This window comes from Lucilia cuprina, chromosome 6 (assembly GCF_022045245.1).
Source record: "Lucilia cuprina isolate Lc7/37 chromosome 6, ASM2204524v1, whole genome shotgun sequence".
Lineage (NCBI taxonomy): Eukaryota > Metazoa > Arthropoda > Insecta > Diptera > Calliphoridae > Lucilia > Lucilia cuprina.
The window spans coordinates 35,840,482-35,912,570 of NC_060954.1; the positions used below are offsets into that span (position 1 = coordinate 35,840,482).

A 72,089-nucleotide genomic window follows, 5' to 3' on the forward strand; every position below is an offset into this window, starting at 1 on the left:
TATAATTCAACTTTAATGCTTTATTATGAAAACTGAATTACATTTTTTTCGTATACAGGTGTAGGGTATTATATGGTCGGCCTAGCACGACTATAACTTCTTGATTGTTTTAAAATAATGTAAACCGTCTAAAAAATGTATTTAATCCATTTTTATTGAAGTGCATAAAATGTTTTATATAAATCATTCAAAATTCAACCAATCCATAAGCATTCTCAATCGTCTCGATTTCATTGTTAACATTTCCAATAAGAACAGAAAAAGTGAAATTTGAATCATTATACAGTAAATGTAGAACAAACCTCGTAAGTTTCCAAGTGTTATACGACTTACATTTTGCGACTGGGAATTCATCACAGATTTAAAATTTGAATGAACGTGTCTCTTGGCAATGTGTGCTGTTATTCCCGAATCAGTTAATAATTTCAATTTTTTATCAAAACTAACCTGCAACAGTGAATGTTTATTGAAATACATGACACATTGATATGAGTGTATAGTCTCAGCAACTGGTATTAAAGAAGTAATACTACGATTCTGAAATTTGTAATAGGCCCAGAAGTCCAAAATAACAGCCCCCGTTAAGGGTTTATCACTTGTTTGTACTTGCTGCAGTATTGAAAATCTATTTTGCTTTATAATAGTTTTATTCGTGGGATAGAAACTCGTATACATTGGGTTCAGTAATGTATAGTCTCTTGCAATTAGTTGCGCTATGGTCTCCGGCACTGGCATTCGTTTTCCTAGTCTTAGACTATCAAACATTTTACCCAAATAACCAGTTCGTATCTCAAAAGCCAATAGTAGCCATGACATAAGAATAAAGCGGGCAAAATTTCGTTTCGGTATTATTTGATTTGACATTCCATAACCAAGAAATGTTATAATTAAATAAAAAGTTGGACTTCTATTTTTGATACCAAATATTAAATCATGCAATTGTGTCATCTTAAAACGAATTATTGTTTGAATTAAAAAGATGGCAACACTAAAGAATATTAATATAATAATCCATGTGGCTCTGTCCAAGGGATTTATTAATTGTTTTATGGGCCCAAAATATATATCGTTACGAACTACAAACTTATAGGGTGTTGTATGATATACAACAGATTTGGTGAATAAGTGATGATACTTCATTGTTGAACTCAAACCACCAATAGCAATTTTAGAACGTCTATATTCCAACTGAAATAAAATCGAATCCAATTAAAACATCCTCAGGAAGATTTTTTCGATTCTTCATATGAAAGTTTTGTACGGTAGATAATACAGTTTATGTTAACTGCACTCAATACTTACATCACTTAAACAACCGGTTGAATTGTAATGTAATCCAATTATACTAAATTCTCGACTAAAACGCATATGAATTTTAAAATTTAATGCCTCTGCGATCAGCTTTAAAATTTCACCCTCTATTCCACCCAAACGTTTCATGTCTATCAAATGGGTTTTATTCTCTAGATCTCCATCAAATGTTATAAAAGGTTGTATAAGTTCAGCAGACATCTTAACAGGACATCCAAAGAAATTGCTCTCAATTATCGGAAATAATAAATCGAATTTAAGATGTCCATTTTCATAACGATTAATCTCTCGCACCATTATATTTTCAGAACACATATTTGAGTTGTACAACTCATACGAATAGAAACTAAAATAGTTGTACAAACGAGATTTCACCATAACAACGACATTTTTTACATTAAAATTTAAACATATTTCGAAAATTTCTAATAGATTATGATCTAATTGATATTCGGAACTCCAGGTTAATAAAATGAAGAAATAAAAATGACGTTCATGATTTGAATAGGGAATGGAAAATTTTAGCAATCTAATAGAATAGAATAAAAAATAACAATAGATATTTATTTATAACTAAAAACTGAAACTCAACTGAAATGTTTCATACGAATCCACCACAAATATGTTGTAATCCCAGGGACGATCATCAGTTTCCACTAAAAATAGTTGGACACTAAGTGTATCCTTTAACTTTTTGATAACATTGTATACGAGAATTGAATAATACTTTTTCATTTCTTCACAAAGATAATCACATTGTCCAGTTATTATCACTGTATTGGTATTCGGACTTATATATCGTTTCGTCATTAAAAATGCCACATCAACAAATTCCATTATGTGTTCTCTCTCATTTAATAGACCAACGTCTAAAATGCCATTGGCTTTAAAACTTAGAACCGACATTAGAATGCAAATAGTGCAAATGTATAAGAAGGAATTATTAGTTGTTCTGTACATTCTGTTATGCTTGATTTGAACATCTAGACTGACTTTTCAATTGTTTAAACTTTTCAATTTAATTGTAAATATTGCTACTGATTACTTTTTGATAATACATAACGATAGACAACAGTTTATAATGATTTACTAATTAACAGTAATTACAAGGTATTAAGTAACATCAAAATATTAATTTAATTAACATTTATCTTTTTTATATCCACCATCAAAGTAATGAAAAATATACATACATAAGTATGTATTAATGTATAAATATTATTACATTCGTAACACTTTGATGTTTAGATCTTAGATACCGCGTATGTATTTACATTAGAGTGGCCCCAAAATTAAAGTTGCTGATGTTCTCACCAAAAATAAAAAATATCATTATACCCTCCACCACCATCAGTGGTGATAGAGGATATATATAACTTTGTCATTCCAGAAGATTGATGATATCAAGAGAGCAAAACAGATCTTATAGAGGAACTACTGTGAATGTGATGGCAATGTTAATGAGAAGTCTAGGTTCCTTAGAATTCTAGTGAAAAAATCAGATGAACGGAATTGAGCTCGGAGACACTCTCCTTGCATATGGAAACGCACTTTCCAGATTGTTCTGACGTAGCTACTCATCTAGTCATATTGATGACAAACTGCGCTGAGCGGTGAACTCCTATAACCGTTTTTGGCCAGTTCGCCTAAAGTAAAGAGCCGTTCGGCTGTAAGCGAAACATACATCTTATGTTTCATTGGGTGGATTATCTAGCAACATTTCCAGAGCCTTGGTTAAAGTAGTACACATGGCACCACTTATACCCAAGCAACATGTACGCTGAACTCCCTGTAGTAGTTTGATATTACACTTTTTGTCCAAAGCAGTCCAGGTTAATGAAGCATAAGCTAAAATTCGTCTAATTACACTTTTATAAAGACAATTTGTCATAGCAGGACCAAGACCCCATTTCATGCATATGGTTCTCCTACATGTCGCTCAGCAGCGATGAGCCTTGTTTATCCTATCCTCTATGTGGTGTCTCCATTTTAATTTGAAATTTTTGTATTTCTTGTGAAAAGACAGATTTCCGTCTTCGCCGGGTTAACATTAAGGCCTCTCGGTTGAGCCCAGCTCAAGGCCGTATTCAGAGCCTCCTCATCTCTTCTACAATTTGGATCCTTTCCCTTTAAAAGTATTACGACATCATCTGCATTACGGACAGGTCTAAGTCCTTTCTCGGTTAGGGTCCTTAAGAGGGAATTAATCGTGGTAACCCAAAGTAGAGCTGACAAAATGCCACCCTGTGGTATACCGCAAAATACCTTTTTCCTGATAGTTATATCCTACATCTCGCAGCTTATCCATCTGTTCCTTAGCATGTAGTTGATCCAGTTAAGGAGCACCCGCCAACATAAAACTGATCTAGGGATTTCGATGTCACGTCTGTAATAAGGTAGTTGGGTCGGTAACACTCAGGATTATTGTAGGTTATGTAAGGACTATAAACATTAGGGCATATCTTATAAGCTGTCTCAAATTACAGAACCTGAGACTGAAATGGCTAGGAAGAAGATTCCACGATAAACTGGGAGATGTAATAAAAAGTGACGACAATATACCTTCCATACAAATGTTCTAAATGGGTTTTTTGTTAAAAACTTCTTTCTTTAGTAAAATTTCAATTTCACAAAAATTTACCAGTGTTGGAAATCGGGCCCAAATTCCTACACCTCCCATACAAATGTATATAAATGGGTTTATTACTAATATTTTTTCAGAATGTCGATATGTTTACAACAATTTCACAATTTAACCTTGAAATAAATCGAATTATTTCAAAGAAAATTTTTCTAGATCGCTTCATATTCTGTCATAGTTTCAATACAAGGTCCACTTCAGAAAATCACTTAAATGCATATTACTTATTACCAAACAATCATATCTATACAAAATTTAGATCAAATATTGCTTTTATATATACAGAAATTTTTACGATCGGTCCATAGTTGGTCATAGCTCGCATATAAGGCCAGAATAGTTTTCTGAATTACACCAGATTCTTATAACTCTACAACATTTACACATATTCTGACATTTGTAGACCAATATGACACTCCTTCTTCCGACAATCTCACTTTTTATGGGCGACGCATTATTGTTCGATAAAATTGAAAAAAAAAACTTAAAATCGCTTAGCATTTAGTAATGCGTATTAAACTTATTTCTATTTTATTATAATTTTACGATCTATGATAGTTACATATAAAGATTTTTGCCTAAAATTAATTTAATAAATCCATTACTACTCTCAACCTCGGAGATTGATAAGTAAGTAATTCTAAAAGAAATACAAATAATGAAATCATAAACATTACTCCACTTAATAAGTACAATCCTTGAAAATTTTGATTTGTTAGGCTGCTTACGAACTGCGATTGCGTATTCATGCTTTGAAACTTAGATTGAACATGCTTTTGAGCAATGTACGATGTAATGCCCGCTTCGATGAATATTTTTAATTTTTTATCGACACTTGCACGCAACAGGGAATGTTTTTGAAAATACATTACACTTGGAAACGAATGTATGGCCTCCTTCACATAACTTAAAGTACTGGTATTTGAGTTTATATAATTGTAATTAGTTAGAGAATCCAAAAGAGTAATGACTGTGACTTTTGAAGTACTTTTTTCCAGCATATTTAGAAGATTAGATTTGTTAGGCATAATTTGTTGTTTACTTGGTGTATAAAACTCATTATATGTGGTTGATAATAAGCTGTAATCTTGCTTGATCAGATGAGAAATTGTCTGCGGTACTGCAATACGATTCGCAAATTGTAAACTATTAAACATTTTGCCCCGATAACCATTGCGAACTTGAAAAGAGATCAACAACCAAGAGGCTAAAAGAAAACGTGCAAAATTTCTTTTTGGTAGGACATGAGTTGGTAACAAGATGCCCAAGAATATTGCAAACATTGAATATATGGGCATTTTGTTTGTTGGACCAAATACAAAATCTTGTACTTTTGGTTGTGTTTGCACTATTTTTATAAAAATAAATAAAATTGAGAAAATAATCAGCAAAAATATCCAAGTAGACAGATATAATGGATTGAGTAACTGCTCGAGGGGGCTGAAACCTAAATCACTTCGAACCACAAATACATAAGAACTGGTGTAATAAGCTAATGAAGTGCTATATTTGTCGCTGTTCCTTTGAGTTGAGCTGAAACCTCCAATTGCTATTTGAGATCGTTCCATATCCAGCTAGAAGAATTATTGTGAAAATTTTAAAGTTTATTCAATCAAATTGTAAATCACACTCACATCTTCAAAACACCCTAAAGAAAAATAAAGTCGATTAATCACACTAATTTCTTTGGGAAACTTTAAACGAATTTTAATATTTAAAACATCTGCAACCGTTTTTAAAAGTTCTCCCTCTATACCACCCAAGCGATTGATCTCTATTAAATGTGTGTCATTGTTTACATCACCATCAAAACTTAAAATTGGCGGCATTTCATGAGCCGAAACATTTATCAAACAACCGTGAAAATCATTCGTATATTCGCGAAATAAATATTGATTCTGTAGAGTTCCATTGTCATAGCGATTTATTTCACGTATTATAATTTCGTCCTCACAATCTTTACTTTTAGAAAGTTCGTATTGGTAAAAACTGATGTGATTTCCATTGTGGATTTTGCTCATTATAACAACATTTCTAACTTTATACCTCAAACATAATAGAAATATTTCATGTAGGATTCCTTTGTGTTCGCCATCATTGTCGGCAATCCATGTGAGCAAAATATAGAAAGAGAAGAATCGATCATGCTGGATAGTAGGGAAACTGTAGCGTATGTACCTGTTAATGAGAAATCATTAAGGAATCATGTTCTTAAAAAGCAAGAAATAAACACAAGTTAGAATGTCTAACATACAAATTTTCGAAATTTCTTAGAAAAATTCAAATGTGTATCAAAATTGTCTTCGCTCTATTAGGATTTTTTACAAAGGTTCTTTTTTTGGGTGTAAGTATAACCCTTAGCCCTCGCTAAGTAACGATTTCATGCACTAAAATATTCAAAGCCTATGGGTTATAAATATTTAAGAAAAGCGCTTATCCTAGCGGTGTTGATATATCTTAGAGAAGAAAAATCTTGCTCCCGGCAAAAGCAAAAAAATTCTCACTAAGCAAAGTTGGATTCTTATACACAGTTCAAAAACTTACATAAATGATAAACTGGAATCCACTATAAACATATTATAGTCAAATAATCTTCCAACATAGTAATCCATAAAGAACAGAATTCCGAATTCATCCTTTAAACCGAATGCAATATTATTTAAAAGTTCTTGCTGATTACTCTGCTGACTATGGCACTCAAATGTACAATATTCTCTGATGAGCAAGGTATTTGTTTTAGGACTTATGAAATGTTTTACCATATACACAGCCAAGTTGGTGTATTCACTTGATTCCATTTCATCTATTGGAATTTTATAGCTTATGGTTGATAGCAACTTTAGAACTATTACAGTTATTACATAGAAGTATTTTACCATACTTTTCGATTCTTTACAACTGTTCCGCTTTAAATGACAACTTTAATTGAACTCAATTGTCCATGAGATGGTGTAGATATAGTATGGAAATTAATATAGAAATTAAATAAAGTTTTCTAATTTAATTAACTTACTTATATCAATTTGTTATAACGTTGAAATCTTATCAGATGCAACATTATTTAGTTTTTTACCCTCCACCACCATCAGTGGTGATATAGGGCATATATAAGTTTGTCGTTTCGTGTGTAACACCAAGAAATTTTCATCCTAGATCCAACAAGGTATATATATTCAGGGTTCTTGTAAAATTCTGAATCGATTTAGCTATGTCCGTCTGTCAGTCTGTGTAAAACACGCTCACGTTAAAACAAATCTAAGGATATCAACAAAATTCACCGAAAATATTTGTTGTTATCCTGAGCAGTTTGGTATCGAAAATCAGCGAAATCGGTTCACAACCTAAAACAAACGATAATTTGATGAATTTTGTCGCACTTTTTTCTACGAGGGATCAAGTATATTCAAATCATAACATTTGATTTAAAATTTCCCATAACTCCCATACAAAGGTACAAATTCCCGGAAATTAGTTTATTATTAATAACTCCCTCAACACAAAATTTTGTACATGTAAATTGATTATAAAGAGAAATCGTATTACCAGAGAAGATTTCTGTCGGTCCACAATTGGTCATAGCTCCCATATAGGTCCACTTCCGAAAATCACATATTTCATTCAATTACAAAGTTATCGGAATAAAATTTGAATTTAATTTATTGTTTTTTTTCGGATCGGTCCATAATTGGTCACAAGTCCCAAATAAGGACCATTTAAGAAAATTAACTAAGGCACATTCAATCAAAGTTTTTGGGATAAAATTCAACATAAATGTGTATTTCTGAAAATCACTGAATACCTCAAATTCGAAATGAGTATGTTGTGTGTATAGATAGATCATTCTGCTAAAATGTTTTCGAACTGTCCTAATATTGATACTACTTCTGATTTAAAATCATCAACATCGTTTCAAAAATCACGAATTTATTTCATTATAAATATTGACGTCGGAATAAGTTCGACAGGAATATGTTTGTAAATATACAAATAATTTTGCTAATTTTTTAAGAGGTCCACATCCCAAATTTACTCCGGTATCTCTGGAATAGGGCTTTTAAGCACGTAATTATATTCGCCCCTAGCCCACATACAAACTCCCCTTCAGAAAATAATTTTAAGGACGAAATTCACTTATAAACACTAATAACATGACTAAATTCTGTGTAAATAATATTTTTTAAAATAATAATAATAATTTGATATTTGTTTTGAATATACAAAAAGTATGTATGTATAGTCGGGCATAGTAGACCATATGATACCCTAAACGAGTCAGTATGTTAAAAATGGGGATTATTTAAAAAAATAAAGCATTTGATTTGTTTTTTAACTTTATTCTGGAATAGTTTTACTTTTTTGCAAAAAAAAAGAGATTTTATACAAGAGGGTTCTAAGGGGAGTAGGAGAAAATATGGCCCTATTCTAATGTTTGTAGGGAAAGTTAAGTCTACTTCAAAGTTATTTATGTAGAATTTAAAAGTGTTATTAGTGTTTGTAAGTGTATTTTGACCTTCATTTTCTAGGGTCAAATGAAGCCCGATCATACAAGTTGGGTATAGGGTGAATATTTTTTTTATTTTACAAACATCAGCACAAACCCAATATAACCTCCTGTAAAGAGGTGTAGAGTATAAATAGCAAAATTCATAAAGCGTAAAAAATGTGTTTCAAAAACATAGTTTTTGATAAAGGTGTTTGTTTGTTCAAATCAAAATATATATTTTTTTCTCAAGTTTAAATAGGGATCAAGTTCGAATAGGGAATAGATGATGGCAGCGTCCGCTTAAATGAGACAAACTTTATTTTACCTGCTTCTGCTTCATTAAATTATAATTTTTTTAATTTTTAAGAAAATTATTTAAGAATCGCAAAAAAAATATATTCTTTTCGAGGTAATCTGAAATTTTTCACATTTTTAACAACAAATATTTTCGGTTGATATCCTTTGTGTAGTTTTAACGTAAGCATGTTTTACACAGACAGGATACAGAATATTTATACTTTATTAAGTCTTAGATGAATATTTCTTGATGTTAGACACGGAACGACAAACCCTCTATCACCACTGATGGTGGGGGAGGTAAAATGTTAATGTGGTTGATACTCTTTGTGTTATTATGTATGTATATCTAATGCTCGAATATGTTATAATATTAAATAATTGTAAACCGTTATAAAGCCAGATCCAAATAGTTACTATTCCAATAAAAACACACTACAATAATCTGAATTTAAATTAACATTTTATTTAAAATTAATTAAACTATATATGCACATATTTCTCGAATAAACATTAATTTGAAACAATATACTGAATAAATTTCTTTATAATTTCTTAACTATATCAACACCTAGTTCTTTAATTAAATATGTAATGAATAGGAGATTATAATAAATGATATCAATCTAAATAGAATTCATCCTTTCTAAGCACTGCTTAAAATGAATTCAAAACATCAATAAATTTTTCCAATCTTTGCGACTTACGTGTAAGTAATTCTAGAATAAATACAACTGTTGAAATCAAAAACATTATACCACTTATAAAATATAATCCTTTTAGATTTTGATTTTTCAATTTTGTCACAAACTCTGAACGTGTATTCATATTCAGAAACTTTGTGCGAACATGTTTCCTGGCAATGTGTGAAATAATACCGGCATCGGAGAACATTTTCAATTTTCGATCGATACTCGAACGTAACATGGAATGTTTCTTAAAGTACATGACACATGGAAACGAATGTATGGTTTCTTCGATGTAGGTTAATAAGCTAGTATTCCAATTATTATAATTATAATGAGCCAATGTATCCAAAGTAGCAGTGGCGGTTAATCTCGAAGTACTTAACTGAACCATTTCCAGACGTCTAGTGCTGTTAGTTATGATTTGTGTTTTATTTGCATGATAGTAATCATTATATGTATGTGTCAATAGAGTGTAATCCTGTTCTAGAAGTTGTGAAATTGTTTGCGGCATTGGTATACGTTTCGAAAAACGTAAACTATCAAACATTTTTCCCTGATAAGCATTACGTATTTCGAATGTTAACAGCAGCCAGGCAGCCATAAGAAATCGAGCAAAATTTCGTGTCGGTATTAATCGTGTTGGTAATGAGTTGCCGAAAAATATTACAAACATTGAATATATTGGATTTTTATTATTCGGCCCAAATATAAAATCACGTACTTTTGGTTTGATTTGTATTAATTTAGTAAAAATAAATGATGCAGAAAATAAAATCATTAGAAATGTCCATATAGAGAGACATAAAGGATTGAGTAGTTGCTTTATTGCACCAAAACATAAACCACTGCGTATCACAAATACAAATGGGGTAGTGTGATAATTAAAGGATTGGCTATACTTGGCACCATTCCATATAGTAGAGCTGAAACCTCCAATGGCTATTTGGGAACGACCTTTGTCCAGCTGAAATTATAATTTTAACAAGTTGGAGTGTTACATATATTCGAAAATATGGAAAATTAGGAGATGTCTTACTTACATCTCCAAAACAACCCGCTGAATCAAAAAAATAATTAATCATATTACTTCCATTTGGGAAATTTAGACGAATTTTAAAATTTATAGATTTGGCTATAACTTTTAAAATATCACCTTCAATACCACTCAAGCGATTGATATCCATTAAATGTGTTTCATTGTTTACATCGCCATTAAAAGTTAAAAGTGGTGCCATTTTATGAGCCGATACATTTAACTCACAACCGTGAAAATCACTAATGTGATCGGGAAATAAAAATTGATTCTGTAGAGTTCCATTCTCGTAGCGATTAATTTCACGCACAACAATCTTATTGAGACAATAATATTTATTAAAGAGTTCATAAGTGTAGAAACTAATGTGGTCTCCATTGAAGGCTTTAGTCATTATAACCACATTTCTGACATTAAAACTGCGAGCTGTACTAAATATGTTGTAAAGAGTTTCATTCAGTTCTACTTCGTTGCTACTGCTCCAAGTTAGTAAAATGAAAAAGTTGAAAAAACGCTCTTGCCAGGTGGTGGGTAAGCTATGGCGTACATATCTGCAAAAAAGGTACTTTGGAAATAATATTCTAGAATACTTGCACTTCTTTGCAAACGAAAAACCATATTTCACTTCAAGTGTAAACGCATTATTGACAACTTACAGAAATGACTCATAAGAGTCCACTATAAATATATTAAAATCCCATAATCGATCATTATAAAAGCCCATAAACAACTGTATGGCGAATTCTTCCTTTAAGCCATATAGAATACTATTTAATAGTTCAGTCTGATAGTTTTGCTCCTCATGACAAATAACATTGCATCTCTCATTGATGACCAGCGTATTTGTTTTGGGACTTATGAAACGTTTAGCCATGTACACGGCTAATTCTGCATATTCCACAAAATTTTGATTTGAAAAAATTCCATTTGAAATTGTAATTTTACAATTTGTAGTTGGTATACGCAAAAATATTAACACCATAATTACTATAAAATATTTTAGCATATTTTTTTTTTTAATTTTCGTTACTGTACAACTATTATGTTTGAAATGAAAACTATAATTGATTAGAATTTTTCTAAATTTGACGAAAGTTTAGTGCAAATATTAGATATACATACATATATTGCTAATTTAATTAATTGACCTCAATTAGTTTTATTTATCCAATCTTATCTGATGCAAGAAGAGTTTAAATTCCCCTTCACACGATTATACAAGTAATATAAAAATTTTTGTGTAGGAGAAAGCTGATGGCATAGTCAATCCAGCAATTCGACAAAGAGTCAATGCATACGAAAAGGACAGAAATTTCCACTAATAGTTGGCCACTTGGATGATCGTAATTGGTATGTTTTGCGTCATTCGTCACGAATGTTCCCTTTGCAATCGAGAATGAAGACAGTCGTCACTTTAGTGCCCTCTTTGTAAGCAGGAGCGGAGACGTTCGTCTTTTCACTCAAGTAACCTAAAGATTATACTCTTCAAAGTTGTTTTTTTTTTTTGTTGTACATCCGAAAGTAGTTATTTTACACATCGTTTGGAGAATTGATAATTACTTTCTAATAATATGCCACCATCTTGTTGACTCAAAATTTATATCTTTCGGGTCAATCATCACATTATTGTCCCAAAATATTTTAGAGAGTAGACACTTGAAATTTTTAAATTTTAGTTCCATTCATATCCATCTTTCGTCACGAATAAACTCTTTGTAATCGAGAATGAAGACAGTCGTCACTTAAGTGTCCCCTTTGTAAGCGAGAGCGGAGGTCATCGTCTCTATACTGTCTCTTTGTAGGATGTAGAGTGACGATTAACTTCCTCGTAGGACAAGCCAATGTTAAAATGGTCAGTCACCTGGGTAGTCAGGTGGCCAGGGGCCACCACAAGTCTTAGGTTAAGTGATCAGTTCGGGACTGTCCCGTCGAACTGCTGGGTAAACACAAAATGTAATGAAACCTTCAGACATTGAGAGAAAATTGATTTTTTTTAAATTATTAAAAAAAACATGTAAATCCCATTAGATCAGGGATATATTTTTACGTATACACAAAGAAGAAAAAGAAAACATCTGTTTTCATCATACTTTGTTTCAAACCAATCGTTTAAGTCGCCTTCATATACGATCATACAAGTAATATGATCTGTCAAAATGTTGTATAAAATAGAAGGGATGAGATCGTCTAAACATAGTGAAACCATCATACAATGTAAAAAAAATACAAATGGAAAATTGATCAGTCGTATAGCAATTTTCATATTTTTAAATGATTTGCATTAGATCAGGGATATATTTTTAAGTAAACACAAAGGAGACAACGAAAACAGCTGTTTTCATCATACTTTATTATTATTTTATACCAATCGTGTAGCACAAAAATGTGTTATAAGACTTTAAGTACGTAATGTGTGATCGTGTAAAGAGAACTTAATAATCATTTTAATATCCTACACCGCTTTATGGATTTGTATTACACAGAAACACACACAAATTACTATTTTCTGTGTTGAATAGTCGTAATTCAGGTCTATGTTGGGGAACAACTCTAATGTCAACGGTTTGTGTTTGTTGTCTTTCTTTTGATACGTATTACTGGTTGCTCAAGTACAAAATTTGGTTAAAATCGGACCATTATTTCATAAAGTTTAACATTAGTAACATAAATCTTACTGTTCTTTATTCATCTCTACAAAGCTGGATAAAAACTATCGCGCTTTATTACCATTATCTTTCACTGCTTACAGATTTGCGGTTTCAAGTCATATTGGTTTAATGTGTAGCGTCGGATAACCGTACCGCATTACGAATCTTCGAAGTTTTATGGATTTACCGCATGCAAATTATTTATCAAGTACAGCCGTCTCAATGATGACGAATCCTATTGGTTATGATCGGTCCATTATTTTACCTAGCCCCTATACAACTGAACCCACGAAAGGGGCCTGTAAAGTTAATTCAATGCAATTTTTACATAATCTTATGTACTAGAAACGAATCCTATTAAAATGGGTCCAATATTTGACCTAGGCCCCAAACAACTGAACCCCCCGAATATTGCTTTTAAGTTCATAATTATGATGATGACTTTTTCGACTTTTTAAAACTTTTCGACTTTTAGTATTTTGTAAATAGTCGACTTTTCGACTTTTTCCGACCTTATTCGAATTTTCGACTTTTTTCGATATTTTCGACTTTTTTCGACCTTTTGACTCTTTTTGACTTCTCCGACTTTTTTTGACTTTTTCCGACCTTTTTCGACTTTTTGACTATTTTCGACTTTTCCGAATATTTTCGACTTTTTCCGACCTTATTCGACTTTTTTCATCTTTTCCGACTTTTTGACTATTTTCGACTTTTTCCGACTTTTTTCGATTTTCAACTATTTTCAACTGTTTGACTATTTTTGAATTTTTTCGAAATTTCGACTATTTCAGACTTTTCGACTTTTTCAGACTTTATTTCTACTATTTTCGACACTTTCCGACTTTTCGACTATTTTCGACTTTTTCCGACTATTTTCGATATTTTTCCGACTTTTTCCGACCTTTTTCGACTTTTTGGAGACCTTTTTTCACTTTTCAACTTTATTCACAGACGATAGTCGAGTTATCAACTTTTTTGGAACAAAATGGTCTACTTCGACTTTTCGACAAAAAGTCTATTGTTCGATTATTTGAAAGTCGATACTACCTAGTAATAGGTAGTAGAGTTTTCTTTCTTAACCTGGTACTTTTTAAATTTTGAAACATAAACTGAAACAAAGCACGGAATCAAAAACCTGAATCCTGAATAAAAATCTGTAGGAAAAAATTAAGAAGTTAAATGTAACAAATTTTATGTTCAAAAGGAATAAATATAACACAATTTCTTATATATAATCGAATAATGAATATTTCGTGGTTAAAATAAACATCAATATTGCCATTTTGTTTATTTAAATTTTTTTTAAGAAATTTCAATAAAATTTTACTTTACTAAAGCCTAACAAAACTTGTATTGTAATAAAATTTCCATTTTTTAACCGTAACGGTTATTTCTTCAACATCATCATATTTCACACCCTGTGTTCTTTAGATTAAATTAAAAATAAACAAAGTACTTGCAGCAAATGTCTTGCTGTCATAAAAATTTTTGCTGACATGCGCAAAATTTACCGCCACTCTCAACAACACAATGTTGGCAACTCAAATAACAGATTTATGTTTCCTCTTCTTCTTCTTAGATTCTAAATCCCCTGACATATATGCTCTTCTCTCTTGGTGTGGCGCGTCAACATTTTCACTCAAAAGCGGAAAAAATTTTCGGCAAAATGCAGCCGTCATCAGGAAAATAATTCGAATTGGAATTTAGTTGTCAAACTCATTGAGACAAGAACGGACGGGATCTAAAGAAAAAATAAAAGTAAAAAAATTTCAAATATTTACAAAAGCGAATAAAAAGTGGTGGTGGTATTTTGAAAAAAACGGGCTGCACAGTACACCCAACCATCAGAAAAGAAATTTATATATAAATGTATGAAGATTATGATGATAATGATGTTGTGTATAAGTAAAAAAAATTTAGATAAAAAAATTAAATATAAAGAGTAAAAACATCTGATTTAAATAAAACTAAAGAAACGCAGGGCATTAGCTAAATTAATGGACTTTCTTAGATTTTAAAGTGTTAAAGAAAATATTTCGCGTGTTAGTGAAAATAAAAATTGAAAATTATTAATACATATGGAATTAATATAACAATTTATTTAATTTGCCAATTGGCTAATAATAACAGTAGTCTAAAGATAGCTGCTGATGACGATGATATTGTTAAGAAAAAGTGAAAGAACCCCACAAAAAAAGAGAAATAGAGAAAAATATTAAGAAATATTTTACCTTTTTTAACCATAAAAATCATTCTAAAAATAAAAACACCCAACAAAAAAATACATAAAAAAGAATAAAGAAAATACAAAAAAAAATATGCTTCTTGTTCGTTATTGCCTTTGTTGTTTGTTAGTTTGGCTGACTGACAAATGGTCTAAATTAATGTTTGGCTCTGCCTGGCTGTATGCCTTTTGGTCTGTCTGTTAGTTGGCTTGTTGTTCGATCTATTTGGCAGACAACAGGCAAACATAGTGCTGTTAATATTTGTTCCTTTGCTCCCCCAACCCCAAACAAGTGAATATTGAGTATAAAACAGAATTAAAACAACAAACATAAAAATAGCAACAAAAAGAATTTGTTTTAATACATAATTTCAAAACGAAAAAACCGCATACACGTTCTGTCAGATATATGCAAAAAATAATACAATTGTTATTTTTCACACCATTGCAATGTGAAATTTATATCCCCTGCAGCAATTTGTATGTATCTTTTTTGTATTCACTAGTCCCGTGACTAGTGAATACGTAGACATTTAGAATATTATTATCGTATCTAAAACAAAATAAGTTTTGTCTAGAGTTGTTTAGATTTTAATTTAACTTTTTTCATCACAGAATTTATAATCGAAATAGTTTCTTATATGAATTTAATCAGAAAAGATATTTTAGATACTCGACTGTACACGATCGCATTTAATCCGGACTCTACATGCTTAAATTCATGTTTCTAGATTTTATATTAAAGAATACATTTCCCCATCCTTGATTTTTGTAGTAAGAAAACAATAACTACACTTTATACATAACATGCATTTTTTACTTCGTTTTGGTTTTCTAAGCAAGAAAACTAAGTTCAAGAACATTTAACTTATGAAGCTGTAAGTAGTTGTTGTTATTTCCTTTTGTCTAAGCATGCACAAAAAATCGAACATCTAATGACATTTTCAGAGGTTGCTTGAACATTTTTGCTTATATCCCCGTGCTTATATCTTTGAACAATTTTGCTCATCTTGAAAAGGAAACTTCTGGAAAGCATATCTAACTTAATTGTTTAAGATTTGGGTCCTAAACTAATTAAAACTGGTTACACATTCTAAAAGTTTTTCGGCCAATGTAATCGGTACAGATTTCCTATGATGGTCTGAACAGAATTCAGCTCATTATACAAAGCTTCTTTTTGGCCAATTCATCTTAGCGCCATGTTAATTAGACTTCCTAAGGTCAATGTGATAAATCAAATTTTTTTTTTGCAAATAATGAAATTTGTTTTTAAGCAATAAATCGGACAATCAATATCGTCTTTAAAGTTCTCTAGATTTCAATTCGTAAGATTTAAATTTTTCCAGCTTTTGGATATTTGTATGAAAACTACTGTGCTAAAAATTTTGAAGTTGTTTCTTAATAAGCTCTCAAAGATTTTGCAAGATCTTGTGAAGTTTGATTCTTGGTCTTTAAACACTTTTAGTTAGTCTGGGCAATTTTTATCTTCCGTTGCAAAATCATTAAATCTCATACACTTAGAAAACGCCGTAAAACATTAATTATATATGGTCTTCAGCAGCATTTCTTTCAAATGATAAAAGTAAATCAAAACAATTCCTTTTCGAGAGATTTTCGAATAAAAAAACTCTTTGTATCTAAAGACAAATACACTTTTTAAATTATATGTAAACTGTTCTGGATGCTAAATTTTAAAGCTATGCACTCAATATAAAAATTGTATAGATTGAATATATATAAAGGTGACGGTTTTGAAGAAACATCTTTGGCTTTAAGAAGAGATAAATAGGATCGCCTTAAACTCAGTGTCTCAAAAAAAAAACCGACCCTCGAAGTGTCTTATACCTTAGATTATTTACTTTAATAACTTATGGTAATTTTAAGGATTTAAGAAAACGAAGGATAAAACTGCTAGTTAAAATCGCATAATCTAGGTGATTAACACTAAAATCGTTTATGTTGTTCAACCTTTAAGCCAATTCAGAACAAGGTCATGTTTAAGTAATCAGACTTCTTAGACGCCCACTTGGATATTGTTTGTCCTGTTGTGACACTTGCGTAGATAAAGAAAGTAAGGACGAAGAACGAAAGGGTGATAGTTTGAGGGTTAAGTCGGAAAATAGTTAAAGAGTAAGATTTATCTAGGACTAAAAGTAAGCACGAGAGTATGTAAAATAGAGGTATAGGAATTTATGTCCTTTTGGACTATTAAGGGCGGGTTTTACTGATAGATATAATCTACATTCTTTGGTTAAACCGGGTTTAATATATGTTTCGTGTTTTTCAGTTATCAGTAAGGTTACTTATTATCTTAGTTTAACTGTTAGTTAAACTCAAGTTATAAGTGCGAAAACATAATTAACAAAAACCACCAAACAATGATTTCGGAAGAACAAAAACTTAATATTTTAAGTAAATTACAATTTTCTGATTTGTTTTGTTTTATTTATTATTGTTTTAAATGTTTATTTAACATTTTTCCAAAATTTTCCATTTTACAAAAATATTGTTTGAAAAAAAACAGCTGTTCATTGTTTGTGTTTTTGAGTGAAAAGTTAGCAATACTAACAAAGTTAACTGAACTTAAATCTAAAACTAAGTGTCATGATGAAGTTTGGCATAATGGTTTCAAAACCAATCTTACACTGGACAATTTTAGCAAGTCCAAAATTCGCTTTCCTAGTAATTCTAAGCTATAGTCAGCTAACCCAGGCAAGGGAGATGTTCAACCGATTCTTTTCTCGAATTTTGAACTAAACACGTAAATATTATTTAAAAATAACGATTTATGTTTATATAAGGTCCCACCAATGTATTGGCATTGATAATGCCTTTTTCAAAATTGTTCTATTAAACAATTGTTGGATATGTCGGTCATAAAACTATCAACAAATTGCAATTTATATTTAACAACTCTGTACGGTTACTCATACTGCTTGTGTATTAAACAAATATAGAAATAATTTGTAATCTTCACACAAATAATTTTCTTCCCCTGTTAATGGTACCGTCTTATTTTGTTTATATTGCGGCATATAGAGTACTATTAGTTCTGTCTGCTCTAATAAAAATTATAAAAAATCGAAAATAAAATCAAAAACAAAACACATACAGAGATATTAAATACATATATGTGTATTATAATTATAAAAATATAAGTGAAAATTTCATAATTTTTTTCGGTTAAAGTGTTTTACTTATTGCTTTTCGTTTGTTCTTCTTTAAATAGTTTTTAGCGAAAAAAAACAACAACAAAACAAAAAAATATAAACACTGACAGCCAGTCATGTAAATTTTGTGTATTTCACTTAATAATAGCAACAACAAGAATTTAATAAATAATTTAAACGTGGAATTAAACCAGATTAAACTAAAATCAATTTGGGTAAGTTTATTAAATAAAAAACTTTTATAACAAATTGAGTACGCAAAAAAAACATTCTCCACACTATCTTATTTTTACTTATTTAAGTATGTATGTGCGTAAATATATGTATTTCTTTAAGTATTCCCTTGAATTGTTTTTTTCTCAATTTTTTTATTATTTATTTTATCTTCGTTTTTGTTTGTGTGTTCTTGTCCTTTGGCAAAGAACACACTCAAGTAGCCTGTTTTTTTTTTTTCTCCCACATTACACCCCCAATTTTGAAACAGCAAATCTCTTTAAGCTAAAACATACTTCACTTAGTACACAAAGAGAGTGATGTGTCAGAGCTAGAGAAAAAGAGAGTCCTTTAAGTAGTTGTAAATAAAAGAAGAAGCACAAAAACTGTTGTCCTTGTTACATGGTTGTTGTATATTCACTGTCTGTCATTGGATTTTTTTGTTTTGCTTTTATTATTTTACCAAAAATACAACAACAAACATACAAAAGAAGAGTGTAAGAAAAAATGAAATAAATATTTGTAATGTATAAATGTGAAGTAATATAATAATTGTCAGAATAATCATCCCTATGTGTAGCGGAAATGTTATATTTAGTTTGATTTTACTTCTTGTTTTTGTTTTTGTTTTCATATCTTAAGGAAGGGAATCATTATAAGTTTTTCACAACTTTTTAACATACATATATTTAGAAGGGGGATGTTAAATGTTGCTATATATTTTTGGATAATACTTTTTGTATTTTAGAATATCAGGGACATGATTGATGATTAAATTGTGTATCTGTTTCTACACTGTCAGATTCTTTAAAGGATTTGATATCCACAGTATTTATTTCTATTTTTTACATCTCCCTCAGTAGTTTTACCCAAAATTTTATTAACATGTATGATAACGATTTAGTGTTGTCATAGGTCGTGGTCAGTCTTTACATATCTGAACTTCATAACAAGAGTATTTCAAAATTCTTAATTTTTTCCTAAAGTACTTGCTCTTAGCAGTTAGTAACGCTGATTCTAATAAGTATATATACTATTGGAACATATCCAATACCAAGAGCAAGTCCTCCTCCATAGGTGTTGATACCTTCATAAGAAAAAGGTAATCGGGGACATTGTCAGAGAGTAAAGTATCTAGTATATTCTTTCAACACTGAAAACAATCCATGCTCAATTTTACGAAAAAAAATTTCGTACCTTCTATTTTCGTAATATTTACAAAAATTTCGTGAACAATACGAAATATTATTTAATAAAACCATTTTCTATTTTTACAAAAGTACGAAACCTTTAGTAATATTTCTTTCTTAAATTTTATAGAAATTAAACATAATGATATTAATTATATTATCATTTAATAAAACTACTACAATTTTATAAAATTTAAGAAAAAGTATAATATAATTCACGAACTATTTTCATAAAAAAAATTAAAAATTTGCGTGGAGAATAATTTTGAACTAAAATTAGAAAAATTATTTTAAAAGGAACAAAAGTGTTTGCGTAAATTAATATTTCGTAAATTTTACCATATTTATTCAGGGATTATATATGTCGAGTATTCGAGCAAAGTGCTGATACAGAAACGTGTACAAAATTTGCCACCGGCGTGTACGAAACACAAAGGTGAGCTAAAAAACCGTCTAAGCAGCACACCAAGTGGTTGAAAAAGTTCCGCCCTGAAATAAGGTCAACACGGCAAGTGTATACGTAAGTACTTCGACTTCTGGCCCGTTAATATGCCTTCGAGGACATGTTACCTTGATGACCAACAATCCCGGGAAAAAGAGGTGCTATCAGTCTTCTAGTCCACGAGACAACTAACTGATGACATGATTTAACATGGGCCCGAACCACATAGTCACCACAGGAACCGGTAGCCTACAGGACAGAGTTTCGGAATTTAGATAATGTTGCCGAGACAACCGAGATACCGCGCAAAGACATTACTGTGAGAGTAATCGTTGGTAATGAGTTGATGCCAAGTGTATGTATATTATACGGGATGGATGTACGTGTATACGGATCTTACCCATACATATACTTAGACTTATGTTTGGATGTTTTTGTCAGATATAAGTTAGCTTAAGTACTTAATCAAAGTGCTGAAACCATGTACAAAAATTTCCAACAGCGTATAAGATACAGTGCAGTGTCATCAAATTAAGCCCATCAGGTCTTTAGGGAAGGTTTTCTTTCCCGGCGATTTGATATCCTCAGTTTTTAAAATGTTTTTGATACACTGCATTCATGAAAATGGATTTTGTGCGTAGGTTATAGTCAATAATTGACCAAAACGATATTTGAGAGTCCCGCTATCAACTAAAATAATTTTCGACATTAATTCAAAATTGTGAACTGTGCCTGATTTATGGGATCCACGTAGTGACTGTGATTTAAACCCAAATCGCGGGAAGAGGGTGCTTGGTTCAAGGACTGATACACGGTGAAATATGATTTTCAGGAAACATTTTTGTTATCTTTCCTAGATGATGGAGCGGTACATATTACAGGGCATGACTGTGGATTAATAAAATGTTGGATTTGAGCTAACGAGGTGGAGTTTCTGATGTCTACTCTGATTCGATAGAGATAATGGCGTAATTTATAGATTAAACAGATAGAGTGATGGTGTAACGATGTGTTAGGCTATGGTCTAGGAAGAAGGGACGGATAGGCGTGGCGCAATGTCGTCATTGCCCTTTCTTTAATTTATTAGCGATTTTCCCACATGGCTGAGTGTATGCTCAACTTATCACAGTGGGTCTTTGTGACCACTGAAATAAAGTTTTGTCAATTAATATTCGGACTACCAATTACGTCCCTCTAGGTGCTGTTGCCGAAACAACAGAGCCATATTAGTGTGGTTGGGCGACATTATGTAGATTGAGCTTGCTCATGACACCTGTCTTTCCTCAACGTGACTACTATGGCAACAGATTAGATAGCTCGAGTACTTAAGCAAAGTGCTTGTACATGGACCGGACCATCCATGTACAAAAATTGCAGTAGTAGTGAAAGTACCACCGCGAGATAGGGCCACACGCCAGGTACTCATTCCGGTGGTTATTAGAAAGCTCGAAATTTTTTCCAAAATAATTAATTACTATGTCTATGTATTTTATCTAAGACTATGTTAACATTAAAACCCCACGACAACATTGATGAAATAGATTATTTAAAAGAAAATTGTTATTTTATAGAAAAACCTCAATCAGCTTTTAGCCGTTTTTCATTACATATACTTTCAATGTTAGTGAAATGAGTTAAGTTCCAACGAAACGTTAATGGCATTAAATTGCAAAATAATTGCAAAAACGATTTAATTTCTGTAAAAAAAACAATGTCAAGAGCATTTTCTGCATGACAATGTCATACATTAACATTCGATTCATTGGAGTATAAAATACTAACATCAATTAATTTAATTATAGAGGCTCTTAAGCAAACTTACACAATCTCGTCTAAATACATGACGGTCAATCAAAATTCTCATGGGCCGTAGAAAGACACTTAAGCTTCTGATCAATTTTGAATATTGGATAATAACTCATTGCTAATTGGACAACTTTTTATATTATCCCAGCAAAAACTCGGTAATGGGTAGTACTTCCCTAACCACTTACTTTTCAATGACTACTACCTCCCGTCAGCATTACTTAGAAGTACTCTAGTAATGACTTTCTTCTGATCTGATATAGAAGTACTTTATTTTCGGCTTTGTAATTTTGTTGGCACATTTTATTCAATTGCGTGTTAGAAATTGTGTTTCACAAAAAAGAAAACAAATTAGTTTTGTATGTGAAAACCATTATTTGACGCGCAATAAAATAGCTAAGCATTGGTGCAGTGAGTAGAACATTTGACTGACAAACCGAAGTCCCTGGTTCGTATTCTAGCTGGCTCTTTTTATTATTAAAAATAAAACAACTTACTCAACAACTGTTTTGTAAGATAAATTGCAAGTACTTCTTTAACTCCCTATTTGTAAGCGAGCGTAGAAGTACTTGCCTCCAATGACATCACCGTGTTAAAGTAGTGCAAAGAGGTTTTATTAGCTTTTTAACTCATTACTTTTCAATGTAAGTTTTTCCTGGGATCCTTCAGTCGAAATATAAGTATTCTTCATGTATGATTGTTTAAATAAAACAGAAAATCAAAAACCTTGTCATTTTTTTACAAAAATAAAACAATATACAACAAATGTCAAAATTGACGTAGAATTATATACATACGTAAAAAGTACAAAGAAATCCATATTTATACACCACTTACATAGTTTAAATAAATTTTGCACAAATACATCTACACTAGGTTTTTGTCCAAAAAAAAGGAAATAAGAAAATGAGGAAAATAAAATAACAACATGTTTCAACATGCCTAAAAGTAGTTCAAGGTTACTTCCTGTCAATGTAACTATTTTGTTTTTTCGTACATACTTACGGACACATACAAACACAGACACACATACACACAAGCTCTTACGCATATACAATCAAATTACTTTATTTTATAACGGTTAGAGTTCATGCTCACACATACAACAATTTAAGTGCATTTCCGGTACAAGCACCCACTCAACCCGGTAAATATCATATAAAGTATATAAAGTGAGACTTAAAGAGAATTTACTTACTCTCCTTATAATGTTTTATGTAATGAGTGTTTTTATTGACATGAGTACAATGATTTTCACTCAATTGCTGAGAAATTGAAAACTTTGTTTATAATTTATTCATATTTTTTGTATTTCTTTTTGGCTTTCGCATAACATAAACAATTGAATGGAATGTTTTTCAAGAATTTTTGGTAAAAATCACATGAAGTTTCACATTTCACAAAAAATAAATACATACATAGTGAAATAACAAACAATACACACAAATAAAATTTTGTTTAGTTGAATAAAAACAAATACTTCCTATAACTATATTATAACATACGGAGAGCGTAGTGTAACTCTTTAACAATTTCATTGTTGCAATTGTTAATCTTTCGTTGAAATTAGATCCAAATATCTTGAGAGTTTCTATATTAGATTTCTAATTGACCCATGTCTAACACATTCTAGATTTCAAAAGAGCTTTAAGTCAAGTTATTAAATCTGTGCTCACGGCAGTCACACAGAGGGCATCGTACCGATACTTCCTTCCCGAAATAACTTTTTCAGTAACTGGTACCTGGACTAATTGTATGTACATAAGTATATATGGACTGACATGAAGTATCATATAGTAACTAAAAGTATATATATTATATACATGTTTTAATAAATTCTAATAAAGAGGGTGGCAGGTTCCTTTTCTTGACTGACAGATGTTACAAAAAGTCAATTTCTTATCGATCGTATTGTATAGCATTACCAAGGAATATACTTTAAGCAATAATGGAATAGAGTGGAAAGAAGTGCTTTAAAGTTTAAACCCACATATTCATAAATGCTCAATAAAGTTACTGATGGTTTATTGTAAGAATTTTTTATGGAAAATGTGCGTAATAAACCTAAAATAAGTGATTAATATCTTTATTAATACGGGAGATAAGCTTTAATAAAGCACGATTTCATAGATAGAATTTTTCTAGCCATTTTTCTAGCGATTAAACTTAGCGACGAGAAATTCCACAGCCACTCCCTATAAAGGATTTCGAATCATCATCGTGATAAATAATTCACCTTTTCTAGAATGTTAACAGGTCAATAGTATCATAGTTTTATTTGTCGCAAATAATAAATCTTTTCTAGAATGGTAACATACAGTTCAACAGTTCAATAGGACCCTAGATAAGGGTTTCATTGTGGTAGAAAGGCAAGATCGATTGAAAACGCATTGATCAGAGTTGTAGGGAACTCGAAGTGTTTAACGTGAGGAACGCAAAACGTTCGCCTCGGTGAAGACTGAATTAAAAATACGGTCGAAAGGGTCCCGTAAGGCCTCTTATGCTAATAAACGGTGGGTAAAACCACGAAGATTCTTTTAGGAATACCTAAAGTGAGCACGTCAAAAAGCCTCCTAAAAAAATTAAAAGTCTGAGGTTAGTATTACAGGTGCTGCTACACCAAAATGAAGGTGCGGATTCAGGCGAATGTAGAGCACAGTCTGATAGTACACTCGTTGTCATGCTTTCATCGAAATTAGATCCAAATATTTTAAGAGCAATATGATGCACTCATGTAACTGATAATGAAATAATATTTTTACAACAAGATTCTATACCCAAAATGGAAAAACCTACACTACGGTATATTTCACATCATGATAGTTATTCTTTGATCAACTTCCAAGTCACTCAGATCCTCAACTACAGAGAATATAGACATGATTTTGAATAAAGGCTTCAATCGATCTGTATATTGCTTTAGTGCTTAAATATTATGAAGGTACATATTTGTAGTTTTCGAAAGACTAGGGCCTTATATTTATCATACCGAATGATACTAATGCCAATTTAATTATTAAGTGATATCGAAACTGTAAGTCTGTAAGTCTGTCGAAAACCTAACCTCTTCTTGATCTTCAAAATCTGTCATATGTCGAAGTGATATTTATCTCAGGATGACTACGGTTAATTTATGCCCTTATAGCTCAGATGTTGAAGGCAATTTCTTTAACTCTCTGGTGACCTTGTTTTGTCGCTATAAGCAGTAAATGCTTAATTTTTCTAGATGCGGCCTCATATAACGAGAAATGTGAATTCGTCATTGTAATTGATCCAGGTCCAGTATAATGATTTCATATGACTTTTACAACTGTAGATCTCAGAATTAAGTCATAAGTACTTCCATGTGTATTTCAAGATATATTCCCTTTTAAGAAAAGAGGGAGATCGGACAATTTTTCTCTGTAATTTCCCTTAAATCTTAGGGAAACTGCTTATCTCTGAAATATATGTATCTTAAAATCGTAATTTAACATATTTTTTTTTTTTTTGACAACATTGCTTGTACAAAACATATGTATGTAACTTGGAACAATACATTTTATTTATTTGTTACTAGTTTTCTAAATGGTTGATATGAATACTTGGTTCCATAGACAATGTCCGTATATACTTTAATAGAACTTTATATGAATACATAGAGAAGTATTAACTAAGTATAAACATATATAATACAATGTTTAGGTAACATCACATGTATAGAATTTAAACTAAGGATATCCTTTAACCATTTATAACTATTTCGCTTGCTTTATTTTCATTTAGAATGTAAATTTAGTAGTTGCTGTTAGTGTTGTTGTAAAGTCTAAAAAGTCTTTTAAGAGTTAGTGACCTTTTTGCACAATGAGTTTGTGGAACAATTTACCACTACTACACATTGGTATCCTTCACTCGCTGCACATTAAATGAGTACAATGACTGTTCTGCATTAAACAAAAAATTTATGAAAAAAATACTTTTTTCCGTTTTCTGTCATTTGTTGAAATGTAGAAATGCAAAAAAATATATGATAAATGGAAAGACAAAGTTTTTGCGCTGTTTTACGTTTTTATTAGTTTTAACTACTGCTGCTGCTGCTACTCGTAATAAATTTAACATCTTAAAACTAAATGTTTTTAAAACTACATTTATAATTCCATTAATAAACTAAAGTGCCTGCCAAAATTGTAAAAAATATAAATAAATAACAAATATGAATAGTATGAGTTACGTTTATTTATGGGTATGCATTTTTTCTTTTTTACATGAAAACTGATTGTTGTTAATTTCTATTAAAAACTTTGGCTTTTATCCAAAAAAAAAGAGTAGAACAAACAAAAACCTACCTGAATACTATGTATCTCTTTAACACTTTCTGATGTCCTTTTGTTGGAAATTCCTATAGAATAAATTATGTACATACACTCAAACTTAGACTTCTAGAAATTTACATAGTTATCCTTTTTGACATCCTTAGTAGAATTTATAAATTTTTTTCTTAATATATTTTTGGTTTTATTTAGTTTTTGGTTCAGTGAATTTACACATTTGATCCCAAATAGAAAGGATTCTTGTTAGTTAGTTACCCAACAAAAATAAAACGAAGTACTTCCAAAAGAATAACATTTATCACCACTTCAAAAGTAGCACTACGTGAGTTTTTTACCTTAGTCAGTTAGTTAGTTAGTAAGTTAGTTAGCTTGTTAGTTAGCTTGTTAGTTAGTTAGTTAGTTAGTTAGTTAGTTAGTTAGTTAGTTAGTTAGTTAGTTAGTTATTTAGTTAGTTAGTTAATTAGTTAGTTAGTTTGTAAAAGCATAAAATCAGAAAAAATACATTTAGGCTTCTATTAGACCTGTTGTACGTTCATTAACCAGTGCCTCAGATGGGAATCGAACCTCCCACCTCCGGTCTACCAGTGTAGAAACCTACCACTAACCTATCCGAGGTCATATTTACACTATAGTCTAGTCCATTATCGAAACTTTAATCGAGACTTTATTATCCGAACTGAATTATAATTATATTTTAATCTGTAGTCTAGTCCAAAAATGGGACTCTATAGTCTACTCAAGGCTGCAGTGTAATCCATTGTCATAATTATATTCGAGTCTATAATGGCAACTACAGTCATGTATTTATACGGGAGTCTATAGTTAAGTATATATCGAAATCCCATTATTAATCAGGACTATATTGTCTAGTTTAGTTTTTCTACGGAACTATAGCTATCTTATCTATAAATTTTATCTAGTAACTAATAAAGGCTAAAGCCTAGAATATAATCGAGACTATAGTCTAGCCTATAGTTGAGATATTAGCAGATAATAGAGTTTATATCAAAAGTTTAGTTATTAATCAGTCGTCTTAATAGTCGGCAATATAGCCTAATCTATGGTCCATAATCAGAACTAGTAATTAACTAAGATTAAAGTCAACTAGCCTCTAGTTAATATTATTTTAGTTTAGTGGAGTCTAAAGTCAAGTCTGTAATTGTCTTGTCTACGATTGTCAAAATGGTCTAGACTATGATCTATAGACTAGTCTGTAATCGAGAATGGGTAAATGACTGAGCATATGATCGAGATCATAGATTATTCCATAATGGGGATTATATTCTAGTTCATCATTAATATCTTGACTACAATCTTGTCAATTATCGAGTGTATATTTGAGACTGTAGACTATACAACATTCAATAAAAAATAGTAAACTAGAATATTATATATAAACTGTTCTAAAAAGGAGACTATGATTAAATCTATGATCTAGATTTGATACTAAAGCTAAGATAATAAAGACCATATTTCTTTTAGTTGTTTAGTCAGGACTGTTAAAGATCGGACTATATAATCAATGAAGCTAAGCTAAGATTATTAAGAATATTGTCTAGTTTATTTATTAGTCCGTACTGTTATAGTTCTCATTATATCATAAAGTATTTTCAAATATCTTTCCCAATAGTTTTAGATATGATATCGAGAGTCGACTATCTCCAACAAACTGTTAAATATAATTAATACGTTTAGTCCAAATTTATTCCTTACCAAATACCATATCGCCTACATTTCTTAAGGATATATAAAAGTCGGTTTTGCTTATACATACAAAATTTTACTTGTTAAAGTTAAAAGGAAAAAGTTTAGTTTTAATACATTTTCAATAGAATAAAAAACAATAGATATTATTCTTTTAAAATGCTTGTTCTGTCCCAAAAAAAAAAAAAAAAAATAAAACATACTTTATGTACATGAAAAAAAACTTCCATTGTCGCAGTTACACAAATGTGTCTGGCTCCAGTATTATTATTTTTTATTTTTTTGGCTCCTCATTTACATAGTCGTACATTGAAATTTAGGAATAATAAAAGACATAAAAATATCATTTAAATAGTACACTGAAAATAATATATATGTAGTTTTGTATGCAATTCTAGGAAATTCCTTGAAAAGAAATAGACAAGGCCTTACTTAAATATTCAACATACATTCAACATAATGACGACATCTCTAGTAGACAATTGAAGTTATTAGAAATACATAAATATGGTACTTTCTTTTCATCACATTCATTTCGTAACTTTTACATCTTTCTTGTTTCTTTGGAAGGTGTAATTTTCTTCTTATAAAACAAATAATACCAATTAAAGTGGTATTATTTGTTTTATATTCCAAGTATTCCAAAAGTTAGTAGAATCTTGAATCGTACTACATAGCCAACATATACATATGTAGGTAATTTCGAGTCTAGTAAACAAACTTATGAAATCAATGCCTTCCCGTTTAGGTGAAAGGTTAGTACTATTGGATAGTAGGATAGAAAACAAATTTGTAGCTCTATCGCTCAAGAACTTCCCGACTTGTTCCAGTTAAAGTTGGAAAATTAGGTCAGTTTTATTTAAATGAGTGTAATCCTATCAAAAACTTTACTTACCCAGTAAGTAGGAAAGTAATATTGGAGAGAGGTATAAGAAGTTACTTTTTGAGTGAATAACTACTTATTTTTTGTTCGATGATGTCCAAAAAATAACTGGTTACAAATCTGCTTAACCTACTTTTCCGGATTTATAACTGATTTTACAGTTATTTTTTATATTTGCTAGTCTATTCTCTTACTCAAAGTTATTTTATCATTCTATCTGGAATGGTGTCTACACATACGTAAATACTAAAATTTATTGAAAAAACTTCCAAACAAAGTAAGAACTTTGCTTCCAAAATCGTCTAGGGTTAGAAACACTAACTAATTCCTTACTAGACAAACGCAATAGACAATTGACTACAATTTCTATTCAAAAAAATAATTTATGTTATTGATAACGACAACTCATTACAATGTAATGTATGAATTAACTACATCTCCTACAATACTCATTGTAGGAAATTTTAAAATATTTTACTGGGACTTTTCTCTTATTGCTCCTAGCAAAAATTGTCTAAAGGAGTTCAGAAAGCTATTTCCTCTTTTGGCCTACTAGTAATACTATTAACCTAGGTGCAATTTTTTTAAGTTGTTTCACTTGATATGAAATTGCCAATGTATAAACCTTCTCCAAAGCCTTAGACATATTTTGGAGTTTAAATGCGGATTTCTAACTTAAGCATTCTCAAAAAAACTTAAATAGTTTTCTTTTTATATACATTTTTCTTCTCAAATTTTGGCCAAAAACTTTGTAAACATATTTCAATATTACATTTTATATTTATTTAGCTGAAATAAAAATAACATTTTATTACGGTGCACAACTTCTATTTATATAAAATTCTATTCTGGGTTTGTTGAACTCAAAATGTCTATTTTACCGCATTCATAATATTGGCAATATTTTTAAAGAATTTTCCTATTTTGAGTGACTTGTGTATATAGTTACTATTGTTCAATTCACAATCGATGTTGTAGCGTTGTATGCGTTGTATGTCAGCAGCTGCTACAATAGTCGTAACAATGTTGTTGGTATTTTCTATGCAAAAGTTCTATACAACTCTTACGACAATTTTTCATATGTTTTTCGAATGTCGTAAGAAAATTCAGAGTTGTCAATTGTTTATTTCAGCAAAAAAATAAAAAATTCAATCGATTTTGGCATAAAAACGATAAAGTGGTAACTCAAAAATTACAAACAAACATCTGTTTACCAAAACAAAACAAAAATTTCATTAAAAACTGTTTATTTATTAGTTTAAAATATGGAATAATGAAAATATTATAATTTTAAATAAAAAGAAATTAATTTGGTTTATTTTGCTCGTTTAATTAGTTTAATATTATTTGTTTTTTTTTTTACTTTTGACATTGTTTGTTTTAATTGTTTTTTATTGTGAACATAAACTTATGACTTGCTACAAAAATCTGTTCACAATCGCTGTTACTACACTTTAGTAGATACAATATACAACTTGATTGTGAATTGAACATATGTGTTTAGTTCTATAAATAGATTAAATGTTATATTAAATGTTTTTAGGGAATTTATAAGTAATACGTTCACACAGTTATTATATAGAACCAGTTTAAAAATAACTTCCAAAGAAGCTAAAAAAAGATTAGAACTTCTTAGTTAAATTGAAAGTAACAAATAAAGTTATATATACGTCAAGAAGCGCCATTAAATAGATATCCAATGATGAATTGGTTAATTTTCATTTTATATTACATCAAAAATATGTTACCCATCCAGCAAAAAAGAACTTCTCAAGGAGCAAAAGAAGAAGTACTGAAAAAACCTTTTTATTTGATTCCAAATTCACTACAACAGAAGTATTTCTCAAGAAGTAATTTTTATGTTCATTTTTGGAAGTTATTAGGAAGTGAAATTGTAGTATTATAGAATAAAAAATTCACTTAGTGCTTCCTTTGATGGGGTGATATATGTTATTCTTTTGGAAGTATTTAGTTTTATTTATGCTGGGTATTAATACATATGTAATTTTTATAAACTTCTAAATTAGTTCCTGTATATTCTTAGTTCGAAAACTATAATTTTACAAAAATATCTTTGATTATACGTTTTTTAAATAATATGTTCATGTTTGTTATTATAAAAAAAGTACATCGCTTGTTGCTTTATATAAAGATTTAAAAATTTTTTCATAAAAAAACCGTTAAAGTAAATAAATTATTTAGAAATTTGTTTAAAAAATATTCAATTAGCGTGATACAAAACAATTTAAACATTTAAATCCATTAAAGTTCAGACAATAAACGTTCTACAAACATTTCTAAACAAATGTAAAATAACGTTTAGTTTTTGCATTCGTTTTGTAAATAAAGAATAAAAACCTATAATTAACATGACAGAGTCACGGGGCCAGTTAACTAAACTATTAAATTCATTTATTTAGTGTCCTTATTACAACTTGGCAATAACTAAAGGTAGGATTTTATTATGCATATAACTCGGTTTTAGTTATTATAATGGTACTTTTTTAAAGGATATCGATAAAGTATAAGAATATTTTTCTTCTTGATTTTCTTCTCGTATATAATAACGAGGAACAAGTTATCTGCATTTTAAAATCCTACCTTTAATTATTGGCAAGTTGTAATAACGGACCTTAGACTATTTTAAAGTTGGAATAAACTAAATTTCTGTCTACATACATATATTAGTGATGGTAAAGCTTAAACGCTTAGGCGTATTCATTAGTTTTTCCGCTTACTCAGTGAATAGTTTTTACATAAAAGTATAGTTCGACGTTTTTTTTAAATACTGATATGAACTATGATTCGAACCACAAACTTTGAATGGATGCTGTTTCACTAGATAATTGGCTACAAATCCAATTCAAAAAAATTAAGTAATTTTATTGATAACGACCACTCATTACCATGTAATGCATTATATAACGACATTATCTAGATTACTCATTGCCAAAATTTTATGATTTTTGGTTGGGTTCTTTTATCATATTTTACTTCTTTGGAAGAAAAGCGTAACATAATACAACCCAGCAAAAAAAGTGTGAAAAGATGTAGTATTTTCATCACAACTACCCAGCAAAATTTTTACTTATCCGATAAGTTGGCAAGTAATATTGGAGAAAAGTTTAAGTAGTTACTTTTTTGAAAGAATAACTACTTATTTTTGTTCGAATAACTACTTATTTTGTTCATTATCCAAATTTTCTGGATTTAAAACTAGTTTTACGGTAATTTTTTATGTTTGCTAGTCTATTCTCTTACTCAATGCCCTACCGAAAAGAATCGACTACGGTTAGAAACACTAACTAATTCCTTATTTGACTTTCGCTATAGACAATTGACTACAAATTCTAATTAAAAACAAGTAGGAAAGTATAGTCGGGCATGGCCGACTTTATAATACCCTACACCATATTTTTAAAATTTTTACTTTTTATAAAGAAACTTTTCTGTTGAATATTAATATAAAATATTTAAGCAATTTATTGATAAAAAAAAACAAAATTTCTAAATGAGGCTTTATATAGGTCAAATATGGATATATTTTAAAATAACAGTTAGTTTTGTTGAGTTTCATTGCGATACAAATGGTTACAAGTCAATTTTAGACGTTTAAGACATTTTTTGAAGGGGGTTTGTATGGGGGCTAGGGTCAAATAAGGGCCGATCCTTACAAAAATCTGCAGTGTCACTTATACTTATATAAAACTTATTTGTGTCAATTTTTAGAGAGATAGTAGAATATTGACGTAATTATGGCATAAAAAGCTCAAATCAGGAGGTACGGTTGTATGGGGGCTAGGTGAAATAATGGACCGATTTCAACCATTTTCAATAGTCCCTGTGCCAAAAAACATGCTTGATCCAAATTTCATCAAATTATCTTAAAAATTGCGGCCTGTACCTTGCGCACAAGGTTTACATTAACAGCCAGCCGGACAGACGGACGGACATGTCTTAATCGACTCAAAAAATGATTCTGAATCGATCGGTATACTTAAAGGTGGGAATTGGACCAATATTTTTGTATGTTACAAACATCAGCACAAACGTATAATGCCCTCCCCACTATAGTGGTGTAGGGTATAAAAATTATTTATGCTATAGCAAGTAATGTATAAAATAACAACATTACTTACAATACTCATTACCAAAATCTGAAAATATTTTACTAGGTTGTAACCTGAAGTGCTTCAAATTCAGATGAAAACCTATGAATTTTACATTAGCGTGTCACTGGAGGAATGTTGTTCATTTCTGGCAACTCTGCACTACATTTAATCTTAGTTTTAGAAGCAGTAAAAATCTGATATTTGGATGTCAAAAATAAAATACATTCTTTTAATGAAACGCTTATGTAAACTTCAGTGGTTTTTCACCAAACCTCGATGTATGTACTTCAAATAAGTTTTTTGTAATGACTTTTCTACATCTCTTTTCTCACTTTTAAATGGGTTATCATTCGTAAATAAATATTTGGTTTATAAATGTGAATATTATGTAATCGGGTTTTTAGATGTGATTAAGATGTTGTTCGTAAATTATGACATAAATTATTTTTTGCTGGGAACTATAGGGAGTTTTGTATCCACGGTATCCACTTGAAATAAACGGTAGATAGAATATGAAAGAACTAGAAGCTTTATCAAAATATATAAATCCGAGATTAATACGTGTTACGTATCGACATAGGTTTAAGGTCACACTAATACAAATTTGGATAAACGAACCAGAAGTATGTGGAACAGTTTCTCCTTTATTGCCAGACATTTGTCGAACCTATATCCAAATATTTTGAGAGCAATGTTATTCGACAGGAAGACTGATGAGAAAATTCTAGGGATTCATGTCCATGGAAACGAGTTTTTGAACATTATTGCTTGTACATGGGCCGACGGAATCATGTAGCAAAATTTCCACCTACATATACATATGTAGGTAAGGTACACAAAGGGGGGACGTGAGTCATCATGACAGATGCACATGTAAAGCACATAGACTTTTACCCTAAGTTATTATCAAGATTTTCTCTCGAGTGTAAAAATACATTATTACAATATTCTCAACAACTCGTACTACCACTAGAAACATACATACTTACATATATACAATCAGTACAACCCAATTACCAACACTTACTGTGTATAATTTACGTGTAATTGCAGAAATGCATTTATCAATGACATCTTCCGTAGTCCTTCTCCACCTTCCTCTAACGTTCAGTTTGACACAGACTTAGTGTGGGCCCGTAGTACGAGAGTATGATGACACTTTGTTTAGCAAATGTCTGTTTTTTTTTAATTTTTCTTCAATTCTATTGTACATTGGGGTATTTCAACTTTAGGGTTTTGTTGTACTTTTATAGTATATATTATTACATCTATCAACAGGCGTCGTTTGGGTGCCAAAAACTATAATCAAGCAGAACATAAGACGCCAATCAAAAACTGTGACAAAACAAATATTTATGACCCACAACTTTTCTATAAAATTTGAATTAATTTATTTGTTAGAAAAAAACTGCATTATGCTGACCGATTTTTTTTGTTATTTTAGTTTGCACATTTTTTTACTTGTTGATAACGAAATAAGCACAAAAAGTTTGTTGTCGAATGCGGGAGCAATTGACACGATATGTGTATAAAACGCTATAAAGTGTTGTATTTTAACTTAAAACTTAAGAACAACAAAACGTTTCTAATTAAATATACTTTAAACTATAATTAATTTCTTTTTAAAATAATATATTTAACACAATTACTTACAATAATAAGAAAATATTTAAAATTTGTATTCAAATCTTTTCAGATTTTTTTATCAGGACCATTTAAACACAAACAAAATTCAATATAAGAAAATATCAAAGATATCCTGCCATTAATTATATGAATTATGACAGCTGAAGTAATGGCGTCAAATGACACAACTTTTGATCCGGGTAATTAAAATTAATTTGAATAATAGTTAATATTATAAAAGGAATAACTTTTTCCACTCCACTTTAAAGCACTCTCAAAACTTATAACATCGCTCAAGGACACTGACAGTCTTTCAAATGATCAAGAAATTGATTTTCTAAAAGCACTGCTCGAATCCAAAGAACTAAATGCCCTGGTCAATGTTCATAGTAAAGTGGCAAAAGTGGGGAGAGATGATCGTCTGGCACCCATACTATCAACATCTGCAATGGTAAGTATTAGAAGGAGTATTAAAAAATTTTATGTTCCTTAATCAACTTTCAACTTGTATATTTTTTACTTTAATAGATTTTGTATGAGGTATTGGAACAGTTGTCACAACGTTGCCACTTGAGTGATGAATGCCGTGAGGCATTTCATTTACTGCAGAAACCGCATTTACAAGTAGGTGTCTTTTAAAGAAAAACTTTTTTTCAAGTATTTGTGGATTTATTGCTTTTTCTTTTTCATATTATTTTGTCCTCCAGAGTCTTCTTTATGCTCATGATTGTATTGCACAAAAAGATTTTTATCCACATCTACCAGAATTGCCAATCGAAATGGATGAGGATGAGGAAACCATCAAAATTGTGCAACTAGTTAAAAGCAACGAGCCCTTGGTAAGTACCAATACAAACACACATTTATTAAGTGTATTAAACACAGAAAAAACACATCACTCACACAGATTTACTGTGTTCAATCTAAATCAGTATTGTCTGATGTCTGAACTAAAAATCCATACATGTATTCTTATAATTGTATCAGATAAATTTATCACATTCATCACAAACACAATTTCATTTCATATAAAATACATCGATCCCATCATCCGACTGTCTGTCTTACTGACCAGTATTGTCAGAATATTTACATTTATTTATTTACATGCAGCAAATTAATTTCCATTCATTATATTGATTCCGATTTTACATTCAATATCAGTGACATTGTTACATTGTCTAATGTCACCAGCATCTAATCATCTGGCATTTTAACATCCTACATACTGTCACATATTCATTGTCCTTTCATGTTACATGTATATTCATTTTTGTAATTCTATTTTAAGTTCATAAATGTTATATTCAGTTTTTATATCGTATATACAAATACATCATCTATATATGGGTATTATTAAAAAAAAGCTTTTGCCACAGATATATATTCACACACATTGTATCCTGTGAGCCTACCCATCAAACATATAGTAAATCTCATCACTTCTTTATAAAAATGTATAGAATATTGATTGACTATTTTAAAATTTTAAAACATTGGGAAAATTGTTTATTTATTCACAAACAAAATTTTCATTTTATAAACAGTTTATAAATTAGATTTTATATGGAAACTTTGTTTTATAAACATTTATGTTGTCTGTGAATATGGGGCCAAAGCAATATCGAAAAGTTTGAGTTTGCTGGGTAAAAATTCAGATTAACATTTATCTCACATCGACTAACGCACAGATCTTTAAGTCGAATTGTACGTTTAATATGTTTATACAGCAGAATTGTATAAACATATTATGATTGAGTCAATCTTTTTGAAATTTTTTTAATTTGTATTTTGCCATTCTTCACTTTTATCTAGAACAGAACTAGAACAGGGCTGGAACAGAACTAAAACAGAACTAGAACAGAACAGAACTAGAACAGAACTAGAACAGAACTAGAACAGAACTAGAACAGAACTAGAACAGAACTAGAACAGAACTAGAACAGAACTAGAACAGAACTAGAACAGAACTAGAACAGAACTAGAACAAAACTAGAACAGAACTAGAACAGAACTAGAACTAGAACTGAACTAGAACTAGAACTGAACTAGAACTGAACTAGAACTGAACTAGAACTGAACTAGAACTGAACTAGAACTGAACTAGAACTGAACTAGAACTGAACTAGAACTGAACTAGAACTGAACTAGAACTGAACTAGAACTGAACTAGAACTGAACTAGAACTGAACTAGAACTGAACTAGAACTGAACTAGAACTGAACTAGAACAGAACTAGAACTAGAACTGAACTAGAACTGAACTAGAAGTGAACTAGAAGTGAACTAGAACTGAACTAGAACTGAACTAGAACTGAACTAGAACTGAACTAGAACTGAACTAGAACTGAACTAGAACTGAACTAGAACTGAACTAGAACTGAACTAGAACTGAACTAGAACTGAACTAGAACTGAACTAGAACTGAACTAGAACTGAACTAGAACTGAACTAGAACTGAACTAAAACTGAACTAGAACTGAACTAGAACTGAACTAGAACTGAACTAGAACTGAACTAGAACTGAACTAGAACTGAACTAGAACTGAACTAGAACTGAACTAGAACTAGAACTAGAACTAGAACTGAACTAGAACTAGAACTAGAACTAGAACTGAACTAGAACTGAACTAGAACTAACTATAATTAAACGAGAACGGAACTACAATTTAACCTCGTTTCTGTAACTCTCGCATCGAGAAGTTTCTCGCATGAAACAGTGAAATTGAAGAAAAAACAATGTGAATTGAAACAAAATATAATTTCTCACATGCAAGTGTTTCTGTAAGAAAATTTTGTGAGAACTATCTGTCATTTATGTTTTTTGACTTAAGTTATTGGGAATTTGTGAGTAAAAGTGTTTCTGTAAGAAAATTTTGTGAGAAGTTTCTCACATGAACTGTCAAAAAAACTCACATTTTAAAACGGTGAGGAAAGGAAATTTTTAAGTAAATAAAATTTAATTTAAACATGAATTATATGAAACAATAAAAAAGTAATGTTATATTTATAATTGTTTATGATTAAAATAAATATTGTTCAGTAATTTTTAGAAAATAGGAGGAATTTCGGATATACAGAAGCAAATGCTAAAAATGTACGTGGACATAAACTTAGAATTTGCCAAGGGCAAATTTAGTGGGATAATTTTTCGAACAATTTTCATTTAATTTCTATATTTTTTGTTTATTTATTCTTCGTTTATAAATTTGTTCGGCAATTTTTGTTTTCTTCTTTTAATTTTTGTGTGGTTTGACAGCTGTTTTATTGGAAATTTCCAATAAAAACGTAATTCGTGCAACCTCTTCTCACTTTAAGTTACAGAAACACTTTTTACTCACAAATCGAGAAACGATGGAATATTTTGTATCACACTTCTCGATGTGAGAACTTCTCACTCAAATTTTGTTTTTAAATTTTGAAAATTTAGGTTAAGGTTAAAAATTACCTTTAATATTTATGTAGATATTCCTTACATAACTATTTACAAAAGTTTTCAAGTCTTCCGTCTCACGCACTATTTGAATTAACAAGCATTTGTTAAAATCAGAATATTTGAATTCTTTTGCATGTTTAAGAGCCGTATGAGTATTTGATATTATCTAAAAAAACGGAAGTGTGTATGAGAATTTTCGCAGATATGTATGTATTGGTATTGCGACAATGTGTCGCTCATGTTTTTCTTTCTTTTTATATTTTCTCTATTGTCTAATATTAATTAGTTTTCATTTTATTCCATTTCTTAATGGGGGGTTTATGGTAGTTTTATAGGTTTATTTTTTCCATTTTCTTTTTGTTTAGTTTAGAAGGGAAATAAAAAGACTTTTTGTTTTGTTATTAAAAAAAGTTTTCAAAGGTCGTCTTTATTTTTGCTATTATTTCCTGTTTAATAAATAATCATTATAAATGATATAGCTTTAGCCGTTTAAAATCGATTTATATATTGATAATCGAAATTCTTTTAAATTAAACGGTTTATAAATACAGTTTAATTTTTAACGTAAGAAATTTATAACATTTATCGAAATGTCATTTTCCTACATTCTTCATTATCATTCATGTACTGTAACCATTCATTCTTACAAACATAATAATCATTCATTTATGTGATATATTTTCACTCATAGTTTTGCAAAGTTTTATTTAAAAATCAAAATTTAAAAATATTGCAAATATAATTTCAATGTATTCATATAAACAAATCGATACGTGTTTCTTTTTTTTATTTCATTTATTTGTATTTTATTTAATTTGTTTATTGAAATATTAAAAAAAAAAACTTTAAAAAATATATATATAAAAAATCACAGACAGGAGCACAAAGTGCGGAACCAATTGTTGTAAGTAAATGTCCTTCACAATTTCTTTTTAAAGAAAATCAAATCACAAAATAAGAAGAAATACTATTTATAAACATACACTGTAACACACAAAATTTGTAAATAAATACACTTGGTGAAAACAAAATATTTGTATAATTTAAAATAAACTTACTGAAATTTTTTGACATTCCAGACCCTTCCAGTTTCGAACCCACTCACACTCAACCTAGGAATAAATTATTTTCCCAAATTTCAATTGGCTACAAATTAAAAGTTTGAATATCTAAATCAATTTCACTTATCGGTAATAACTTTTAACCTTTAAATTATGTTCTGATTATTTTTGATCTTAGATATCCGCAATCTTTGAAGTCTAAACTTTATACCCAATTGTAAATCATATTTGATCTGTTTTTTTTCTGTTCGATTCAGTATTTCCTGTTCCCTATAAGGACTTTGTAGTTTATATGCATCACAAGAAGTATTAAAATTAAATTAATGGAACGGAGATACGATCTATTTCATTTTCGCATATTTGATAATATTAAAAGAATTTCATTCTTATTGTTCATTTTGAGGTTATCTTTTATCTTCAGACATCCTGCTCTCATTTGGGTTAGCCCAAAGGATTTTTGTAGTTCTACCTCTCTCTTGCCTATATTTCTTATTCAACCCCCGTTTCCACGAATGGTTTCACATTCGCCAAGCTAACTGCATGAAGCTCTCTTCTCTTTGAAGCTAATACGTTCGCTCTTTAGTTGCCGACTACTCCTGCAAATACCACGTTACAGATTCGTAACATTCCTATTGTTTATTCTTAGGAGAATATTTTCTTGAATTTAAAAGTTATTTTGGACATGAATTCGAAGTCGAACTTTTACAAACCACTGGTAATTTTACAACCAGTGGGTGAGTATAATAAACAATTCACCACTGCCCCCTAGTGTATCTAACACGCCGATCGCAATTTTTGTCCATAGTTGGTCCAGTCCATATACAAGTACTTTGCTCAAGAACTTGATTTGACCAACTGACCAGTCAAGACATAGTCCTGCGGGCAACTGGGCAGTCGTAGTACCAGATTGTGGGGTTCACTGTTTAGACCAAATGTCAAATTATAACAAGGACAAGCCACAGAGTGAAGTGACATCACCAGTTTATAATCCCGGCAGACTAGAGATACTGGTAGCACCTCTATACCCCCGGATTGCAATACACCAAGATGGGATCTATCATCAAAGAAACATGCCCCAGAGGGAAGTTTAGTGTCCAAACTATCATTAGAATAGGATAAGTCGGATAAAACTTAATCATATACTCTATCAAAAAGAAGTTGACAATTAGTAGGTATTTAGCTTCCAATTATACTACCAAGTTGGTAGTACCAACCAAGGTATAATTTATAGATCTGATTGCGATTCATTCAGCTTTAAGACTAAAAGCTAGGGACTCATGGACTAAAAGTAACCATGAGCACCGATATCTTTTTAATATTTGCATAGGAATGTTGATTCTTTTTACGATATGATACTTTCCACACTAAACCCTAACCGATTATAACTCCTCGAATGTCTTAGAAATGTATTCAACGAAATCTTTAAAAATTATGCAAAGAAAGGAGGCGTATTCAATAAGAAAGGGTTTGAAATCAGTTAAAGCTATTAGATTACATGCGAAAAATTCTAGTTTTAAAAGTGACGTTCTTGTGAGAATAACTTATATTCAAAATTTACAGATTAAAAACCACGTTTCAATATATATTCAAAATTTCAGTAAGTTTATTTTATTTCTTTAAAACATACACTTAAAACATTTGTGTCGTACTTTGTCTTTGTAGAAAATTTAAATCAAAATTAATATAATTTATATTTTGCGTAAATATTTACATATTTGTATCTAGAAGTATACACTTTCCGAAATTTTTGATATTAAATGCAACATTTAATGCTTTTAGGGAGCCACCATTAAAACGGACGAAGAGACGGGTAAAATTATCATAGCCCGTATAATGCATGGTGGGGCAGCCGATCGTTCGGGACTTATACATGTGGGCGATGAAGTAATCGAAGTCAATGGTATTAATGTTGAGGGCAAAACACCCGGTGATGTATTAAGTATATTGGTAAGAATATTTTTGATATAAATCAAAAATTATATTAATTAATATTTAACTAAAATTTTAGCAAAATTCAGAGGGTACCATAACATTTAAGTTGGTACCATCCGATGGCAAGGGGGCTCAACGTGAATCTAAAGTACGAGTACGTGCTCATTTCAATTACAATCCGGAAGTGGATCCTTATATTCCTTGTAAAGAAGCGGGTTTAGCATTTCAACGTGGTGATATTTTACACATTGTATCACAGGTTTGTTAAGATTTTATTAAACTAAGTTTACATTATGTACATTACATTAATTTCTTCAAAGGATGATGCTTATTGGTGGCAAGCTCGCAAAGAATCAGAGCGTACTGCTCGTGCGGGTCTTATACCAAGTCGTGCCTTGCAAGAAAGACGTATTCTTCACGAAAGAACGCAACGTGATGTTAGTGATGGAGAGTCTAAAAGTAAGATTAAAATGTAGAAAAGTAATGTTTATATTTCAAGACCTAGTTAAGAGTAATAGGAGTATTCATAAGGGGCCCAATACTTGATAACTTTCTTATAAAAGATTATAGATTTTAAAATCAAATTAAGTCCGCATTTAGCCTCTTCTTCAAAATTAATACGTATTAACCAATTTGTTACCTATGTATTGGACATTATTCGAAGCGCCAGTTAAATATTTATCTCTTAAGATCTTCTATATTCTCCTATCTTTCTCTCATAATATCATTTCATTCTTCCGATTTTTTTACAATATTTAACGAAACTCCTACATATATAAAATATATATTTGTATATATCATTAACCTCTAATTCATAAATCACTAAAATCATAAAAATTTTCTTTTAATCGCATGTTTAATGTTCCCGACTTTACTTACCCTCGCATTTAACTAAAATAATAACATAATCATCTCTAATAAAAACAATTGGCTTTAATGCAATTAACTAAAAAAAAACATCATTAACAAACTAAAATCAGAAGGCTCATGTACCTCAATATGTAATACCCCGCCCGGTTCGCCTATGCTACGATCTAGTAGTAGTACATCCTCATGTCGTCAACCAAAAACTAAAAAAATCATGTACGATTTAACAGAGAATGATGACTTTGATCGTGAAATGATTGCCACTTATGAAGAGGTTGCCAAATTGTATCCACGTCCTGGCATTTATAGACCTGTGGTACTAATAGGTGCACCCGGTGTCGGACGCAATGAATTGAGAAGACGCTTAATAGCCAGGGATCCAGAAAAATATCGCAGTCCTGTGCCATGTAAGCTATTATACACTTTTAACTTGATTGTAAATTAATAACACATATATAATTTAGATACCACTCGTCCCATGCGTACCGGTGAGGTAGCGGGACGTGAATATATCTTTGTTAGCCGTGAGAAAATGGAAGCCGATATTGAGGCTGGCAAATTTATTGAACACGGTGAATATAAGGGTCATTTATATGGTACTTCGGCGGAAAGTGTCAAATCGATTGTTAATGCTGGTTGTGTTTGTCTGCTGAGTCCTCACTATCAGGCCATCAAGGCATTGAGAACAGTTCAACTGAAACCGTTTCTTATTCACATTAAACCACCGGAATTTGATGAACTTAAAAAGACTCGTACTGAATCAAGAGCTAAATCGACATTTGATGAATCAAATGCCAGAGGTTTTACGGTAAGTAGGAATCAATCAATAAATTATACAATTAATATTCGTTCTAAAGAATTGATCTTATTAAAGAATCAATTCATATCATTTTATTATTTTTTTAAGTTTAATAAAATGCTTTTTTCTTCTACTATTTATATGGCACTTTTATAAAAAAATAAATTTTTTAAAATTCCATATAGGCCTTGGTTCGTATATAGTTAGGGTAGCTTTCGCTAATTTGAGTTAAATTTAATCTTCGTAAAAAAGGTTATCTTTTCTTAAATGTTACTACTAGCACCCAGTAAAATATTTTCAAATTTTGGTAATGAGTATTGTAGGCAATGTACTTATTTCATACATTACATGGTAATGTGTTGTCGTTATCTATAACGTAAAGTATTTTGTAGTCAATTACATATAGCGTATGTCTAATAAGGAATTAGTGTTTTAATCGTGATCGATTTTGGAAGTTTTTTCAAGAAATGTTGATTTTTACATTTGTGTGGAAACCATTCCAGATAAAGAAATAATATTACTTTTTATTGGGACATTGAGTAAGGGAATAGACTAGCAAACATCATCGTCGAACAAAAATAAATAGTTATTCACTCAAAAAGTAACAACTTACACTTTTCTCCAATATTACTTGCCTACTTACCAAGTAAGTAAAGATTTTTCGGATTTAGCCAAGAGCGTTAGAAATAAACGGAAAAGTACATTTTTAAAAACAAAGAAGTACCAAAAAGTTATCTTTTTTGGGTTCTCACCTGATTCAGACTCTATATACTTAAGTCCCCTTTTATGTGTTCTCGCCTAATCCGGGCTCTATATACTTAAAACAAAAAAGTGCAAAAAATTACTCTATTATGGGGTTTCAGTACCAAAAAGTCCCCTTTTATGTGTTCTTGCCTAATTCGATCTTTACATACTAATTTCATGTCTCTGGGTTCAATATTATAGAAAATTCAAATAGTACCATTTGAAAAACGAAAAAGTGCCAAAAAGGTCTCTTTTATGGGTTCTCACCTAAAAAAGTAAGATGGAAACAGCTGTTTCACTTCTTTTATATGTGTTAACAAAAAATACATTCCTGATCTAATGCGACCTGCTTGTTTTTTTGAATGATTTCAAAAAATGAAGAGAGCCATACGACTGTCAAATTCTCCATCTGTATTCTCTCTCATTACATATTGCGTTTAGACGATCCCATCCGTACTCTTCTACACAAAATTTTGACAGATCATATTACTTGTGTGATCGTTTAAAGCCGGCTTAATTCAAACTCTACATACTTAATTTAATATTGCTAGGTTCAAAATTTAAAAAGTACCTTTTGAAAAACAAAAAAGTACCAAAAAGTTCACTTTTTTGAGTTCTCACATAAATCCGTCTCTACCTACATACTCAATTTCATGTTTCTAGGTTCAATATTATAGAAAATTCGAAAAGTACCTTTTGAAAAACGAAAAAGTACCCTTTTGTGGCTTCTTCTCTCTTTGCTTTTTTATAAACAAGCTTACAATAACGAAATGTACCGTTTGGTTATGAATTTTGTTGTTGTTTGCAATTTCCGTCTGAGCATGAATAAAAAATCTCAAAAGTTTGTCTTCGAAGACACAAGATTGATTCTGTTTCATAACATTTTAAACTGGCACCTTTCTTATTACTAATAGTACATCTCTGTTAGCAAAGCTTTTAAAAAGTTCAAAAAGCTTTTTATGTAAATGTTGCCAACCTTAATTACCACTATTCATTTTAACAATTTCTTTACATTACAGGATGACGAATTTAATGATATGATTAAATCTGCAGAACGTATTGACTTTCTGTACGGCCACTTTTTCGACGATGAAATTATCAATGCTGATTTAGTAACTGCATTTGAGAAACTTGTCAACACTGTACAAAGACTAGAAAATGAGCCATTATGGGCTCCATCATCGTGGGTCCAATAAATGTTTATTTTCTTTATGGCAAAGTAGAAGAAGGCAGCTAAAATCGCATAGGTAGCTTGAAAGAAATAAAAATCTAATGGAAGTGAAAATGGAAAAGTGACGACAACAACAAAAAACACACAAAAAGACAAAACACTGCTACAAAAAAATGCCAAAACAAACTACAACAACAAAAATTTAAATTATTAAAAATCCCAAAAGAAAATCATAAACAAAATCCTTATAACACCAAAATCACTTATTTAGAAAAAAAACTAAATTATTTATTTTTAAGTAGAAGAAAACTCAAAACTCATAAAATGCATACAAAAACAAAATTCAGCTCACTACTTAAGAATTACATAATTATATAATTATAAAAATATTTAAACAAAAAAAATCACTCGTTATTTAATGAAAATTGTTATTGAATTCCTGCTCTTTATTAAAAATAAATTACATACAAACAAACAAACACACATGAACATGTATAAATAAAACAAAAACAAACATTAAATTGAACCATTCAATTACATTGACAATTGAACTTAACATTTAACAGTTGACATTTCAAAACGTAATAGAAAAATAACCATCATTTACAGTGTTGCCAACTCTTTTTTTATTTGATATACAGATTAAAAACTATTAAAGTTAAAAAGTTTTTTTTAATTCAATAATTTTTTTAACAAATTTTTGAATGTACCTTGCTAAATGTTTAATAAACTTTAAAAAATACACACAACAATAAAGAAATTCAAATTGTAAAAAAAGAAAACAATAAAAACAATACAATAATAATGAACAAAAATAAAAAAAGTTGTTAAAAAAACATAAAGATCTATTTTACTACTAATTGACAAAAAAAATTCAAATAAAATTTAAAAAATTAAAGAAAAAATGTCCATTATTACAAAAAAAGGAAACGTATTAAACTTTACATTATGATGACTATTTATGTACATGTATCTTAAAGAAACAATAATAAATGAGGAAAAAATTAAATCCAAAAGAAAATCCATAATTAAAGAATTTATTTAAAATGTTTAATGTTAAAAAGAAGAAACCAAAGAAAAAAAATAATTGTGTGTAATTGTTATTTATCATTAAAACCAAAAAAAATAAACCAAAAATAAAAAAACAAATAAAACTTATGTATAATTTTCAAATAAAGTAAAAATTATTATGAAAACTAAGTTAACTATTGTTTAAGTTTATTTGTACACAGAAGGGCGGTATTGAAAGATTTTTTTTTAAATGGCCGCTCCAAACGAACCCAAAAATTTTTAAATTAAAAATTCATGAAACTTCATGAAATTATTTTAACCGTCTTAAGGCGGTTTACTCTCAGTTAAACTAGGCTTAACTTGTTGTTAGATTAAACTCGGAACAAATTTAGGCGGACATTAACCGATGATTGTGTTTTTTAGTTATGGATCTAGGATCAGTTAACTTTGTTAGTATTGCCAACTTTTCAGTCAAAAACATAAACAATAAACAGCTGTTTTTTACAAGCATTACTTTTATAAAATGAAAAATTTTAGAAAAAATATAAATAAACGTTTAAAATAATAATAATATTGATAAAAGAAATCAAAAAAATACTATTTACTCAAAATATTAAGTTTTTCTTCCTCCGAATTCATTATTTTATTATTTTTGTTGATTTTGTTATAACTTTGGTTTAATTGGCCAATTACACTCAGTTAAACTAAGAAAATAAGTAACTTTACTGATAACTGAAAAACACAAAACATATATAAAACTAGGTTTAACCAAAGAATGAAGATTATCTTTCTCAGAAAAACCCGCCCTTAAAGTGGGTTTTTCTGATAAAGATAATCTACATTAGTTGATTAAACCTAGTTTAATCTATGTTTTTTTCAGTAATCGGTAACATTACTTATTATTTTAGTTTATCTGGGTGTTATTGTCACATTATTTATTTATTAATCCATATTGTAATACAAATAAAAAAAATTAAATCTAAATTATAAGTGAGAAAAAACATTTAACAAAAACAATAAAAATATGAATTCAGAAAATGAAAAACTTACCCCCTTATTTTGCAAAACACTTCACCTTGCGTTGAAAATATTTTCATAGAAATTTTTGAAAATACAAAAATAATTTATATGAAAAAGTGAAGGGAAGGGATTTACAAAATAATCCCCTTAATATTTTAAGTATATAGTTATATTCTTATTGTTTTTAATGTTTTCTTATATTTTTTTTCAAAAAACAGCTGTTCATTGTTTATGTTTTAGTTTGGCAATACTAAGAAATTTAACTAATCTTTGATCCATAACTAAAAAAGGCAATCACTTGTAATTCAGGTCTAAGTTGGGGAACAACTCTCACGTCATATCATTTTTATCTCTTAAAGACGGAAGGTTTTTGCTTATTGCTGAGTTTTTGACATAGTTACTTCTCACCCCCTCACTAAGAAGTGGCTCTAAACATTGAATATAATTTATATATTTCATTTTTGCAATTTGGATTTATATTTTCATCAATATTTATCCAAAATAGCTTTCCACTGTAAGTGGTAAGTTTTGATCACTTCTCATCATTTGGAGCTTAATTTTATTATAGGACTCTATTTTTCCATATTACAAAATGATGTATTATAATAAAAAATGTATTATTAAGTCAATCAAAAAATCATTTTTTATATTTATATCTAAAAACATCAAGTTTGGAAATTCTTTCCTTCCTCCCTTTATTGTCTCAACAAAATTTCAATTTTCGTATAAACTACTTGACTGACAAAAAGAGCTGAAAAATAGTTTTTTTCCCCTGCAATTGGAGGTTTAATTTATTAATGAACTCCGTTATGTCAGTCAAGAAAGCTAAACTGATTAGAAAATTTGAATTTTTTTAAAAAAGTAAGTAATTCGTCAGTTTCCTGACTTGGATTTTTTCCAAAAAATGAAGTAACGTGGTTTCTAAGCCGGCGTCATGAAATAACTCCCCACGAAATAACTCCCCAAAACAAAAATGAAATAAGTCCTCAAATTTGGGGACTTGTTTCATTATGAAAAAATTCCCCAATTTAAAAATGAAAAAAAAGTCCCAATGAAATGAAATAACTTCCTAAATTAAAATGAAATAATACCCCATTTTTGGGGATTTATTTCATATGAAACAAATCCGTAATTTTAAAATGAAATAAGTTCCCATTTAAAAATAACGAATTATGGAACAAGTCGGTTTTAGTGACATTTCTAAAAAAAAGTAGGTCGCTCATACTTTCGAGTAGGACTTCAATGTTTAATACATTTCAGTTTAATCGCTTAATAAAAATTCCCTTAATAGCCGGCCTGCGACCGGGCGCAAAGACTTTCTACTCTATGGTATTTCCAACAACGGCTTCGCTTAATAAATATTTCCTAAAGAGCCGGCCTACGGCCGTACGCATGGATTTACCTCTCTATAATATGACCAACACCGGCTTCGCTTAGTAAAGATTTCCTAAATAGCCGGCCTAAGGCTGAACACTCTTGATACAGGGGGAGTGTATTCATAGCGAAGCCGGTGTCCAATGTACCCCAGAGGATAAAAACCTTGCGCCCGGCCGAAGGCCATCTATCAGACATATATTATTTTATTTCGTGTGATAAAAGTAATATAATGAAATAACTCCCCAAAAATATTTTTAGGAATTTATTTCATTTTTGAATTTTGAGGAATTATTTCATAATGAAATAACTCCCCATTTTAAATGTGAAATAATGCCCCAAAAAACGAATTAAATCCCCAAATTTCGTTGTTTTTTCCTTCTGAACAAATTTTTAGGGAGTTATTTCATTTTTGTTTTGGGGAGTTATTTCATGACGCCTTCTAAGCCATCTGACTTCAGTATACAATGACAAATCCACGTATTCTGTATTGAGATCAACTAGAAATTTCTTGAATTTTCTATGTCTCAATGCATTTTGACCACCCCGAGATAGTTCACCTCGCAAAAGCTCACTTCGAATGTTTAAACAAGAAGCCTCTTAAAAATAAGCAAGTTTGATGTTAGAATAATAAGTATTCTGAGTGTATACACAGGGTTGGACTTGCGGATTCAGACAAATGTAGAACTTGTACGAACAATGATTGAAAAATTCTTAAAATTTTTTTTTTTGAATATCGGTAATATAGTAAGCTTTTTGGTGTTATTAACAAATATTTTTCATGAAAAATTAGCCCACAACAGGCTTAATAGCGGCATAGGTGTATTTCTTCGAATTTAATGTAAGTACATCCTCCTTCCAACCTAACCTATGATTTTAACCAATATTTCCAATTCTGTAGAGCTCGGTCCATAATTGATCGACGTACTCTTAATGACCATATTCTAAAAATCTTCTTAATATTCATATGAATGTTAATAGAAAATAATAGAACTCAGCATGTTTTAAATGTGGTAAAAATTACGAAACGATCAATCCATGTAGGTCTCTTAATAATTCTATATGCAAATAGGGCCACCTTCCGAAATTTATATTTACGAATTACTTGGAAAATACCATTGCATACTAATTGATTTAAAATAATTTTTAGAGTCAATTAAGCTAAGTCAGTTTTTGTTGTCTATGTATCCATGTGTTCAATTTTCGAGATAATTTTATGATATAATTTTAATGTAGACGTAAAAGGTATCTCAGATCGTTTATTTCCTTAACAAAAGTTATATAATATTACAATTAAATTTGTAAACTATTCTCTAATAATTTGGGGCTTAAAATCTAAATCAGAGACTTTTTTGAAAGATTCAGCATAAAGTTCAAGTCTTCGAGTCATAGGGAAATTCCAAAAGTCTTTCACTTGGCGGCACATATTTAAATCTAATTCGGAAATCAAAAGACCATCCTTATCACGTGAGAGGCCCTATAAATAGATAATAATTCGAATATAGTACACAATCAACTAAAATGTTTCTTTAATTTTACACTTACAGGAGTTCTACTGCCATCAGGTGCAGCCACATACGATGAACCGTAGAATGGACCAAATGTTTTATGAGCCTTTTGACCATCGCCCGATGTATATTCATTGGGGAATTCCTCATAGCCAACACGATTAATAGCAACTGTAAAATAACTATTCGCGATGGCAGCATTTCTTGCCTCAATCGACCACAAGGGTTCACTTAAGGCACCTACCGTAGCCGAGGGATTAAATACTATTTCAGCACCATTTAAGCCAAACATCATCCAATTCTGAGGATGATGACGACCATAACAGATGTTAATGGCTATTTTACCAAATTCAGTTTCAAATACAGGATGACCGGTATTGCCTTCCACATAATAGGTGGACTCATTAAAATCGCCCACACGAGGTATATGATTCTTACGATGTTTACCCATATAGCGACCTTTGTTTGAAATCACAACTGCTGTATTCCAAATGATATCACAATGTTCTACATCTCTTTCTAAAATCGGTGAAATAATGACCATATTATAGGCTTTAGCCAATTCCTGTAGCATTTTAGTGGTGGGACCCGATTTGGCTTCTTCGGCAAACTCACACCAGGGGAATTTTTCACGTGTACAGAAAGCGAATGGCATGGCTGTGGAAAATTTATTGTTTAGAGATTTCTTTGTCTGGATTTCTAAAAGTTATACTCACTCCAAGCTTCTTGCATGCACAAAACATTAACTCCCGCTGCTGCTGCGGCTTTTATGATTTTGGTGATTTTATTCCATATGGCTTCGCGTTGTCTTTCAATTGGTTCGGTTGTGGCCAATACAATGGAATTTTGTATGGCTCCTACTTTTACCAGGCGTGGTTTTCTTATTTGCTCTTGTTTAGCAGGAAAACGGTAAGCTTTCAATTCAAATCCATTTTCAGATGCAATATTTTTAGCTTCTTCGGGTAATTCCAAAACGTTACTGGAATAAAAGATTTATAATTTGAAACAAGTAGGAAAGTATAGTCGGGCATGGCCGACCATATAATACCCTACACCATGAGTATATTTTTAACATTTTTATACCCACCATCAAAAAAGATGGGGGGTATATTGTTTTTGTCATTCCGTTTGTAACACATTAAAATATTCGTCTAAGACCCATAAAAGTAAATATATTCTGGGTCCTTATTAGATTCTAAGACGATCTAGCCATGTCCGTCCGTCTGTCCGTCTGTCTGTCTGTTGAAAACACGATAGAGTCCAAACGGAAGTAGCTAGCGAGCTGAAATTTTACACAGATACTTATAGTTGATCCAGTTTGTTTGGTATTGAAAATGGGCAATATCGGTCCACGATTTCGCCCAGCCCCTTTAGAAAATTACATTATCGCCAATAACTGACTAACAAAAGCATCAATAGCGCTGTAATTCGGCACAAACATGTTTTATGGGGACATAAATCTTTTCATAGAATTTCATAAGGATCGGTCCATAATTGACCCTACCCCCCATACAAAGTACCCTTCAGAAAATGACTTTATCGTTCACAACTGACTAACAGAAGCATCAATAGCGGTGTAATTCGGCACAAACATGTTTTATGGTGACATAAATCTCTTCGTAGAATTTTATAAGGATCGGTCCATAATTGACCCTACCCCCCATATAAAGTACCCTTCAGAAAATGACTTTATCGCCAATAACTGGCTAAGAGAAGCATCAATAGCAGTGAAATTCGACACAAACATGTTTTATAGGGACATAAATCTGTTCATAGAATTTCATAAGGATCGGTCCGTAATTGACCCTACCCCCATACAAAGTACCCTTCAGAAAATGACTTTATCGCTTACAACTGACTAACAGAAGCATCAATAGCGGTGTAATTCGGCACAAACATGTTTTATGGGGACATAAATCTTTTCGTAGAATTTTATAAGGATCGGTTCATAATTGACCCTACCCCCCATATAAAGACCCCTTCAGAAATTGACTTTGTCGCTCATAACTGGCTAAGAGAAGCATCAATAGCGGTGAAATTCGGCACAAACATGTTTTATGGTCTCATAAATCTCTTTGTAGAATTTTATAAGGATAATTGACCCTATACATAATTGACCCTATCCCACCTATAAGGTCCCTTTCAGAAAACGACTTTAATGCTCATATCTACCTTAAGAAGCATATATATAACAATAATATTCGACATATAAAAGTTTTATGGGAACTAAAATCATTTTCTTAAATGAGTCCATTATTATATGATGAGTCCATTATTATGTAACCCCCTAATAATGTGCCCTTTAGACAACGAATTCAACGCTCATTACTACAAAATTCTATCTCCCTATCAAATTTTATAAGGATCGATCCTTATTGAAAGTAAGAATATCGGTTCACGTTTTCTCCTATCCCTATTAAAATGCCCCCTTCAGAAAATAACTTTATCGCTAAGAGATGTATGCTCATATCTGCTCATAACATATCTGCTCATAACATATATATAAAGCAATAAAATTCGACATAAAAAAGTTTTATAGGAAACAAAATCATTTTCATAAATTTAACGAAAATGGATTTATAATTGACCTTACCAAGGTCCCCTTCTGAAAATGACTTTAAGACATATTACTGACCCAAAAATGTAAGTACATCAGTAAAATTCTACATAAACATGAATGATTTGATGGTGGGTATATAAGATTCGGCATGGCCGAATATAACATTCTTACTTGTTATTTTTTATAAAGAAACTTTTATGTTGAATATTACCATAAATCCAAAATATTTAAGCAATTTATTGATAATAAAACTAAAATTTCTAAATGAGGCTTTATATAGGTCAAATATGGGCCAATCCTCGGTAATTTTGGGAAAAGGATATATTTTTAAATAACAGTTAGTTTTGTTGAGTTTCATCGCGATTCAAATGGTTACAAGTCAATTTTAGTCGTTTAAGACATTTTTTGAAGGGGGGTTTGTAAGGGGACTAGGGTCAAATAAGGGCCGATCCTTACGAAAACCTGCATTGTCATTTATACTTATGTAAAACTTATTTGTGCCAATTTTTAGAGAGATAATAGAATATTTGACGTAATTATGGGCTAGGTGAAATAATGGACCGATTTCAACCATTTTCAATAGGCTTCGTCCATGTGCAAAAAACATGCTTGGTCCAAATTTCTTCAAATTATCTTTAAAATTGCGGCCTGTACTTTGCGCACAAGGTTTACATGGACAGCCAGCCAGCCGGACAGACGGACGGACATGTCTTAATCGACTCAAAAAATGATTCTGAATCGATCGGTATACTTAAAGGTGGGTTTGGACCAATATTTTTGTATATTACAAACATCAGCACAAACGTATAATACCCTCCCCACTATAGTGATGAAGGGTATAAAAATACTTAACGCTTTAATGTAGTTTTGTCTTGTAACATTGGGATCATCAATAAATAAATAAATAAATAAATAAATAAACATGTGGCCTCCGGTAGGTGAGTCGTTAGTTTTCTAGTCTGGTTGATCGGATATGACACTGGTTAAGGAGTGCACAACTGACCCGATAGAGGCACATTTTTTCGGATTTGATGTATACAAATTCTTCTTTCAAACTAACTAACTAAAATGTAGATGCGAACTTAGTCAGAGTTAAGTTTCCCAATTTATCATAATCCGATATTGCAGAATTATAATTTCTTTAATAATTCGTTTATGTTTATAATAAATTACTGATAAATTTAAATGAGAATAGGATTTTTTCTCTTCAAAATCTCCTGGGTCATGTTTTATGCAGTTTTTTCTTTCAAAATTAGAACTTTTAAATTTTGAATATATGATTTGGTATAAATACAGTTTTGTCAGAGAGGGTCAAATATAGGAATTTATATTTATAAAAAGATAGTTATATCGTATTTCATTGCAATACTAATGTTTGTAGGATGTTTATGTCATTTTTAAGGGGACTTTTTAGAAGGCCTAGGAACGAATGAGGCCCGATCATAACTATTTTCTACAAAACTTCGTGGTACCAATATTGGTCGTCAGGCATAATTATGATATTCAAATCTAAAATTGCTTGGTCTAGAGCTTTGTGAAATAATTAACCGATTTCAGTCAAAATGAATATCAAATTTCATAAAATTGAAGTCTTTAATTGGATTATAAGGCCTAGAGGGGTGGATGTTAAATAATGTTAAGTTCAACGATCGTATGAAATACATATCCCATATTTTGCTATTTGTATATAATCGACATTTGCAAACATATATTTCACATCTAGATTCTATATTTTAAATTCACTTTTTTGCTCTATCACTCTTAAAATTTAATATATGTAGTTTATTCAACTTTACTGATTATTTTTTGTTTGATTTCTATAATCTCAAAAAAATCGTAAGTGCGTATTAAGTATTAGTCTATTTTAAAGTTAATATTTATTGCGTACAAAATTTATAAAATTTACTCTTAAAGCATAAAATTGAATTCTCTTAAAAATAGTTTTAAACATTTCTCTTGATTTGTTTAAAAATGTATTATGATCAGATGTTTATTGTTTATTTTTTTTATAGATATGTGTCCATTTAGGTTTGTACATAATAATGATTGTGTGTATTTTAATACCGGTATCTCAAAAAATTAACAACAAATATTCATACATACATATATAATATAATAAATAGAATTTTACATAATATATTTAAAGACGTGTGGCACTTGTTTACTTTTATTAGAAAATCTAAATCTAAAAATCCAGAATATATACTTGAAAGTTTGGGGAGGTGATTTTTTATGACATAAACCACTACAGTGGAGACGGTATTATGTGTTTGTGTTGATGTTTGTAACACCTAAAAATATTGGACCTTAAATTATACCGATGGACTCGGAATCACTAGGGCTTTTGAGTTAATAATTATTTTAAATGTTCTAGTATCTCTAAAAAAAAGCTACGCAACTTTGTTTTATATGAATGAGTCTAAGCGATACTGTAATGATCGGTCCACTTTTCACCCTATCCTTCATAAAAATTCGTCTATGGAAAATTACCTGAAAGTCTAGAATTCACTTATAAACCCTAGTAAATATATATTAACATTAGTCCCCCTATTAAAATTTATGAGGAAGGGCTCGTATTAATTCCTTGCTGCTATCAGAAAATCATTTAATTATAAAATATTTCGTTAAAAACAACTTAAATAGGGTATCATTTGATCGGACATGTCCGACTATACTTTTTTACTTGTTTAATATGACTGTCACTGTGATGAGACTTGGACGCCATTCTTATATATTTTTTTAATATGTGTCAGCTGTTTCGATAAAATTTTTTTGGTTTTTAGACTTTTTTAATCCGGAATGACAATTTAGGTACAAATTTTACTTTGAAGAATACACCTCATAGGACTAGGACTGGTCCAAAACTACGCATTCCATACACACATTACATTAGACTAATTCCAAAACTACTTCAATGCTAAACATCCTGTAAATGTTTGTACTTGATCCATTTTGCTTGAAATAAGCAAAATGGATGAAGTACTTCAATAATTCCAAAATCTGCATGTATTTTTTAAGGACAACAATTACGATCGCAATTGTAATCAGTAAAGATGTAGATATACACTGCTGAGTAGTTAATTAATCTCTTCAAACATTTGGAAATGTACAGAAAGTGCCAAAATGTTATCGCTTATACGATAGTGCCAAAAATGCCAAAAATTAGTACGGCAAATCTTTCGCATCGCTGATTTATAAGATTGTTTTTGTTTGTTGGCCGAAAAAGTAACAGATAAGCGATACATTTATAAGTTTCACTACAATTCCTATGATTATGATAATTTATGAAAATTAATTAAACATAAGTAGTCTGGCAAATAATCAGATTAACAAGTAAACTAAATTTTGCTATAATAAACATATTTTGAATGATTATATGGCATTATGTTTTTGTTTATTATTTATTTTATTATTTTCTTTTTGCGCAACTTACTCATCAGATCTTCCATATAAAATACGTTTTACTTCTTTAAGCTCATCAATGGGTATATGTTTTTCTAAACTTTCTTCCAAACTTTTAAAGTTTATTTCTGACATTTTAGATTTTTAATTAAAATTTATTTTAAACACGTATAACTGGCACGTCTAACTGGTACGATCACTAAACGATGAATAAAAATTCTACATGAAATACTTTCATACTATAGCTTCTATTGAATGTGCAGCGCGACGTTACGCAGTGATTCTCAAATCTATAAATATGAATGTTAATATTCGGTTGAGAGGAATCTTATAAACGATTATTCTACTGAAAAATATTTCGTATTTTTTATGTGTAGCGACTACGTCTGATGTTAAAGTAGCACTAAATGAATATGTTTTCCTTCTGTGGAAGTGATGTTTATTGACTTCCGAAGAAGCGATAAAAATCCAATTTTATTTAAAATTGAAAGTATATTTTTTATACAGATTTTCTTTAATAAAACCCATTTTATTTTGGAGTGGATTAATAAATGCATGTTATTTATTTGTATTAATATCGTTTGAGTCAAAAAAGTTGTATTCTATAAATCTACTTCCTGAGAATGACTTCAGATGTAATGAATTTGGAATCAAAAAAATAACATCCCTCCTATGACAAGCCTGTGTTAAAATCATCACTTCTTCAGGTATTTTTCAGTACATCCATGGAGTAAATTCTCCTGAGAATGACTTCAGATGTAGTGAATTTGGAATCGAAAAAAGAACATCCCTCCTATGACAAGCGCTTGTTGAAATCATCACTTCTTCAGGCCTTTTTTAGTACATCCTTGGAGTAATTCTACTTAGTAATTCTACTTCTTTTTCGCTTCTTTGAATGTTCTTTTTTTGCTGGCATACGATCAATATTTTCTGATATTGAACACACATCAACACTTTGGGAATCACTTACTTTGAGTAAACGCATTTATTTATAATAGCTATGGAGAATTCTCTACTTGTTTTTTTAATCTAAATCGTATGAATAAATATGAGTTGATGAATTTTATTAGACATACATACCTATTGTACATATATTTGGATTTGATACAAATCTTATCATTATTGCGGAGAAAAAAATTATGTCGAATAGTTAGTGGTCTTTAAATTATAAGGGGGCCTTTAAATGCAAACAATGATGTGCACTTTGATAAAAGAACATACTCGTACATAGACTTTTTAATGTGGATTTTAATTTAATTTTTATTTGGTAATATGTATTGAATACATTGTAGTCTTCTTTGAAGAAAAATTAAAAAAATTTCTATTAAATTTCCGAAAGCAGTAGAGAATTATGTTAAAATTTGTGCTTATAATAGAATTAAATTATAATAATGGCGAAAGAAAAAAGAACCAATAAATTTGAAAACCCGCATAAGGGTTTTTGGTTTTTAAGATATAGCACTTACACTGGCCTGTTAAAAAATTTGATTATTTCATACATAACTTGGCTATTAAGAATAACTATTTTTTAATAGAATTTTGTCTAGAAAATGAAATTAGATAATACACAACTTCAAAAGTAGTTTTATGTTCCTAAAGTAGTTTTTATGTTCCAATATGAGTGCAAATTGATATTATCATTGCAATTGCAACACATCGAAATATTGATCAGAGATCCACAAAAGTAAATTGCCTGAATTTTAAGACGATTTTATAATGTGCGCACTTCTAGACGTGTCTACCTGTTTGTTGAAAGCATGATAGAGTCCAAAGTTGCAAAGTTAGTCTGCGTACTAAATTTCATCGGATTTGACGCTACATCATATAGAAGGTATCCTCAGAAAATGAGTTAAACCTATCAATAAAATAAACCCTGTAAAATATTTAAATATTTTGGTAATGAGTATAGTAAGTAATGCAGATATTTCATACGTTACTTGGTTATAAGTTGTCGTTAGGATTTTTTTTTACATTTGTGTGGAAACCATTCCAGATAGAATGATCAAATTACTTTTTAAAGGGACATTGAGTAAGAGAATAGACTAGCAAACATAAAAAATAACTCTAAAACTAGTTTTAAATCCGGAAAAATCGGGTAATGAGATTTGTAACCAGTTATATTTTGGTCATCGTCGAACAAAAATAAGTAGTTATTCACCCAATATTACTTGCCTACTTACCGGGTATGTAAAGATTTTTCTGGGAATATTCCTACATTATTGTATGAGACTAGTACCTTATTTGTCCCTACAACTCATATAAGATTCCCTTTATAATACTTATTTAAGTTATAACATTCATATTTAGCTTAAATATACTATTATAGCAATACACTTGTAATTCAGGTCTGAGTTGGGAAATAACTTTCTCGTCATCGTGTTTATCTGTTAAAGACGGTCAGGCTTTTGCTTGTTGCCGAGCTTTCGACTGATTTACTTCTCACCCCGCACTAATTTAATACATACTTCGTTTTACTTACTGGATATAATTAAGTTCGGTGCTCCAACTTCCTATATGAAGATATAAGTCGTTTGGTTGAGTTTTTCCGGACACACGTGTGATAACCTGTCAATATGATGATAATTCAACGCTTAGCTAATGAATTTTATGGCAATAAAATTCGAAATAATCAAGTTTTAGAATAACTTAAATCGCCTACTTAATTTTAAAGGGATTGGTTCATAGTTGATCCTACTTCTACATAAGTACCCCTAGTTATGCATTGTTTGCACTAATACTTAAATCGTTTGAGGTTATGTTTGATTAAAATGATGAAGACCAAATAATACTTTTAATTAATTAATTGTTTGGGGCTTCGACTTCCAATATAAAGGTATAGGTCGATTGGAATGCTCTCTCCGAATCATCGTTGAGAGTGTATTTCGAGTGTTTAATACACCGCCAACAGACTACAGTGTTATAAAAAGGACTGAGCCATAATTGACCCCCGCCTATATAAGGACTGCTTCAAAAAAGTACATTAAAACTTAAACGTAAAAGTGCTGCAATCGAATTTAAAAAAATATATAACAATTAACTAAAATCCCTGGATCCAGCCTACAGGTAAGATCCACTTCATAAAATAACTTAAACCTTCATTCATATCTTTCTTAAAAAATATATATAGCTATAAAATTAGAAATATTGTTAGATCGAAAAATCCATTTCAAAAACTTTATGGGAACCAGAGTTCATAATTAACCGTATCTCCTATTTATTATGATACATTTTATTATGATACAATTCTTCAGAAAGGATAAGATTTAAACACTATTCTCCCTATCGAACCTAAACCTTTATAAAAGGTCGTATTACTACCGATACAGGATTATAAAATTAGGTCTAAGAAATTTTTTTTTTAATCGCCATTTCAACTATGATCTCTTCTTACTCAGCCAATAGAGCTGAAAATTTCTGTCTGCATTTTTATGAAACTAATCAGTTATCAGACAGTGGGGCAACTCGGAAAGTTGTATTAAATTTAAAATACAAACCTTTTAGTCTTGTAGAAATGAAACAACATAATAATATGTAGTAATATTTGCAAATATTTGTGCATCAAGTAGTTAATAATTTATTTGTTGTTTTTATTATCTTTTTTTTTTTTGTATATACAATTGTCATATATATATGTATGTAAATTTAATTTTTGTAAACAGTTCATTTGAAATCTTTAAGTTATAAGAAAGAAAAAAAATCGAATCAAATATTATATATTTCTAACATGATTGTGTAACCAATCAATTATTGCAAAAATAAAATAAATTATGAATAATTATTATTATTACGAAACTTTTACTTATTTCATCTACAATTACGTATGTTTTATAACTTGCTATTAGAAATTAATTACATACATATAGCATTATTAATACATATGTATATATAAATAAATATATATTTTATTTGATATCTTAACAACTATACAACTTTTAGATATATTCCCATGTTTATTAGTTTATGTTTGAATGCATTTTTGAAACACTTAAGAAAAAATCCTATTTATTTTTAATAAATAAAAACTTGATGCCTTATATAAGGTAAGCTTAATGCATTATGTTTGTTTAAACGCTTACCTTACAGCTTATATAAAGCATGATTTGTATTTATTAAGTTCCAAAGTTACAATAAATACTTTTTTCGAACTAAAGATAATAAATAGATTTTCTCTTAGGCCTCTCCAAAGAATGCTTAATTTGTTTATTTTGTTGGATTGTTTTATGTCATAGTATTTAATAATTTTTTTTTATAAAAATTTTCTCAATTGCATAGCAACAATATATTTAACTTTTTTATGTAAGAGGTAAAATATGTATCAATTTTATATAAGAATTTGAGTTCTTTAATGGTTGGTTTTACATTATTTTTTAAAAAAAATCAAGCCATAATTTATAAAAAATTGTTATTAAATAAAGCGTTGCAATAAACAGTTTTAGTTATGGAAATATTATTGTTATCATTGCATATGAATAATGCTTTGGCGAGAATTCTTAAATATTGTGCTTATTTTAATACTAAAAAATATTGATCCTTTAAATTTTGAAGAATCACATTTTGCCATTTTAACCAAATATTCGGAACATTTTGTTCAGAACTATGTTGTTAAATATTACGAAAATCGTAATACATTTAAATCCAGCCGCCATATTAACAGATTCGATATTTCATAAACGTCTACTTCTTCCGAAAACTATCCAAAAATACAATATAGGACCTGTTTGGAAATCCATCACTGTACTGTATCTGATTATTAGTTTATGAAGCTAATGCATGATCCTCAGTTTATGCTTTAGCTATTTATACCCTACACCACTTTAGTGGGGAGGGTATATTGGGTTTGTGCTGATGTTTGTAACACACAATAATATTAGTCCTATACGAATCGGATCAGAATCATTTTCTAATGTCCGTCTGCCAAACTACATGTCGCAATTTTGAAGACAATTCAAAGAAATTTGGTACATGATCTTCTGTTGTCCAAGGGACGAAGCTTATTGCAAATGAATTGTTGTTAAATATTATGAAAATCGGAAAACATTCCGCCGCCATCCAGCCGCCGTATTAAAAGATTCGATATTTCTTAAAGGTCTACTTCTTCCGAAAACTATCTAATACCCAAAAATACAATATAGTACCTGTTTGGAAGTCCATCTCTGTACTGTATCTGATTATTAGCTTGTGATGCTAATGCAAATAAACTGATCCTCAGTTTATGCTTTAGCTATTTATACCCTACACCACTTTAGTGGGGAGGATATATTGGGTTTGTGCTGATGTTTGTAAAGCACAATAATATTTGTCCTATACCAATCGGCTCGGAAACATTTTCTGAGTCGCAGGTCTCAATTTCGAAGATAATTCAATGAAATTTGGTACATGATATTCTGTTGTCTCAGGGACGAAGACTATTGAAAATGGTTAAGATCGAACCCATACAACTGAACCCCCGAGGGCTTGTAAACCTTGCAATCAAATTGCAGTCGCAATTTTGAAGATAATTTAATGAAATTTGGTACATGATCTTCTATTGTCCCAGGAACGAAGCCTATTAATTAAGATCGATCCCATATAACTGAACCCCCGAGGGCTTGTAAACCTTGTAATCAAATTACAGTTCGCAATTTTGGAGATAATTCAATGAAATTTGACGTATGATCTTCTATGGTACCGTAGACGGAGCTTATTGAAAATGGTTAACATCAGTCCATTATTTCACCCAGCCCCATTAAACTAAACCCACCGAATATGGCTTTTAATTTCATAATTAGATTTAATAAACTCGTATATCGACAAAAAGTTGCAAACCCAGGTTCTATACTAGACTTGAAAATGGTTAACATCAGTCCATTATTTCACCTAGTCCCCATAAAATTAAACCCACCGAATAAGGCTTATAATTTCATAATTAGATTTAATAAACTCGTATGTCGACAAAAAGTTGCAAAACCAGGTTCTATACTAGCCTTGATAGCCCTCATGAACTTTATAATTATAGGGACCCATTTGACCCGGGATCCTATAAAAAGCCCCCTTCAAAATTTGACTTAATTGTCAACAGTTTTATTCAACAAAAAATGGCTTAAGTATATCTGAGGCAAGGTACAATTCAACATAAATGTTTTATTATAAAAATTAATTTAGATTTTTCTTTTTTGTAACAGGTGTAGAGTATATATGGTTGGCCTCACCCGACTATAATTTCTTACTTGTTTTATGATGCGAGTTTTCACGCATCAAAATTTCTATGTTGCATCAGATGCAGTTCGCATTCTAAAATGACAGATGCAAAAATCTTTTAGCCAATACAAAGGTCCATATTCTCGGAAATGGATTTATCATTTATAATATTCACAAAAATTAAGCTATCCCCACATATATAAATATGTAATATACATATATACAAATCAGATTTGTTTAAATCCATAATTGGTCATTGCCTTATTTAAGGCCCGGATCCGAAAATCGCCTAAGTAATAATGATATTGGAATAATACTCAATATAAATACACATGTATTCCATATTCATTCATATATTACTGCACGAAATATTTTTCGAATCGGTCCATAATGAAGATTTCGGTGCAAAATTCCTAATTAATGTGTTTAAAATACATATAAATCACCATCATATAAAGCCCACATCCGAAAATCACTTTTATTCACATGCATTATTGGGGAATAAAGATATTGGAATAATATTCGGCATAGATATGTGTATACATAGTATATCACTATGCAAAATATGTTTTGAAACGGTCCGTAATTGTGCATAGCTCCCATATAAGGCCCACTTTCCATAACCACATAAACACACATATTTCATTATGGAATGAAGATATCGATATAAAATTTCTCATAAATATGTTCATAGTTGGGATCGGTCCATAATTAGTCATAGCTGGCATACCTGCCATATAAAAATCACTTCTGAAAATCTCATACATATTTCATTGATATATAAAGTTGATATAATAAGTAAATTTTGTTTATACACAAATCATGATGAAAAAAATTTCCATAATTGGTCACAGCTATTATATATATGGTCAATTCCCTTAAATCAATTTATCCCATATTTCATTAATATTGTAGTTGTAAGTATAAACGGATAATATCCGACATAGTGTCTTTGTGTCTGGATAAATCGTTCCGTGAAATTTTGTTCGGATTGACAAATAATTGGTCATCATATCGTTCCCGTGCTATAAATTCAATATACATATATTTTTCTGGTTACTACTGACTATTTCTGACTAAAAAACTGACAAGAAAATTCAAAAATTCTACATTTGTGAAATACAAGACATGGGTACATATAAATACATCTGTAAATGATACTAAGTCCAATGTTATATCTAGAGGTACTAAAAGCAAATATTTATTTGCTGTAATATCGATATCAATAAACTAAAGCAAATTTTAAAAGTTTAATACAAAACTCAAGCTATGTGTTCTATAAGCCATGGTTTAAAGAATGGATCATGTTTATAATAAATTTATTTTTTACAATCAAAATTAATAAAATATAAAAAATGAGTTTTAACAAAATTTTATTCTTAACTAAAAGGACCAGAAATAAAAAATTAAAAAAATAATAAATCATAATACAACAAAATAATTTCAAATTAAAAGTAGAATAAAATGAAAACTGATTTGGGGTTACTTTACATGATTTTAACTTAATACTATGTAATTACTTAGAAACAAAAATATCTAAATTAAAATCATAATTGTGTAATGGACAAATGATCGAAAACTGTTTTAAGTGCGCCTGTAAGCGTAGCTTTTAAAAAAAGTAACCGCTATTTTAGAAAATGATTTATTAAGTTTTTAAATTTTCATTTCGGGACTTTAAATGTCATTGCAGATGTTATTAAACAGAAGACTACTGAAATGTAATCATTTCAATATTCTCCGTTTAAAACATCCCCTCTAATGGCATTCAAAGTCCTAAAATTGTTATAAATTGGACTTGTGTAGTTTACGGGAACTTCTAAGCATGCCATAGAAGTCAGCTAAACGTGTAGCTTCACGCCAACCCGCTTCAACGGCACCATGTACGGTAGAGAAGTAATGATGGCTGGTAGCTTCTCCGGCAAATTGCACAATGGGTTTATCACAACGACTTTGGGTAAATAGGGGTTCAATTGTGGGCTCTCCATTTAAGACGGGCGGTGTTGTCACCACACACAAGGGCTGAGCCAATTCACGGGCGCTTGTACCCACTTCTTCGGTTTTCATAGAACGAAAAGAATAGGAACCCCGAAAGTTTTCATTTGTATACCAAGCTGATACCTTAAAATTTTTCGGTTCGGGTATTTCCCATTGTAGGAATTTTCTAAATAAATACATACAACCCGCTAAAATCTCATCTTGTGGCAGTGTTTCCATGTGACGACCATTAGCTCCAATGATCCAGCCACTTAAAAGACGTGTCTGATTGTGATCACAATAGAAGCCGAAAACATCTTCAAGCCAAGCACGAGAAGTTCCTCGAATCTCTTCAATATCCTGTTCGCGCCACAGCATAGTAAAACCAGTCCAATTGTCGGGCCAAAATTTTGTAGGAAATTCTATGAAGATTTTGTTAACCGTACCAAAAGCTAAACCATCAATGGCACGTTGTTTTTCCACCGGCAATTTGGGCTCGAACATTCTCAAATGCTGTTCTTTGAGTACGCCTAAAGATACCGTCAATATCACATGATCTGCCACAAATATATCGCCATCTTGACAACGTAACTGGGCGCAGCAATCGTTGCGGTTCCATTCTATAGACGTTACTTTCTTATTTAACAAAATGCGCTTTTCCAAAACACCATATTCAATTTTGTTTTCCCGGGATTTCATAAGCAAACGCAAAAACTCCAAATAGCCCTTATCCTTCCAATTGAGCAAGATATCGCCTTCACATTCCCAATATTCTAAATATCCACGACCCGAAACATCATCTAAGGTGTCGGAAGCTTCTACGGAATTTTCGAATTTTTTATAATTCTCAAAGAATTCCTTTGCTATCGCCATATCAATATCGGAATTCTCCGGCCTTCTCAAAGCCTCATAGAATTTATTATTCAAATAACTGCCCAACGAACCATTACAATTTCTCAATTCCATTTGTCTTGTCACCAAACTTTCATTTACAATGTCTTTTAAACGTTGGCTAACATTTTCAGGTACAACTGATTTATCGGAACGTACACATTGATATGATTCGTATACATCTCCAGTAGACTCAAGAAGATCATGGCTATGTGCCAATTCATAAACTATATTATCCTTTTCGCCATGACACCACTGAGCACCTAAATCAATAACATTATCGGCAAATGGTATCGTATGTATGCGACCACCAATACGTGGTTCCGCCTCAACGATGACAACATTCTCAAAACCGTAATCGAGTAGTTTTGTGGCACATGCAATGCCCGATGCGCCCGAACCAACTATAACTATTTTGGGTGTGCTCATAGTTTGGAAGTGTGTGCAGAAATTTTATTAAGAGGTAGTAAGAAGTGTTGAGAGAAGACAAAGGGATCAATCTGAAAGAGAAAAAGGAGAATTATTTTTCTTTTGATAACTGATTTTAACACTATTCTATTGTTAGAATATCGTATCATTTTAGTAGTTCTAATGTAAATTTTACAAAAGATGTAATCTATAATATAAAAGATCTGTTATAAGCATTAAGTGTGAAGGTTACAATTTAAAATCAGTACAGCTGTCTTTTTAACACACAATATGGAAATGTTTTTCGGCACCCAAATAATTTTCGCTAAATTTAAATTTTTTTAAGTCAAAAAAGTGTTTTTAATCCGTTAATAAAAAACATACTATCTTTCTTTAAATGTATAATAAAAGATTTAATTTTATATGTACGAAGTGTAATTTATTCTTTTTTATGCCACTCAAGTTAAGTGTGGACTCAAATGTCTTTTACCCGTATTCTGCATTTTCTTTTAACTATATACATATACATATTTACATACATGTACAGTATATAGAAAAGTCATACAACTTTCAGTGTTAAATTCTAAATAAGTCTTGTTTCCCTTTTTATTGTTTTGTTGTAGATGTTGTTTATATTCATTTTCATTTCACTGAATATACAAATACATCTACATATGAAGGCACTATATGAAAATATGAATAATTTTCCATATTATGCACACTTAAAATGTTTACCAAAAACCCCTAAACCTAAAGCCAACCAAACACCCACACCTCTTAAACCACATCCATTCTGATATAATATCAAACGTAGACATACACTCTGCAAAACGACAAACTATAAATAAGTAAGAAAATAATTACAACACCCTACATTACTATTTGAGATTTAATCAACTAGACCTGGTCCACACTAGGAAACTTTTGTTGACAAACTTTTTCTTAGTTCTCTATTGAAGTGTCCTTAATGTCCACACATAGAAACATTTGTTTTAGAAACTACATATGTGTAAATTGCATTGATTTGTTGTTGTTCGAATGAGAAGTATAACAAAACAAGTTTCCGAGTTCGTGAAACTCCGCACAGCGAGAAATATAAATGATATTTCTTCTCTTTCTCTCTCACGCAAAATCAAGTTTCCCAAAAAAAGTTTCCTAGTGTGGACCGGCACCTAGACCTGGTTCACACTAGAAAACTTTTGATTTTGTGTGTGAAAGAAAAATATGGTTGATATTTCTTTCTTTTTCTCTCACACACAAAAATCGAAAGTTTCCTACACAAAGTTTCCCAGCTTCTAGATGATGAATAAGTTCGCGGTTTATATCAGAGTTGATTTTTATAACATTACTTTCGTTAACCGTTGAAGATCACTATTATTATTGTCATTGAATGCAGCTGGTCTTACCCACGAAAAACTTGCATTGAAATATAATGAGTTACTACATCTTCATTAGCATTTTAAGTGATTATTTTAACACGGTGATGTCATTGGAGGCAAGTACTATACGTTCACTTACAAATAGAGAGTTAAATAAGTACATTTTTGTTACACAAAAGTTGTTGAGTATGTTGTTTTTTTAACAATAAAAAAGACAGTGAGAATACGAACCAGGGACTTTGGTTTGTTAAAGCCATGATACACGGTTTTCAGATCTTACAACGTTGTCAGTAAAATGTTCAGAAAAAGTCTAATAATCGTGTACACTTACAATTTTCCTTTTTCAACGTTGTCAGAAAAAGCATTACCGAAAATATTGCAAGACAAAATTTGTAAGTTGACAGTATTTTTAGATATTTTCTGCACATTTTACTGTCAACATTGTAAGATCTAAAAACCGTGTATAGCATAAGTTGAATGTTCTATTCACTGCACCACTGCTTAGATTACTTATTGCGCATCAAAAGTGGTTTTCAGATAAAAATTTAACGTTATTTGCTTTTTGTAAAAAACAATTCTTAACAGTTCTTCTATTAAAAGAAAGTCATTACCGGAGTACATGCATTGTAGTCATTGTAAAGTAAGTGATTATGGAAGAACAACCCATTGCCGAGTTGTTGCTGGGTTAGTTAAGTCGATAAAGATGGAAATCCATGTTATCGCTATTGAGGCACAGACAACATACTTACACAACCGTATACCAAAATTTTTCGTAAATTGCAAGACATGAATTCTACGTCAAACTTAATATTGTTACTTGGACGGATATAAACAGGGAGACAGAATGTTCTAGAATCTCAAAATCAAATTTTCATATTTTCCTGATCGCAACGTCCAAGCTGAACTCCATGTCATCAGAGTATAATTGGAATGTATAATTTAAAAATATCTAATGTATACATTTAAAAATATCTAAAGGACAATCAAGTCGATATCGGGCAATAAGTGATCACTTTGAACAAAGTGGACAAGAGACCCTTTACATTTCTGAGCCTTTTAGACCCGTGAAGCCTTCATCGACAACTTACACACCTGATGTTTCGGCATAAGTACCTTGTTAAGTATTTGTTACATACAAAATCGCGATCATAGCACGATTTCAAAGAATGTTAACTGACAAAATTTAAGATAATTTAACGTTAAGAAAATGTCATTCATTCCATGTATTGTTGTGTGAGGAAATTATTTTCTTCCGATAAACCAATTTGCATTCTTATATATTCGAGATTTTTAACAAAACAGAATAAAGAAAATGATACATGTAGATATGGGTTCCTATTTATGTAGACGCTACTGTAACTGTTACTTTTTGTAAACAATTTGAATATTTAAGTGAAACTTTTGTTTGTTACTTTTGCTCTGCCATTTGAAGAATCTTTATATAAAAAAAAAATAAATAAAATTGTCATCCAACATAGTGCTACATAATGAGAAAAAAATGGAACAACAAAAAAGAAAATCTCGCCTTAAATGTGTTTATTTATTTAAGCTTACTTGTTTAATGTTTTTTTTTTATTTTTGAAAATTACACTAGAATTGACATTAAAATGTTTTAAAGAATTCCATGGATATTATACTTTATTATGGAAGGTCAGTAAAGACAGCCAGTTAGTCGTCTTATTTTATTTATTTATTACTTCTTTTATACCCCGCACAATTGCATTTCTTTATTGTTGTTTATAGTGCAGTCAAGTCAATAAAAGAAATAGCAGACTGTATGGTTTTTTGAAAATGACAGTTCTTTAGTGTTTGTGAATTTGTATGAACTTGTTGAATAAATTTATTTCGTTTTTTTCCACTTTTTTTTCAAAATAATATATTTGTTGTTTTCATTTATGAATTTAGAAGATAAAGGGAAAGTGTTTTAAGAAAATGCAAATAAATTTTAGAAATCATTTACATACATATGTCATACATATATAGGGATGTTATTTTAGACTTTTCCTCAAATAAGGGAAGGGTTATAAGAGGTACGGTCAATTGTGGACCAATTAAATGTAAAATTATATATCGTAACAGGCTAAAACTCTCTTTTAAACCGAAATACCACAGTGTACTTTTCTAAAAGATTGAGCTAAGCTGTATATGGTCTCATCAGATATCGTGTCATAAAAGTTAAAAATAAACTGTTTTTGCCACATTTGGGATGTTATAACAACTCGAAGACAGTTTGTAATGTATTCTGCCTAAAGCTTGAAACAACTATACATTTTTCTATAAAAATCAAATTGAAATTAGGTTAAGATATCTAGAAGAAAAAGGATAATATATAACAGAGGTAAAACCTCTTTTAATCGACATATTAGACTTTCAAATGACAAAGTGACTGAAGCTCAAATTTTCAAAAAATGTGTACTTTCAATCTTTTTGACACGATATAATTCGACTTTTTCAAATTTTATTGGCCTAGTTAGTACCTCTGAGAGACTCTTATAGGGGGGCTAGTGAAATCTCTTGGACCAATAATTATAATTTTCCTTTTTCATATATGTAATTTATATAAGGGACATATATTTACATGCATATAGTATCCCCAAGGGACCAGTTACCTTGCTGAAGCCTCCACCTTGGTGTTATAGCAATCCCGAGGAATTAAGGGGTGGCCAATACCTCTAGTCTGGCCGGAACTAAAAAATTGGTTACAATATACTTCCTGGCTTAGTCCATGCATATATTGAAAAGAGATCAAACCAGAGCACCGCATCATCTGGTACTACGGGTGACCAGTTGCCCGAAGGACTATGTTCTGGCTGGTCAGTTGGTTGAGGTTCCTTCGGGATCCACATAGTGGCTGTGGTTTAAACCCAAATTCGCGGGAAGAGAAAGTTGCGGTTAAAAGACTGATGTAAGGTAAAGTCAATATTTCTGAATAAGTTCGGTGCTGTTGCCAAAACAACAGATACCCCACAGAGGAGTGACTGTGGGACTAAGCGTTGAAAAAGAGTTGGTATTAATTGTATATGGTACGGGATGAATGTGTGAATGGGTACGGCGGGCCTCACCCACCCGTCTACCTATAATAAATGTGTCGTATGTTTTTCTCTTATGAATGTGTCGTATGAGACCTGGTTCACACTGGTAAACTTTTGTTGGGAAACTTTTGATTTTGTGTGTGGGAGAAAGAGATGGTTGATATTTTTTCTCTTTCTCTCACACACAAAAATCAAAAGTTTCCCAAAAAAGTTTCCTAGTGTGAACCAGGTCTAAATGAGATGTGAGATGGGTTTTATGATGATGGATGAAAGGTAATATATTCAAATGATACCATTTAATTTTCCTTCCTTGCCCAGATATGTTCACATTATACTCTGTTCATATCAGAATTGCCACAGTGTGTCCCTGTGAGTAAGAACAAAGTCCTCTGCTTATTTGGTGGATTCGTACTTCGTTCACCAGTTACGTCTCTAGGTGCTGTTGCCGAATCAACAGAGGCCATCCAATGGTCAGAGATTATATAGCTCAAGTATTTCAGCAAAGTGCTTGTACATGGACCGGTCCAATTCATGTACAAAAATTACCTCCTGAGTTCTTCATTGAAGGATTCAAGGGTTATGGTAGACCGTTGTTCAAGTCTACCCAGTGTATGAAAAATACAACCGTGGGGTAAGGCATCATGCCAGGTAGTAACGTAAAGCACTCGACATTCATACATATAGTCTGTCTACTTACAGAAATTAAACTTGGAAAATATGCATTTACCCTACCTAAGCAAAAATGCTTATACTAGCATCATTTAAACCCCCCTACAATCATGCTTATAAATATTGTCATAAATATTTGTAATGTTTACCATATTTAACAAAAGAAATAAACAATAAAAATCCTAATATGTATTAATAATAGCACATAAACTATAATTCTTAATGCCAAAAATATCTACTAACAAGCAAGTAGTACTTATGCAAACGCTAATATAAATTTTTTTTACCACATTTGCTTGCATGAGCGCATTCATGAGGTGGAAAACATTAAACCTTCGTTACCCAACAAAAGATACAACAAAAAATTTAGTTTCCTTTCCCATATAATAAAACTAAAACCGCACCTGATTCTATGCAAATATTTGTGTTTGAATCTAATGCACATAAAAACAAATGTAATTCGAATTTTTCATTTTCAAGTTCTATTTTGTACGTGTTGTCAGCGTTTTTTTTAAATTTTCTTTTACATTAAATCGCTGAATTGGCGCCAATGTTTGCCAAATAATAAAACTATGGGTTTGTTCTTGTATTACGAAATAAAGAAATTTATTACTTTTATTAATGTTTGCATAAATGTATCTTAAGCTGTATAACAAAAGAAAGTAAAATGAAAACAAAACGACAAATTTTGCATTAAACTTAATATATACATATAAAGAAAACAAAATGAGCACTAGAAGATAGGGAGAGTAATTGGGATTGATATTTACAAATCTCTAGATTTTTATGAATTTTTGCAAAATACAATCTATCTATCTATCTATCTACTTGTCTATCTATCTGTCTATCTATCTATCTATCTATCTATCTATCTATCTATCTATCTATCTATCTATCTATCTAACTATCTGTCTGTCTATCTATCTATCAATTAATCAATCTATATATCTATCTATCTATCTATCTATCTATCTATCTATCTATCTATCTATCTATCTATCTATCTATCTATCTATCTATCTGTCTATCTGTCTATCTGTCTATCTATCTATCTATCTATCTATATATCTAACTAACTATCTATCTATCTATCTATCTATCTATCTATCTATCTATCTATCTAACTATATCTATCTATCTACCTATCTATCTATCTATCTATCTATCTATCTATCTATCTATCTATCTATCTATCTATCTATCTATCTATCTATCTATCTATCTATCTATCTATCTATCTATCTATCTATCAATCAATCTATCTATCTATCTATCTATCTATCTATCTATCTATCTATCTATCTATCTATCTATCTATCTATCTACCAATCTAACTATCAATCTATCTATCTATCTATCTATCTATCTATCTATCTATCTATCTATCTACCTATCTATCTATCTATCTATCTATCTATCTATCTATCTATCTATCTATCTATCTATCTATCTATCTATCTATCTATCTATCTATCTATCTATCTATCTATCTATCTATCTATCTATCTATCTACCTACCTACCCATCTATCTATCTATCTATCTATCTATCTATCTATCTAAGAGATAATAATATTTCACACAACGCCTCCGTAATCCAATACCTTTCCTTATCCCTTTATTAAGAACAATATTACCAATCTCTTTTATATAAACAGTGTAAAACCAAACATACTTGGTATAAAACAGAAAACAAGGATTAAAGCTATTTTTCATAATTCATCTTTAAAAACATTACCTAAAGCTAGTGAATATTGAAAATTTATATTGGATGCTGTACCTCCTTTACAAATTCATTCACAAACACTACAAACATTAATGAAAAAAATTATATAAAATGGCCTTGATGTTATACAAAAAAGTCTATAACAGCTAAACTTTTAAAAAATGAAAA

The 72,089-nt window shown here is 30.5% G+C and overlaps 3 protein-coding genes across 7 annotated transcripts in view; 1 reads left to right on the forward strand and 2 right to left on the reverse strand.

Annotated features, from left to right (window-relative positions):
* The first annotated feature begins 14,801 nt into the window (after positions 1 to 14,801).
* On the forward strand, positions 14,802 to 44,881 carry LOC111680809 (MAGUK p55 subfamily member 7). Of its 5 annotated transcripts, none has more exons than XM_046954704.1 (13): positions 14,802 to 14,971; positions 18,556 to 18,711; positions 34,853 to 34,982; positions 35,052 to 35,233; positions 35,311 to 35,406; positions 35,490 to 35,621; positions 39,092 to 39,121; positions 41,058 to 41,225; positions 41,287 to 41,469; positions 41,531 to 41,669; positions 42,191 to 42,484; positions 42,542 to 42,885; positions 44,640 to 44,881. In XM_046954704.1, exons 3-13 carry the CDS (start codon positions 34,937 to 34,939, stop codon positions 44,814 to 44,816), a joined length of 1,791 nt encoding a protein of 596 aa, XP_046810660.1. In that variant the 5' UTR covers positions 14,802 to 14,971; positions 18,556 to 18,711; positions 34,853 to 34,936; the 3' UTR covers positions 44,817 to 44,881. The 5 variants fall into 5 exon arrangements, with proteins under 5 accessions (XP_046810660.1, XP_046810661.1, XP_046810662.1 ...); XM_046954708.1 differs by having other exon boundaries at positions 14,804 to 14,971; positions 42,308 to 42,484; XM_046954705.1 differs by lacking the exon at positions 18,556 to 18,711.
* A 4,554-nt stretch (positions 44,882 to 49,435) lies between these two features.
* Positions 49,436 to 55,878, reverse strand: LOC111680819 (beta-ureidopropionase). Its single transcript, XM_023442539.2, has 4 exons — positions 55,698 to 55,878; positions 50,421 to 50,683; positions 49,742 to 50,361; positions 49,436 to 49,673 (listed from the first exon to the last, which is right to left on the reverse strand). Exons 1-4 carry the CDS (start codon positions 55,799 to 55,801, stop codon positions 49,503 to 49,505), a joined length of 1,158 nt encoding a protein of 385 aa, XP_023298307.2. The 5' UTR covers positions 55,802 to 55,878; the 3' UTR covers positions 49,436 to 49,502.
* A 5,915-nt stretch (positions 55,879 to 61,793) lies between these two features.
* Positions 61,794 to 72,089, reverse strand: part of LOC111680822 (exocyst complex component 3) — a 20,311-nt gene continuing 10,015 nt past the window's right edge. Inside the window, exon 4 of the mRNA XM_023442543.2 lies at positions 61,794 to 65,159. Coding sequence (XP_023298311.2) covers positions 63,626 to 65,159 — 1,534 coding nt within the window. The 3' untranslated portion in view covers positions 61,794 to 63,625. The remainder of the gene's footprint in view (positions 65,160 to 72,089) is intronic.

What these genes read in the sequence shown, in the direction of transcription:
- LOC111680809 (XM_046954704.1), top strand. Translation starts at nt 34,937, where the DNA reads ATGACAGCTGAAGTAATGGCGTCAAATGACACAACTTTTGATCCGG. An exon ending in GTGATGTATTAAGTATATTG is followed by an intron (nt 41,226 to 41,286) that starts GTAAGAATATTT and finishes CTAAAATTTTAG; the next exon opens with CAAAATTCAGAGGGTACCAT. An exon ending in CAAATGCCAGAGGTTTTACG is followed by an intron (nt 42,886 to 44,639) that starts GTAAGTAGGAAT and finishes TTTACATTACAG; the next exon opens with GATGACGAATTTAATGATAT.
- LOC111680819 (XM_023442539.2), bottom strand. Translation starts at nt 55,801, where the DNA reads ATGTCAGAAATAAACTTTAAAAGTTTGGAAGAAAGTTTAGAAAAACAT. An exon ending in TTATATGGAAGATCTGATGA is followed by an intron (nt 50,684 to 55,697) that starts GTAAGTTGCGCA and finishes CTTTTATTCCAG; the next exon opens with TAACGTTTTGGAATTACCCG. An exon ending in GTGCATGCAAGAAGCTTGGA is followed by an intron (nt 50,362 to 50,420) that starts GTGAGTATAACT and finishes AATTTTCCACAG; the next exon opens with CCATGCCATTCGCTTTCTGT.